The 72,089-nt window shown below is 45.9% G+C and overlaps 1 protein-coding gene across 1 annotated transcript; it reads right to left on the reverse strand.

Moving 5' to 3' along the window:
* Positions 1 to 10,215: 10,215 nt before the first annotated feature.
* LOC146350359 (uncharacterized) lies at positions 10,216 to 54,678 on the reverse strand. Its single transcript, XM_084844812.1, has 3 exons — positions 54,404 to 54,678; positions 10,508 to 10,720; positions 10,216 to 10,389 (listed from the first exon to the last, which is right to left on the reverse strand). Coding segments are annotated over exons 1-3 (396 nt in total). The 5' UTR covers positions 54,585 to 54,678; the 3' UTR covers positions 10,216 to 10,387.
* Between the last annotated feature and the right edge of the window lie 17,411 nt (positions 54,679 to 72,089).

Consider the following 72,089-nt stretch of genomic DNA (forward strand, 5'->3'; position numbering starts at 1 on the left):
CAGGGAAGGAATCCAAGGAACATTCCTTGTCTTACCCAGAAGGGGGGAGCGCCCCACATACTCCCCCTCTGAGTTGCAAATGGCACAAGAACACAAAGTGAGTCCTCTCAATGATGGATGGATCCAGATGATGGATGGAAGACTGCTTCTTCCACAGACCCTGCACGGAGCTATCCTGGAACAAGTGCATCACTCTCTTGGACACCCTGGGGCATCAGCCATGATTGACTATTGCAAGAGGCTATTTGTCTCCCCTGGCCTAACTGTACGCACCCATCGACCAGCCGCAACCTGCGAGATCTGTCAGAAAACTAATTCCCCCAGAGCCCCCCCTCCACCAAAAGGAGGGCGACCATGGGCTAGGGATGTCAGAGAAATTCTCTCGAAAGTGAAATGGGCTCGAAATCAGTCACATTCGGTTCGCCGAACCCTTTCCCGAGACGAGGCGCCCAGGTCTACCCGAACGTGAGCTCACGCGGCACTTTTTTTTTTTTATCTGCCGAAAGTTTTACGAAGGTATTTACGAAGGCAACTTCGCAAATTAGGATGAAAGATGGTGAAAGGGATTTCACGAAACTATTTAATAAACATGCAGTTTCCTTTCCTGCTACGCCGCGGCTTTCTTTTGCTGGGAGGGACGGGGTCACGAAGTGCACGTAGCCTGCCTGCCCTGAGGCTGAGCTGCATAGCCGCATCTTTTGTTTTATACTTTTATTGTATGTGTGAGGTCAGGTTCAGGTCAGGTGAGGTCACCTGAGCGAGATCCCTCCAGGCCACCCCCCCACCCCACCAGGAAGATAACGTCATTGAGGGGAGGGAACTCATCGACCATTTATCCCCTGGATTCCCGCCTTTAGTTCACATAGGATGGCAGTCGTGCAGCCCCACTTGCTCCAAGCTAGACTCGAGTCCAGAGACAGACTAGAACAGGCGCCGCTGCTGCTCCGTCCCAGCTGCTGCAAGGAGGGTGTTTCTTTCTCTGCATCCCCGCGTTCTATGGCACTGCAGTTCAACCTTTTTTCTTTTTTCTTTATTACAGTGAAGGTATGTTTACTTTACCTGAATGTGCCCCTATGCTTAATGATTTTGGGGTGAGATGGATGAGCAGGGGGAACTGGGTGGGAAGGCATCCTGCAAGGACTCCATCCCCCATCCTCCTGGGCTTTCCAGGATTCACCCATGTGCCTGCCTATGTCCACTTTTCCTCTTTTTCCCTTCCATGGAAAAGTGGACTATGTCCACTTTTCCTCTTTTTCCCTTCCATGGGCTCGGACGTGGATAACTGCCACTTGTAAGGGTAACTGGAGGGCATCCAAGAGGTCTATGATTAAGCTGCCATTGGCAACTGGGGATCCATTTGCTGTAAGGAATCCCCTCTCTTTCCATAACTGTCCGTGAGCATGCACCACGGCAAAAGCATTCTTACTGTCAGTGTAAATATTTACCCGCCTTCCTTTGCCTGCCTGCAAAGCTCTTGTCAGGGCCACCAGTTCAGCGGATTGGGCGGAGAAATGAGGAGGCAGTCGTTCTTCATGGACACTCTCGCTATGGGTGATGACAGCCACCCCTGTGTAATGCTTTCCGTCTAGCATATAACTGGACCCGTCCACAAACAAATCTTCGGCCCCCTCCAACAGTTCATCTTCAAGATCTGGCTGACCCTTGGTGTCCACGTCTAGTACTTCAAGACAATCATGATCTGGGAGCCCCGGCCCACGTGTGGCCTGTATTGCCGGTAACAGGGTGGCGATGTTGAAGCTACAGCAGGCTTTGAAAGTGAGGCTTTCATTCGTTAACAAGCCTATTTCATATCAGGAGTGCCGAGCCGGGTTGAGGAATTTGTTTCCTCCCCCTGACCCTAGGATTTGCGGCACCCCATGTGGCACCCAGACCTTGATGGTCCCTCCCATTGTCATTTTTTCAGCTTCAGTGCAGATCAAGGCTGTCGCTGCTACCGCTCTCAAGCAGCTCGGCCATCCTCGTGCTACAACATCAAGGACTTTCTGGGGCGGGGGGAGGGGGAGCTGGAAGGCCTCCATCCCCCATCCTCCTGGGCTTTCCAGGATTCACCCATGTGTCTGCCTATGTATTTCTTTCTGGGGTGGGGGGAGGGGGGAGCTGGAAGGATTCCATCCCCCATCCTCCTGGGCTTTCCAGGATTCACCCATGTGCCTGCCTATGTATTTCTTTCTGGGGCGGGGGGAGGGGGGAGCTGGAAGGATTCCATCCCCCATCCTCCTGGGCTTTCCAGGATTCACCCATGTGCCTGCCTATGTATTTCTTTCTGGGGCGGGGGGAGGGGGGAGCTGGAAGTAGGGGTGGACGAAAGGCACTTACCTTTCGTCGAAGCTTGTTCGCGGTGGGGGGGAGGCACTTTGCTGCTCCCCCCGCAAAGTTCAGGCCGGGGGGGAGGCTTCCCGCCTCGCCCCGGCCGAAATTCAGGCCGGGGGGGAGGCTTCCCGCCTCGCCCGGCCGAAATTCAGGCCGGGGAGGAGGCTTCCCGCCTTGCCCGGCCGCGAACTCCATTGTTTTTTTTTTTTAAAAAAAAAACGCCCCCGTGATAGGCTACGTGACGATTAACGTAGCCTATCACAGCTAGATCTGCAAAGTCAGCCGTGATAGGCTACGTTAATCGTCACGTAGCCTATCACGGGTGACTTAAAAAAAAAAAACGCGTACGCTAATGGCGGCTAGGGATGGCGGAGAATTTCTCCCCGAAACTTGGGGGGGCCGAGCGCCAACATGTTCGGCCCCCCGAACAAGTTTCGGGGAGAAATCGTCCGCACCCCCCCCCCGCACCCCACACCCCCCCCGGGACGGGAATTACCTTCGCTGAATGTCCCTCCTGGCGGAGGGTCCGGCCAGCGGTTTGGCGGGTGTTCGACTGGGGCGGGAGCAGCAGCCGGTCTTTCGACCGGCTGCCGCCGCCGCCATTCCAATGAAAGAAAAAAAAAAAAACGCCCCCGTGATAGGCTACTTGACGATTAACGTAGCCTATCATGGCTAGATTTGCAAAGTCAGCTGTGATAGGCTACATAAATCGTCACGTAGCCTATCACGGGTGACTTAAAAAAAAAAATCGCGTACGGATAATGGCGGCCCCCATAGGGAGCCGCCATTCCCATTCCTTATTTGGTCGCTGTAGTCTACGTAAATCTTTACGTAGACTACAGCGACCAAATAAGGAACGGGAATGGCAGCTCCCTATGGGGGCCGCCATTATCCGTATGCACTTTTTTTTTTTTTTTAAGTCACCCGTGATAGGCTACGTGACGATTTACGTAGCCTATCACGGCTGACTTTGCAAATCTAGCCATGATAGGCTACATTAATCGTCACGTAGCCTATCACGGGGGCGTTTTTTTTTTCTTTTATTGCAATGGCGGCGGCGGCAGCCGGTCGAAAGACCGGCTGCCGCTCCTGCCCCGCTCGAACACCCGCCGAACCGCTGGCCGGACCCACCGCCGGGAGGGACATTCGGCAAAGGTAAGTCCCATCCCAGGGGGGGGGGCGGGGGGCGGGGAGGTGGAGGATTTCTCCCCGAAACTTGTTCGGGGGGCCGAACACGTTGGCGCTCGGCCCCCTGAAGTTTCGGGGAGAAATTCTCCGCCATCCCTAGCTGGAAGGCCTCCATCCCCCATCCTCCTGGGCTTTCCAGGATTCACCCATGTGCCTGCCTATGTATTTTTTTCTGGGGCGGGGGGAGGGGGGAGCTGGAAGGCCTCCATCCCCCATCCTCCTGGGCTTTCCAGGATTCACCCATGTTCCTGCCTATATATTTCTTTCTGGGGCGGGGGGAGGGGGGAGCTGGAAGGATTCCATCCCCCATCCTCCTGGGCTTTCCAGGATTCACCCATGTGCCTGCCTATGTATTTCTTTCCGGGGCGGGGGGAGGGGGGAGCTGGAAGGATTCCATCCCCCATCCTCCTGGGCTTTCCAGGATTCACCCATGTGCCTGCCTATGTATTTCTTTCTGGGGTGGGGGGAGGGGGGAGCTGGAAGGTCTCCATCCATCCCCCATCCTCCTGGGCATGGATGGACCACATCCTCCATCCTGGGCTTTTCAGCCTAGTCTGCTGTACAATATGCCCCTGTTTAGTTAGCACTGAATGGCTGGATTGGAGGGTAACTACTTCTACACTGTACTATATCTGCGATTGTAGGCTGTTCACATGATTTCAGCTTTGCCACATGCATTTATGTCTCCTTCTGCCCAGAGACATGAACATGGAGAAAAGAGGAACCCGTGGTCAATCCGGCACTCAAAAGAGGCGTGGACGTCCGGCAAGAACATACACCGCTGAGGTTGCATTTCAGCGGTATTTTAATAATGAGATGGAAGTGGAGGAAGCCCAAGGTGTGACCAGCAGCGACAGCAGCCCCAGCCCCAGTACACCCCGCACCCGTAAGCAGCGCACACCACCAATTTCCGCTACAGAAAGTGACACAGGCACAACCGGCCACAACTCCAGAGGAAGAAGAAGAAAGTTCTTGGATGGTGAGCGGAAGGGCAGTGTCTCCAAACCCAAAGCGGATGAAAATGTTCCCAAGGAGACTCTGCAGCGGCGGGATGAAAGTCGAGATATCTACCTCATTCCAAAGGATGAATCTGGTAAGACTCTGTCACCACAGGTGCTTGTGAATATCTGGATACAAGTAAATGTCTTTGAATATTTGAATAGCCCCTACATTAGCCTTCTGCAACCTGCAGCCTTCCAGATGTTTTGGGCTACAACTCCCAGCATTATTGACCATTAGTCATGCCGGACTGTTTTACATTCATTCATATTCATTGCTGTGAACATATTTCATATTATTTAAATGTTACATGGTGCTCCAGTACTAAAGAAAACCCCAAGTCTTTAAAAGAACTGCAATACTTTCTCAAACGATACACCTTTTCGGTGGGAAAACACTTCAGTGTTTTGTGCTTGCTTTGTTTCCAAAGCCATTCATCATAGTTTGCTGTCTTGTTTGGGCTTGATCTCTTTTAACTAGAGCTGCAATGTGAATTGATTAAGCAATTACATTTCTGAGGATGGTTTTTAAAATGTTGCAGAAATCCGAGTCAGAGACTTATTTAGTCCCTTTAGTCTGACCCCCGATATGGCTACTATAAAAAGAGGGCCTGACTAATCAGGCACTGCTCCTGGGGGACCACAAATGCACCCTTGAAAAAGGCAGTGGGATTCGCCAAGTATGTGCTCAGGTCAGGACCAGCCCTATCGTTAGGGAGCCTTGCAGCTCCTCAGCCAGCTTGTTGTCCTCTGGTGTGGTGGAAGAGGCTCTCGCATTGTCACTGTTCAAGTAAGATTCAGCTATCGCCCTATGTAGGATGGAGGGGTGCCATTTTACCCTTTGCCTCAGGAAGCAAAACGCGTTGGGCCAGCCCTGTGGGGGATGAGTCCCACACAATGGTATAATAGAGCTGATGAAAGGAGTGGACCTTGCAAGGGAGCCAGATATCTCCTCCCCCATGCTTTTCATGTTTTCACCAGTGAGGGCACATTTAGATAACTCTCGTGGAGTTTCCCAGTCTGTACAGTACCTTTTTTTTGCACCTAATGTGTTTTCTCAGTGCTCGGTAGTGCAGGAGTAGCTTACAACTGCACCTTGTGTCATGTGGATTGATTGCAAGTCCTCCAAGCTATGTTTCATAGATTGCTACAACAACACAGTTTTATTCTCTTGCCTATTACTCATGTGTAAAAGTCGCATTTCCCATGAAATTCTGCTTCTATGTATTTTGAATCTTTACAGAGATGCCCACAACCGTCCTCCCTGCATCCGACAGCGGAAGTGGGACAGGTGAACCAGGTCCACAGCTGCCTGCTGATGATCACCTCGTGGGCGGCGGCTCAGGTGATTTTGAAAAAAAGGCCGGAGGACTTAGCGTCATCAGTGATCCAGACAGCAAAGATGATGAGGAGCTCTTCTATATCAATGATGTCCCTGCTGAGACTGGGTCTGACTCTGTTCTCCACTTCCAGCCTTCTGCGTTCTGCGGGAGCAATCCCAAACCTCAGGAACAAACGTCCCCTGCCAAGCACTGGTCAGCACCATCAACAACACCATCCACAGATGAGTGGAAACATGCAGCTGCAGATGCCACCTCATCTGGAACTGAAACCCCCATTCCCCAAAGAAGAAATGGTGGTGGCAGGGTGAGCTCCTATGTGTGGCGCTTCTTCAAATATGCAGAGAACGACCGCTATGTCGTGATGTGCGATATTTGTCGAAGCCGTGTGCGGCTATGAAAAGAAGGGGGCTGTCCACGAGTGGGCACGTCTGCCATGAGGCGACACATGGAGGTGCATCATCCGCTTCTTGTGCCCAAAGATAGCAACGGGAAGCCACAACCATCCAAAAAGAACAGTACCGCCTTTGCCTCATCTTCCAAAGACCTCACGCAAAGTGGTCTGGGTGGGAAGGGCACAGAAGGCAGCTTCACTAAGAGGCAGGTCTCACTGGAGAAATGCCTTGCGCTGACACATAAATTACCCTCTGACAGCGCCCAGGCACGACTGTGGAATCACCTCCTGACAGTGGCCATTGCAGCACGTATGCTTCCCTTCTCCCTGGTGGAAGATGAAGACTTTTTGACCTTAATTAAGAGCATCTGCCCTCGGTGGGATGTCCCCTCTTGTCACTACATTAGTGGCGTAGCCATTCCAGCCCTGGCTTCTGCAATCAGACGGGTGCTCCAACTAGGGATGGCGGAGAATTTCTCCCCGAAACTTCGGGGGGCCGAGCGCCAACGTGTTCGGCCCCCCGAACAAGTTTCGGGGAGAAATCCTCGCCCCCCGCCCCCCCCGGGACGGGACTTACCTTCCCTGAATGTCCCTCCCGGCGGCGGGTCCGGCTGACGGTTCGTCCGGTGTTCAAGCAGGGCGGGAGCGGCAGCCGGTCTTTCGACCGGCTGCCGCCCCCGCCATTGCAATCAAAGGAAAAAAAAAACACGTCCCCTGATAGGCTACGTGACGATTAACGTAGCCTATCACGGCTAGATTTGCAAAGTCAGCCGTGATAGGCTACGTGAATCATCACGTAGCCTATCACGGGTGACTTTAAAAAAAAAAAAAGTGTGTACGGATAATGGCGGCCCCCATAGGGAGCCGCCATTCCCGTTCCTTATTTGGTCGCTGTAGTCTACGTAAATCTTTACGTAGACTATGGCGAAAATAAGGGCAACGCTATTTGCGTTGCCCTTATTTTCGCCGTAGTCTACGTAAACATTTACGTAGGCTACAGCAACTAAATAAGGAACGCGAATGGCGGCTCCCTATGGGGGCCGCCATTCGCGTACGCGCTTTTTTTTTTTTTAAAGTCACCCGTGATAGGCTACGTGATGATTCACGTAGCCTATCACGGCTGACTTTCCAGATCTAGCCATGATAGGCTACGTGAATCGTCACGTAGCCTATCAGGGGACGTTGTTTTGTTTTGTTTTTAACTTTCGTGTTCGCGGCCAGGCGAGGCGGGAAGCCTCCTCCCCGGCCTGAATTTCGGCCAGGCGAGGCGGGAAGCCTCCCCCCCGGCCTGAATTTTGGCCGGGCGAGGCGGGAAGCCTCCCCCCCCGGCCTGAACTTCGCGGGGGGAGCAGCGAAGCGCTCCCCCCCACCGCGAACAAGCTGCGAGAAAAGGTAAGTGACTTTCATCCACCCCTAGCTCCAACAGGATTTGAAATGTGCAGTTGGAGGAAGTGTACATTTAACGAGTGACACATGGACAAGTAACCAAACAAAGTCTTATCTGTGTGTCACCGCACACTGGGTATCCATCAGTGCGAGCAGCCGACTGAGTCATAGAACAGCGACATTGTCCCTCACAATGCTCTCAGGGACACACACAGCGGAAAACGTCAGCAGCCGCATCAGTGGTGTTGTTCAGTCCTGGTTGGCCCCCTTAAATCTTACAGTGGGCTGTGTAGCAACAGACAATGCCTCAAACTACCTAAAAGCAGCCCGCATTGCACGGCTAAACCACGTTCCGTGCGTTGCGCACTGCTTGAACCTTGTGGTGCGTTCTGGATTGAGCAACGCCTCCCCAAAAATTGGCAAGCTACTTAAGGTGGCCCAATCCATTTGCACCCACTTCAGGCAGTCCTGCTCAGCAATGGAGGCAATCGGTGCCATCCAACGTAGCCGTGGCCTTCCAGAACACAAATTCATTTTGGATGTGTCCACACTCTGGAACAGCACATTGCATATGCTTCAGAGACTCTGTGAGCAGAGACCAGCTATAAATGACTACATCACTGAGAAGCAACACCACTCCAAATTTTTTGTCACACCACATCAGTGGCTCTGGATGCAAGACCTGGTGGACATTTTAAAAATTTTCGATGAATGCACAGCGGTACTGAGTGCAGACTATGCCACACTGGGCCAAGTGCTACCTGTGCTAAGGATCATAGAGGGGGTGCTGAGAAAACGCCATTCTGAGATTTGTGAGCGCACCAGTGCTGGAGGCAAGCAATTATTCCCCAATCCTGCAGTTAGGCTTGCAGAATTCCTTCTGCAGGAGCTGGGCACCAACAAACACATAACTTCAATCAGGGGGGACATGAAATACATTGCTGCTGCATTCCTTGAACCACGGTTCAGGGATAGCTCAACAAGTGCGGAGCCTCCAAACGACAACCCTGACTTCCAAAGTTTAAAAAAATATTTGACTGAGAAAGTCATGGAGTGCTTCCAGAGAGATGGGCTGGATGAGAAGGAGCTGGGTGAGGCTAGTAGGACCACTACCTCCCCTGAAGACAATATCTGCAGCAGTAGCACCATCACCAGCAGGAGGGGCAATGATGACGCCACAGCAGCTGCACCACCAACAGAGTCAGACACAGGGGCATCTTGTCTCAAGTTCAGCTTTTACTCCTCAATGGCAGTGGAGCTTGGTGTAAGTGGGCGCAGGCAGGGGGAATGTGCCAAAGCAGCCAGGGAAGCATCAGCCTATGATGTGCTTGTCCGGGAACTTGAAGGTTATTCAAGAGAGAGTTTCTCGGGAACACAGATCAGCCCAGAGAGTGATCCTCTCCTATACTGGGATACAAAACGTGGCGATTGGCCTCATCTGACCAAAGTCGCCATTTGGCATCTATCGTGCCCTCCCTCGAGTGTGGCCTCTGAAAGGCTTTTCTCCACCACTGGCAACATTGTCACCGCCCACCGAAGCAGACTCACGCCACAACATGTCTCCACCCTCGCCTTCATACGCTCCAACAGGGGATGGATTCCCAAGGAGCACCTCCCCCCCACCACCACCAGCTGTCAGCAACAGAGTAGAGCAGTCATCAAGTGACGAGGAGGACCCCTGGGATGATGACACTGCTGCTAATGTGAGCCAGAGTTCTGAGGGACAATGAGGCAGAATGATACAATTTGTGAGTGGTCACACTGAGGTGTCCCTCAGAACTTTGTCCAAACCTGCAGTCCCTGTCTGGCCTGGGCAGAGCCCAAAGCACTGGCGATATGTGGCGGAGCTTTATAATACCTCACATGCAGAATCCAGTTGCGCTACCCGACTGTGTGTGGTGGACTATGCAACAGCGTACATCCCTACTACACACACACACACACAGAGTTCTCTATGCATCCCAGTGTACTTCGCTATCGACTGTATATGTGTGTCTTTACCCCTCTGAATGTTAGTATGATTCTGATTCCCCAAATGTATGTATTGTTCTATTTCTCTTGATGTTGATGTGTGCTTTTAATTCATTTAAAATTCTTTCATAAATCACAGAATTGCTTTCAAAGACCTTGTTGTGGTCTCTCCCTGGACTCCCTCAGCTTTTGGGTTTTCCTAAGCACCGAGAGCTCTATGTGAAAAGATCCCTCTGGTATGCGTCCAGTTTACATGTATGTGATATGCACCTACACGTAAAACAAAGCATACTTCATAGAATCGTAGAGCCACAGAATCATAGGGTTGGAAGGGGCCTACAAAGCCATCGAGTCCAACCCCCTGCTCAATGCAGGTATCCAAGTCAGAGCATCCCTGGCAGATGGCTGTCCAGCCTCATCTTGAATGCATTCATTCATAACATCAGGGATGCGGACTGTCCATCTCCCTATGAGGGAAGCTTACAGCAGCTGTTCTTGTTTGGCTGGGATTCTGGGGAGGCATTCTTGTTGCGGTTAACAGTAAGCAAACACAGAGATCATTGTGTACAATGATCTAGATTTAAGAAATTATATCTGTGGACTTGAACCAAGGAATTGTAACCTATTTTTTAGAAAGAACTTTATATACAAACAGAACAGATCAAAACAAAACACAGAAACAATTCAACAATTCAAAAACAACGTTGGGCTGGCTGGCTGTGGCTGCAGGCCTCAGCTCGTAGGAGGAGGATGGCTTTCCCGCTCCAGGGCCTCCACCCTTCTTCAAAGGTCGTCACCTGTGTGTAGAAAGAAAGAGAAGAATAAAGCACAATGGTAATATGCATCTTGCAGGCAGAGCTGTTAGCTCAGGTCAGGTGCCATTCTGTAGTACTACTTACAGGTCCTCCTGAGCATCCAGATGTCTCTTATCAGACGCGTCAGGATCACAAGAGGAGGGGCTTCATCTGTGGAAGAAGGGTGGCCTTCCTCCACAGATGCTGCTCCTCTTGCTGCTGGCTCTTCCTCCTCCTCTTCCTCTTCCTCCTCCTCCTCTGTCCTCTCCCTCTCCGCAGCCCTCAGTGCCTCCTCCACCAGCAAGGCACGATGCGCAGCTGTGGGATGTCACAGTAACAGAATGAATGCCTTTATATATGTGGTGAGTGAACAAAACCACAGTCACTGATTGATCTGTCTATCACCATCCCCACTACCATAAGGACCACTGATTCTGTCCTCCCACCACAAGGTCTAATGATGAGGGGATAATTAGGGAGGCAGATTATACAGTACTGACAGTTTTGGTGTGATGGAGACTGTTGGACTTCTGTAAACATGCACAGGATTGCACTTCTAGTCACCCCACTTATACATTTGCAATGCCATGGTATCTGTTCATTCTAGTGAGGCATTGCATAAATGCCACCTTTTTTCCTAGCGCAAGGAACCCAAGGCGGCTCACATTAGCCTCTTCCTCTCCATTTAATGCTCACAACAACAACACTGAGGTAGGCTGGGGCTTTCTGACTGGGCCAAAGTCACCCAGCGAGCTTCCATGGCTGAGTGGACTATACCCAGATCTCCAAGGTCTCAGATGAACACTTGCTCATGAGTTGACTTGAGTGCCAATGTCTTGGTTGAAAGTGGGGTGGGTGGGGTGCAAAAATTCAGCAATCACTACATGAAGAAGGAAGACGACACCGAGAGGCTGGCCCTGTTGCTGCTGGGCTGGTGCCAGTCCCCCTGTGTGCACTGCAGAGACCGGCAGCAGCAGCATTTCCCTGGAAATGGACAGTGTGTCAGTGTGTAATATGAGTTGTAGTAGCCAGGCCCGCATAATCCTATGCATGTGGTTGTACAGGGAAAAACAATGCAGTTCCCAGCATCCCTTCTTCAACCAGCCAAAGTGGCCGGAAGATGATGGGACCTTTTTCTGTCCAAGTTCAGCAAGCATAGGATTGCAGGCTAAAAATGTCAGGATTTGTTTGTTTCTGCATGAGACCACAAAGAGATAGCTTCATTTTCGGTACACATCCTTGTCTTCATATTTAGTTGAGCTTGATGATGGGATAACTATAACTTACCAGGCATATACCTCTGCAAAAATGGGGGCTGGCCTGCTTGGACCCACACTCTGCAGATGCGCCAGTAGTAGGCGGGGGGGTTGGACAGCGGTGCCCTCCGCTTGGTAGCAGCAATCCCCTCTCTGACGAAGGACTGCTTGAGCGCCTTCCATTTGGACCTCAATTGTCCAACTGTGCGATAGTGGCCCGCTCGCTCCATCCTCCTCTTTATCTGGGCCCAATAAAGTTCATTGCGGCAGGAGGAGCTGCCAAACAGCACTGCCACCGCCTCGCTGCGCTTAATGTTGATGAGGAGGGCCTTGGTCTCCTCATGGTCCCACCTCCTGCCACGCACTAGTGCAGCCATTTTGCAATTTGCACACAAACACACACACCAAGACAGCCACGCACACAACCACCACTTAACTACACACACACAGACCAAACCGTACAAAAACACCACAATGCACAACTACACACACACACACAGACCAGACAAAACCACAACAATGAACAAACAACAGAGGAAATCCAATAATAAGCAAGCACCACCACTAACACACCACCACACCACAGAACCCACAAATCCCCACGCAGACGCAAGCGCAATGCAGACGACATTCAGGAAGTTAGCAGGAAGTTGACGACAGATTTTGCAGAAGCGGAGCTGCAGCCCCGTTTTTTTTTTATTGTGACTGTGAGGCGGTTAGGTTAACAAGACCAGTAAACGCAAGGATCATTAAGCACAGAAATTAATAAAATCCCTGTCCCTGTCCCTGTCCGAGAAAAGAAGACAGCGGGGGAGCGCACAGAAGGCGGGAAAGTGGGAAACATATTTTGGGCAGCAACGACAAAAAATACGTAAATAATTACGAAAATAGTGGAAAAGTTCTGGCCAAGGCAATCCACAATGGCGAGAGTACGGCGGAAGCAACGGGGGGATTCCCCCCTACGGGGGAAATCCGTAAGCAATCACAACGTAATATTTACAATTACGTTGTAATTGTTAATCTTTACGTACACTACGGAGAAAATAAGGGCAACGCAAATAGCGTTGTCCTTATTTTCGCCGTGGTCTACGTAAAGATTTACGGAGACTATAGGGGTCAAATAAGGAACGCAAATGGCGGTGCCCCATGGGCGCCACCATTTGCGTACGCGCTTTTTTCCCCCCAAAGTCACCCGTGATAGGCTACGTAACGATTTACGTAGCCTATCACGGCCACGTGGTCTTTTTTTTTTTTTCCTTTCGTAGTTCGCGGCCTGGCGAGGCGGGAAGCCTCCCCCCCGGCCTGAATTTCGGCCGGGCGAGGCGGGAAGCCTCCCCCCCTTCGCCTGAACTTCAGGGGGAGAAGCGAAGCGCCTCCCCCCCACCGCGAAAAAAGCTGCCAGACCAGGTAAGTGACTTTCGTACATCCCTACCATGGGCGTACTATCCCTTCCAGGGGGTACAGATTGATTTTGCTGAAATGCCACCGTGTAGGGGTTACAGGTATTTGCTTGTAATAGTGTGTCAAATGATGGGGTGGGTAGAAGCATTCCCATGCAGGAACCGTCAAGCAAAAACTGGAGTTGCTAAATTGTTACAGGAGGTGGTGCCCAGGTTCTCCTTGCCTGAAGTTATAGAATCCGACCAGGGCTCACATTTCACTTCAGCTGTTACGCAAGGGTTGGCACGAGCTCTGGGGGTAGAGTGGCACTTACACTGCCCCTGGAGACCCCAGGCGAGTGGGCAAGTTGAAAGAACCAATCGGAGTCTCAAGGAGACTCTAACCAAGCTCCAGCAAGGGGTAAGACTCACTTGGGTTGAGGCTCTGCCAATAGCTTTGACAAAGCTTCGAAAAATGCCAAGAAAAGACATAAAGCTGTCCCCCTTTGAACTAATGTTTGGATTCCCGCCTCGGGTACACTGCGGAAGGAGGGAGGAGGTCAAATGGGAAATGGGAGATCAGATGTTAAGGGGCCAGTTGATTTCTCTACAGTCTGTTCTTTCACAGCTACGAGCCTACTCTGTTCCATTCCAGAGATTGCCACTAGATGCTCCTATCCATCTCTTCAAACCGGGAGATGAAGTACTGCTGAAAAAGTGGAATAAAGAAGCTTTAAAGGAAGGGTGGGAAGGACCCTACCTAGTGGGACCAACCAGCCATTAATGTGTAAAACTTGTAGGTTCTAGCAAATGGACACACTGCAGCCGGTTGAAGCCATTTAGACTACCCCTGCCTCCTCCTGTCACCCGGAGAGAACAGGAGGACACGGGCAACGGTCCTCTGCTCCCTGGCACCCCCCAGGAAGCTGCCAGGGACACAGGCGAAGAAGCCATCCAGGAGCCACAATCGCCTCTTGTCTATAAATCCCAGCACCTAGGAAAGGCCAAGATCTGACTTAATCGGGCTTGATAGAATAGCTACTCTTGCTAAAATGAAGTGGCTGTGGATCCTAACATTGCTTACCTATGGAGTAATGGGATCAAAACAATCTTGTTGCCAAGAAGGGGGAAACACAGTCTTCAGAACTTCTCTAGGGACAGAATACTACAAATCCATGAAGTCTATCACTTGCTTAGGAAAGAAGGTTTTCGAGATACAATTAACCAAACCCTACACCTATTATACTGGTACTCGGAAAAGCCAATTACCACTAGGGGCCAAAGTTTGCCTCACTAAGGGAGGGCAGTGGGGATTAGATCGATGGAGCCCGCCGCGGGTCCATCAGACCATTAAGCAAGTTGTGCAGCAAGCCAGGCTAATCCCTGCAGCCCCACGTCCGTCCCCCTTAATAAAGATCCCAGAGATAGAGAAGCGCCCCTGGAAAGCCAGATTAGGGGTCCCAATCACAGAAGAAACTGATAATGTGTGGCTAGAATGGGTAAAGTACACCACCAAGTCCTTAAATAAGTCTGACTGTTTTATTTGTGCTGCAGGAAGATCGGTAGCAAGGGTACTGCCTTTTCCTCTGGGATGGGACACTCCCTCCCTCCTCACCTGTGTGATCCGTTTGTTCCAGCACCCTAACGCATGGGGAGAGGAGGAGTGCGAGACTCTCAATAAGTTGTACCCTCCCCTCAAATTAGAAAATTGTGTTATACCCCCTGTAGCTTTTGTGCAACAAAGAAACCATACTGGATGTATATACCGAAATCTTATAGGGGGAGGGGAGCCTGTAGGGAACCTGACAAACAAATGGAGATGTGTTAATTCCACTAGCTTTAAAAATGATTCCCTCCCAATCCCACGGGCTGATCTCTGGTGGTATTGCGGGGGTCTAGAGTTGTATGAAGTATTGCCCTTCAATTGGTCAGGAGTTTGTGGACTGGTCCAGTTGGCAGTCCCCTTTTCAATCGCATTTCATCCAACAAGGGAGACTAGCCAACCCCGACAGAAACGGTCGGTAACCCCTTTTGATAATCGAATATACATTGACTCTATAGGGGTGCCAAGGGGAGTGCCAGATGAGTTCAAAGGGAGAAATCAAATCGCTGCAGGATTTGAGTCTACCCTGTTTAGGTGGGCGACCATTAACAAAAATGTAGATTGGATCAATTACATTTATTATAATCAACAAAGATTTATAAACTATACCTGTGATGCTGTAAAAGGATTGGCTGAGCAGCTAGATGCCACTAGCCAAATGGCCTGGGAAAATCGGCGTGTTCTTGATATGATGTTAGCAGAAAAAGGAGGGGTATGCGTTATGTTAGGTGGGCGGTGCTGCACCTTCATCCCTAACAACACTGCCCCAGACGGTACAGTAACAAAAGCATTACAAGGTCTCACCACCTTATCTGAGGAGTTAGCCGAGAATTCAGGGATTAACAACCCCCTGACTGCCTGGCTAGAAAAGTGGTTTGGAAAATGGAAACACCTAGCAGCCTTAATCCTTATCTCGCTTGTAGTGGTGGTAGGAGTTTTGGTATTATTTGGTTGCTGCATTATCCCCTGTGTCAGAGGCTTATCCCAGCAATTGATAGAAACCGCTCTGTCAAAACAGATGCTCTTGCTTTATTGTACCAATAAAGAGGCTCCGTTTTAAACGCTTTAAGACGTGAGTAAAGACTTAAAGGAGAGAATTGTTAGAAAAAGAGACTCCATAACCGTTGGCGCCTCAGTTACGTAGGAGCCCGAGGGGCAGGAAAAATGTGGGCGGAGCAAAAAGGAGAACCATAATGATGCGCTCATGATTAACGGCTTGGTAAGCTGATACTGACTGTTTATTGGCTATTGGCTTGGTAAGCTAATGTACTGACTGTTTCATTGGTTATTGGCAAGAACAATAGAGGTGATAAGGTATAAAAGGCTTTTGCACACGTGTCTCGGGATCCAGACTGCTCTGCACCCGTTTTGCAAAACGTTCAATAAAATAGTGTTGGATCCACTGCTGCCTGCCTGGCATCCTTTTCTTCTAAACCGAAAGCAAGAACTTTTTATCTAACACCATTATATACCAAAATTCCTTTCTACAGACGCCATAAAAAATAAAGCCTTTAACAGAATTATCTGGTCTTGCAGGAATTCTGTACTTTGCATATTCATTTCCCTTTTTTGGTTTGGTCTCTATCCAACACATTACTTTGCTAGAGCAAATGAGCATTTGGTACTCTCAAGACTCACTTTGTCCCCATGGAATTTTTTTTTAATCTCTTCTTTCCATCACCATTTTTTTATTTCCACAGCAGCTAAGCTTTCTCATTTAAATTTGACCTTGAAGCATACTGTAAGTTTTATACCAATACTCCAGGACAGGGGTGCACAACCTTTTTGACACTGAGTGCCTGGGTGTTTGGTGGTGGGTGTCTGCTGGGGGGGGCGCACATGCACGCATGCACATTCACATACAACGGACACCCATCTCCCTCTCTCTCACTCACACACATGCCCAGGGCATTGTTAGAGAAGGGCCCACCGGGGCACAAGGCCTGGATCTTTTGAACTGTGCCCCAGATCTTTTGAACTGTCATAAAAAAAAGCAATCTTTTCACATTTTCCCATTGACTTGCACTGGAAAACAGAAATGGCCGTAACCTTTTTAGTGTGTATGATAAATACATGAAATTTGGTGAACCGGTAGCCCCCATAGAGCTGATTGAACTGGCCCAATTTCAGGCAGTTAGGTCTGGTGGCTTTTGTGCTAGTCACAGGTAAATTTGCTATTTTCAAGAAAACCTGTCAAAGAGCTATAATTTTTATGTGCTTCCACATAAGTGCATGGAATTTGGGGACCCTCTTTTGGAGACCTCAAAATGTCAAGGCCACCCTTGCACAATAATCCTTGTGGCTAGCATTCTGAAATTTGGCACACATGATCTCCTCTGATGGGGCAATGAATCCTGAAATTTTTATCCAGTTCTTCCAAGTAATAAAAATGTTATTGGCAGTTCTCTTTAAAAGAAGATCAAAATATAAACCCTGCACCTATTTTTTTGACATGTGGCAGGTGTAATCCCCTTCTAGGGGGCTACTGTGCATCTGTACCTGAAATTATCATCCAGTTCTGACCAAGAAAAAAAAGTTACAGTTTTTTTTCCATGGTAGTCAACACGAAGCATAAAGACTCATTTTTCCAAACCTTGACTCAGGTTTGGTGCTGAGCTGAAGTGATCTGACTACAAATTGGCCAGAGCAGAAGCAAGATGTTTTCCAAAATGCTGAATCGGGGTCTGAGTTGAAGTGGGGTGGGGTGGTCAGTGCACACTTCTTATACATGTACGTATGTATGTATGTATGTAATCTATACACACATGCAAGCACATCACATATGTGCACATACCACACACACATGCACATAAGAGGTGCACTTAGCTCGGATATAAATTATATGTGTGTGTGTGTGTGCGTGCGTGCGCGCATGCGCAATTTTGTGTTATGGGCCTGTGCCCCAGATCTTTTAAGAACCTAGCAATGCCCCGGTGTTAGTCATGATTTATAACCATCTCAGAACAGAATAACCTGTTAGCACCACAGTCTTTTCATATAAATATATGCACATTGTTATTTGTGCCCCAGATCTTTTAAGAACCTAGCAACACCCCTGCACAGACCACTCACACACATACATGCACACATGGGTTTCTGCGCCATGAAGCGAGGTAGCAAGCTGTAGCCTGCACTCCTCCCCAGCCACCCTGACCCAACCTGCTGCTTTACTGATCATCTCCTGGGATCTTTTAAGCAGGAAAATATGATTTGGGAACAGGCTCCATCGTTTCCGCCATTAAAGCCCAGTTCCTACAGTATCCTAGGAAGAAGGCAAGAGCTTTCAAGCAGTGCTCCTTCCTAGGAAGCTCTGGGATGCTCTACTAGGAATGAGACATCTATGGCAAGAACAACAGAGTCCATTCCTAGAGCGTTCTCCCTCCCCCGCTCCATTTTTCTCTCTTTTTTAGTGCTGCTGCTGTTTTTGTTTTGTTCTTCTTGGCAGTGGTAGATGCTGGGGGCCTGCCAAACAGGGGTTGGGCATCCAACATGCACCTTGGGAGGCAGCACTTCTTTGCACCCCTGCTCTAGGGGAAAGACTGTGTCTTTCCTGCATGATACCACCCACCTTTACATGAGTAGCAAGACGGTTTACTACTAAAACAAGACAGCCCAGAATTAGTGATGGTCAGACTCGCCTCCCCCACTCCCCGATGCCTAATTCTGAAAGGATCCATAAAAACAGCATAATGTTAAGTATGTCCACTGGAATGTGAAACTGATCTAGCAGGAGGGTTTTCCCTAACAAGGAAAGCCTGGAATTTCTGTGAATGGTGGCATAAAACCCTGGTGGATTTGTAGAATTCTGCTATACCACAGCACAACTTAGCAGTTGTGTAATGGAACATACAGAGAGGCAGAGAAAAAAAAAACCTGGAAAAAAGTATGTGTAAAGAACTGATCTTAATCCCACAAAGAATCTGGAAGCAGAAGCCTCAGTAAAGTGGCAGGTTAAAAGCTTCATGTAGAAAAGCCCCCATTCTAATTCAATAGAGCATCTAGACCCTGTCATGTGCCTGTCATGCAGTCTAGAGGATGCCCTATGCCCAGTGCCGCTCCCACCATGAATGGGTCTGACTGCTTTGCAATACTTACTAGAGCGGGAAGGCAATTGGTACTGTCCCATCCATGCCAGAATGGGTGCTGGGTTGGCCTTGGACACTGCTGAGTATGTGCAATGCATCTAGGGTGGGCATTATGGGTAGTCTAGTGCCTTGAATGGGTCACACATACACAGCAACAACCAAAGCTCCCCTGCAGCACCCAACGCCCTTCCCGGTATGGATGACACCCTCTCTGCCCCCCTCACTTCTGCTAAGTAACACAACGACACGGGTGGAAGAGAGAGCCCCTTTTATTCTAGGAATGGCACTGAGAGTAGGAAGACCTTTCCAGTACCATTTTTTAAAAATTCTGTGGCCGTTGTGCAGATTCCAAAAGGGGGATCACAATACACACAAATGCCACCAACCCGGTGGGTGGATATCAACACCATCTGGCTGGATTCATCCCATCACTACCAAGAACATTGTGCCAGCAAAGCTGTGTCGCACTCCTGTTCAATTGGTAGGAGCCACCATCACCACAGTGGCAGAGTAGCAGCCTATAAGCTGTTAGTGCCCAGAGCAGATGGAGAGTGAAGAACTGGCAGTAAATCACACCCCTGTTTTTTTGATAGCAGACCTAGCTGTGTCGGAGTGATGCTGCAATGCCTGACTGATACCCATGGAGCTATGTGTAGTGTATGCAGCATCACATTATAATATTCCAGCAAAGATGGCACCCAGCATTTTAGTTAGTTAGTTAGTTAGTTAGTTAGTTAGTTATAGTACTTATATACTGCTTAATATAATAAAATATCTAATTTGCAACACATCATGGTCCAACATAACTATGTGGGGTTTTTTTAACTGCATCTACATATGTTCTACACACAATGTGATAGTTTCCAGTGTATACACACACACACACACACACACGCATGTTTATATATAATTATCACATATTATCTATATGCAGGTTTCTTACCCATTTCTACATCAAAGTTCATTCAATATAGGAATTTTGGGCCTCTTTGTTATTCAAGTGTGGATAAACTTAAATACAGAGTCAGCAAAATCAAGCAAGACATAATAAGCGAGCAATTGCTCAGGGATAATCACAATGCAAGCACATCTAAGGCCATTCTATGTTGGTAGATGCATATCTGATTATATTTTCCACATATCAATATATTATTGCTATGATCTATGAAAAAGCATTTGTGAAAAATTCCATCTTTTGCGAATGCCTTTTAAGATCAAATAAACAAAGAAGGAAACTATTTCTACTTTGTTCTCAAAGTACATTTGAACTAGAACTGAAATACACAGAGAAAATATACTCCCTTCAGGAATTATTTTTAAATGCCTACTCTTTGATACAAAGTTTTCATTTTCTCAGGAGGAAAAACAGTACTTGAAAACTATCTTTCAGTCAAAGTGGTATCATCTCTAGCAGAAATTGCTTCTGAAAGGGAGTTATTGAGGCAGAAGTGCTTGCTTTCAGTGTCCCTTTCAATTTTAGAAAGTCATTGAGAACTTTACATAATGTACTATGCTCTTTTACTCAGAAGTAAATCACACCAAATTCAATGGGACTTATTCCCAAGTAAGTATGCATTGCAGCCTTCGTCATGACACACAGGCTGTCCAAATTTGTTCTGCAAGACCTTGGGCCCGTTTAGACAGCACGTGGCACTAGACATGTTCAAGATCCGAAGTGAGATCCAGAGATCCGAATTGCTGCCCGCTGAGCCACACAAGCCTCCTGCTCCTTACCCAGACCCACTGTAAGCATCCACAGCCATCGGCCCCTTCAAGGGAGTCACCATTTTAAAAGAAAATGGTGACTCGTCTATTTCTATATATCAAATGTTGTGTACATGGTGGCCGTAAGGCAGTCATTTACTCAATGTTACAGGCACAAATGGGCCATTTATGCATGTAATGTTGCACTCATAACGGTCTAGGTAAGGATCAGGGGGCGCACATGGCTCAGTGGGCAGCTTGTGCGCTCATTGGGCATGTCCAGGGGGGCGCCTGGATCGGTCCAAAGTCATCTGAAGAAATTGAGATCATTCTGACCCACTTTGGACTGTTTCCTGACGCACTTCAGAATTCAGATCCAGACTGATTTGGGCTGAATCACCCCGCTGTGGCTTGGAATTCGGATCTGGATCTGAAGCAGTGCACAGCTCTAATGGAAACCTATTGAATTCAATTTTGGGGGAAGAGGGACTGTCCTCATGCATGACGATCCTGTCCTCTAAGTCCCTGACCTCCCTGTGTTGAGTGGGGAAATCTGCAGGGGGCTTGTCATTACGTTTGCTTGAATGCAAACAGAGGCCTTTGCATGATTGAGAACCCTAATAAAGCAAAGTTCCTGGCCTTGTGGTGGCTTCTATTTGTGTTCAAGTGAACATGGGTAGAAGCCCCCTGCAGACTTCCTTGCTCAGCACGGAAAGGTTGGTAACTTTGGGGACAGGATTGGTATGCATCACCTTGCACCCTACCCTATTCAGCATAATGCCTGAATAGGGCTGGTGTGATTTATGAAAGTCCTACACAAAATGTCATCAGGCTCCTTTCTCTTTCCTGGTTACTGCTCATGTGCATTTTGTAAGCAGAAAATCGGTACACATGCACAGTACTCATAAAGGATGCTTAAGGACATGCATGTTTTAGTTGGTAATTGATTCCTGAGGAGAGAAATTAAATATATCTTGAATGATGAAATGAGCACGGTCAGCCTCTTTGTTTTGGGCTGAATATGTGTTTCACACACACTGTATCAGTTCGTCCAGCGATCCCCAACCTGGCAAGTTGGGCAAGGTCATGTTAGTCTGATGCGCCATTCCAGGTAAGGCAGGGGTGTGAAACTTCAGGCCTGAAAGCCAAATCTGAGTCTCCAGGATTCCCCAGATGGCCACTCCCCCTTCCCCTGGCCCCACCCCCTTCCCCCCGACCACCAGTCACTGGTGGCTTCCTGGCTTTTGTGCCGTTTCTTCCCCATCCTAAAAGGTTGAAATGCCTCTCCTAAGGCTTAGTTCCTGGCAGTAAGAGCTTTAAGCTACAATAGGCCGGCATTCCAAACGGGAACGCAGCCCCTGAGAGCTTTGCCAAAATTTCATGTGGCCCTGGCCCTCTGGCTGAGAGAAATTCAACGCTCCTGAGTTAATGGATCTCAGGAAATGGGGACTAGAAAGAGATCTACCTTAGAGGTTTTCAAGAGACGGACCTGAAGGCAACAAACTGAATGGAAACCATTAAGGCTGCAATCCTATACATATGTTTATGGGACCAAGCCCCATTGAATTCAATGGGAGTTAACAAAATAAGCAAACGCAACAGTATAGCACTAAGATTGTTTTTAAATCCTCACATTTATTTCTATGAGTTCTCCATTAGCATAATCCCAGACTGAGACCTGTGTCAATCAAATGGTTTCTGAATCTTCAGAGGACTACTGATAAAAATAATGAGTATAACCTTTCCTACTTGTATATTGCTCATTTAGTGTGTGATGAAAGAGCTTAAAAGAGCTGACAACTTTTAGACCCTTAGACCCAACTTTCAGACCAACAGGAAATAGAAATATGGAAGTTATTCTCTTGTACCCAGTACAATTGGGGGAAAACATCCAATTTTTCCCCAGTAAAGATTTCAGAAGTTTTCTCCAACTGCATTTATATTTCAAGTGGCATAAATGGCTTGCACATTAATGATACTGGAGTAGCCTCTTGTTCTTATTTTTATAGCATTGTAGTTTTTAATTCAGTTTTAGTGTTAGAGAATAACTGAGGCTATATGAATAAAGTGGTGTTTTTGCTGGATTTATGCATCCACAAATCACTGGATTCATACGGAATACTATTCATGGGAGTTTAACTTCTTCAAATACAAAAATGCAGGATTGGGTACTGATGAGTCCCTTTGCCAAAGTGGATTGGCAAAGCTGTATAGCTGTAATGCGTGTAAGATTTGTAGCAACTACTAGCTGAGCAAGAATACTTTGTCTGGGGGGCAGGACGGCGGGCCATGAACTTCACTGAAGTTTTCCTCTGTCAAAGCTTCAGAGCAGCCTACCTCACTTAGATAAATCTGACATTCAACAATTCAACTTTTGTTTAGTATTTGATTGCAGTTTGGCTGCAATAAACTTCTGGCAGGTTTTAAAACTCAGTGGTGGAGCTAAGTAATTTTAGAACCAGGACTTTTTTATCTTACGGGGATGGCTTTAGATGAATGACCTCGTCTATTAGTCATCCCACCACCACCACCACCGCCATTCCATGCTTTACAGCTACTTCTATGTCGCTGATATGTTAGGATAAAACAAACAGGAAAAAAACCTGTTTGTCAACCCTGCTTTAAAAAACAAACAAACCCCTCTGAGCATCTATTTCAAAATCACTTAAATGACTACAGGAATCAAATTGAGTTTGCTTCCGCTGCTAAACTTGTTGGGAATAAGTACCACCTTGTTGTAGGAAATGATAACATATATTTAAAGTAAAAATAATAACATGAGCAACTGTATTCCCTGGCCCTGCAGCCACTACCAACACGATTATTAAAAATAATAATAATAAGAAGAAAAAATGCTGCAGAAAGCAGTGTTAGCCCAGTGGGCCCCAGCATGCCCATGCCAGGCCTGTTTGCCACTGCCTCCCATCACCTGCCACTCTCTGGGTGGTTATTTGGGGAACCCTGGGCTGCGGGGTCCTGGATATTAGCCCCAAAGTCCAGCCGTAACTGCACCACTGACCGTATAGATTACAAGGATGGTTTGTACACTGTAAAACAATTATCGTTACTATTGGCACAGCCTACCCCAAAGTTAAAAGCACACCTACAACTCGGGACAATGTGAAAACTGATTTCTCTCATTCCAGCTATGAAACCTCCTGCAGGTTTCTTAGCTTGGCTCCTATTAGACCAAATGCACATTTGTGATCCAAAAATTGCTCAGCCGTATCCAGGCAACTGCTCAGACTGGATGTTGGTTCAACTAATCGTTACATCTGGAGAATAAAGGTGCAAAATCCACCAGGTGCTGTTCAACCCTGGTGGAGCTTGCATATGAAAAGCACTTAGTATGTAGTGCCCTAAGCACTTAGTACACAGTGCTTCAATGTTATTTGTCTCATAAGCAAGCTAGAGGGGCATCTTTACTCATGGTGATATTACATAAAGAGACCACATACATCTCCCAGCACATGTCCAGTGCTACGTGCCATAGAAAATAACATCTAAACAGGTCTTCTCATTCATATATATCACTTGATTTCTCATCACTGGATTATTGAACACTTGGTGACTGTCATGGGACCAGCTGTGCCCTGATCCGTGTGGGGAAGGGAGGCCAGGCCAAATAGGGTACCCCACTTCTGTTTTCCCTTCCCTTCCTGATACTTTTCCATTGCCACCAGGCAGAATTCTTTATTATCCCTGATTGCCTCCACCAAACAGCTCACTCACTTGAAAATACATTTAGGTAGTGTGCAGTTTGGCTTTTAGATGTAGATGGGTAATCCAACAAGAAAGGAGACCACAAAATTTAAATAACAACATTTCAATAGTTTACTGAAAAAGTACTATTATTAGGGGAAAGGTTTTAACATCTGAATGGCTACAACACACACAGAATAAAACTATAAGAGCCAAAGGGGAAGAAAATAACCAGGGTTTAAATGCATCCAGCTAATTTTTTCTAAGTTCTTCCCAGCAGTATCTTACTCTGAGTTCTCAGTTCTTCCAAGTATTTAGCCTCTCCGAAGCAGCTCTCTTATTTTGTCTTTCTGATTCTTCTTTCCTTCCAGCCTCTTTCCTCTCTCTATTTCAGCCTTCCTCTACCGTTTTATATGTTAACGCTAGCCTGTGCTCTTGTGACGGCCCAATCAGGAGGGCTCACCTTTGCCCTAAATTCCTTCTGCTGAGCTCTGCACAAATTTTACAAAGCCTCTGCATTTTGCAGAACTGATAACTACCTTGCAAAATTACAGACCCTGTGATGCTACAACATAAACAAACACCCTTCTGTAAGCTCCATATATCCATGGTTATCTATTCAACTGCCAACTCACTCCTTTAACCTCCTCTACTTTTGCAGATTTGATGGCACCAAAGCCTAGTAAAACATTGACTGACCTGTTGAATTTTTGGTTTTACAATGACCAGCATACACTTTTCCTTCATAGTGACTCACAGCTAAAAATGTAAATAGACTCCACTGAAAATCTTTGTGTTTGAGGTGATGTGAAAGCTCTCCCTGTGCAATTTGGCTCATTCACACTTACAGTGTCCTCTTTTGCCATTAATGCTGCACTGATCACATGAGACAAGGCCTTTCCTTCTCAGATTTCCCTATACTGAAATAACACGTAGCATGACACTAGCAGAGTGCAGAGAAAGCTGGGAGATCTGACAAGCTTTCTATGGTGGCAAATGAACCTTGACCATTGGATTGGCACTGTCATTGTGCTTGGGCTATACTGCACTTTTGAGACGACCCATGTCAACACAACAGCTGGGCTGATGCACCAGTGGAAGTCTTGTACAGTCAGGGCCAGAAATATTGGAACAAGGATAACTGTTTTGGCAGTTGGCCTCTGTACACCGCCACATTGAAGTTGAAAGGAAACACACCCAGATGGGAGTGAAGTCAGGACTGTCAGCTGTAATTCAAGGGGCTTGACAAAAGTGGGGCACTAACCATTGAGGAAGTACAGCCAGTGGCATACACACACACCCATCATTGGTGGTTCATAAGTAATGGAACGAATGGCTGACAAGCAGCTGCATGGCCAGGGGTGGCCTGTTTCCTGGGTACCCCATGACCAATCAAGCAGATAAAAGGTCTGGAGGTGGTTCTGAGTATTACATTTGCCTTTGGTAGCTTTTCACTGGAACTCCCAACATGAGATCCAAAGAGGTGTCCATGCGAGTGAAGGAGGCCATCATTAGGCTGAGGAAACAAAATAAACCCATCAGAGAGATAGCAAAAACAGTGGGAGTGGCCAACACAACAGTTTGGAACATCCTGAAAAAGAAGGAATTAACTGGCAAGCTCAGCAACAGCAAAAGGCCTGGAAGACCACGGAAAACAAAGTGGATGACCACAGAATTCTGCTCACGGTGAAGAGGAACCCTTTCACAACATCTAGCCTGGTCAAGAACGCTCTTGAGGAGGTAGGTATGTCATTGTCAACATCTACAGCCAAGAGACAGCTTTATGAATGTAAATACAGAGGCTTCACAACAAGGTGCAAACCACTGGTAACGCTCCAGAACAGACAGGACAGATTAGCCTTTGCCAGCAAACCCCTAAAAAAGCCTGCCCAGTCCTGGAATAAGATTCTTCGGACTGATGAAACCAAGATTAACTTGTACCAGAATGATGGGAAGAGAAAAGTATGGAGAAGGAAAGGAACAGCTCATGATCCAAAGCATATCACATCTGTCAAACATGGTGGAGGCAGTGTTATGGCATGGGCATGTATGGCTGCCAATGGAACTGGGTCACTGATATTTATTGATGACCTGACTGCTGATCAAAGCAGCAGGATGCATTCTGAAGTGTATAGGGCTATACTTTCTGCTCAGATTCAGCTGAATGCTGCTGCTTCATATTGCAGATGGATAATGATCCAAAACATACAGCAAAAGCTACCCAAGAGTTTCTCAAGGCAATGAAGTGGGATGTTCTTTAATGGCCAAGTCAGTCACCTGATCTCAACCCAATAGAGCATGCTTTTCACTTACTGAAGACAAGGCAGAAAAACCCACAAACAAGCAGCAGCTGAAGGCAGCTGCAGTAAAGGCCTGGCAAAGCATCTCTAGGGAGGAAACTCAGCATGTGGTCATGTCCATGCATTCCAGACTTCAGGCAGTCATTGACTGCAAAGGATTTTCATCCAGGTATTAAAGGCGAGCCTTAAGTTTGAAATGATGTTGTTTTTTTCCATTACTTATGGGCCACCAACGATGGGGGGAGGGGATGTATGCCGCTGGCTGTCCTTCCTGAATGGTTAGTGCCCCACTTGTGTCAAACCCCTTCAATTACAGCTGAAAGTCCTGACTTCGCTCCCATCTGGGTGTGTTTCCTTTCAACTTCAATGCAGTGGTGTACAGAGGCCAACTGCCAAAACAGTTATCCTTGTTCCAATATTTCTGGTCCTGACTGTATATAACAGTTCCCCTGCTCTGATGTTTCCACAGTCAAAATAGGCTATTATCAGTAGGCAAATCCACACAGCTTGTAATGTAGCATGTGTTTTCACAGAATGTCTGGTTTCTACAATCCACATGCACCAGGGGAATGATCAACAACACCAATGTTGAAAAGTCTCAAGTTAGCCAACTTGAGTGAAGGAGGTGGTTTCTCTGACCGGAAATGGAGATATAGAGACATTGCCACTTTTGTATCCCCCCTTTCTTCAAAGAAATCAAGCAATGAAGATGGAATTTACCCATATTATCTTTACAACTATGTTGCGAGGTAAACTGGTCCAGTGTCACCCAATGGCCTTTGTGGCTGAGTGGAGATTTGAAATGCACAGAGATTTCCTTGGTCAAAGTCAAACACTCTATCCCAGCCTTCCTCAATCTGGTGCTTTCCAGATGCTTTGGAATACAACTCCCATCAGCCCCAGACAGCATAACCAATGGTCAGGAATAATAGGGGTTGTAGTCCTAAACATCTGAAAGGCACAAGGGAAAGGCTGATCTATCCATTGCACAACACTGGCTGGCTGTATATTTCCCCGTTTACATTAAAAGCTGTTCATAATCAATTTATTTTCAGAAACTTTTTATGAAGAGAAAAAATCAATACAACTTAAAATTTGAACAGAGATGTGAAGCTGAAACATAGGACTTTAGAACAGCCTATAGTTGGCTGAAACAAACCAGCTGCTTAGTGAACCACAGGATTCTAAGGATGGACGAAAGTCCCTTACCTGGTCCCGCAGCTGTTTTCGGTGTGGGGGGGAGGCCCTCCGTTTCTTCCCCTGAAATTATTGGCGGGTGGGGAGGCGCCCCGCCCCTCCCGGCCGAAATTCAGGCCAGGGGGGAGGCGCCCCATCCCTCCCCACCAAAATTCTGGCCGGGGGGGAGCGCCCTGCCTCTCCGGCCACGAAAGAAAAAAGTTATGTAAAAAAAACCAAACGTGATAGGCTACGTAACGATTTACGCAAACAGCGTTGCCCTTATTTTCACCGTAGTCTACGTAAATCTTTACGTAGACTACCCGTGCCCAAATAAGGAACGCAAATGGCGGCGCCCATGGGCACCGCCATTTGCGTACGCGCTTCCCCCCCCCCAAAGTCAGCCGTGATAGGCTACATAAAGATTTACGTAGCCTATCGTGGCTGACTTTGAAAATCTAGCCGTGATAGGCTACGTAAATCGTTACATAGCCTATCATGTTTTGTTTTTTTTTTACTTTACTGGGAAATGGCGGCGGTCGCAGCCGGTCAGAAGACCGGCGGCCGCTGCCGAAACGCCGCCGGGACCCGCCGCCGAGAGGGATATTCGCACGAGGTAAGTCCCATCCCGGGGGGGGGCGGGGGGTGTCGGAGAATTTCCCCACCAATTTCAGGGGGCTGAATGCGTTGGCATTCGGCCTCCCGGAGATTCGTGGATAAATTCTCCGACATCCCTACGAGGATTCCAATATTAAGCTGTGGTTCACTAAGCAATGGTGAAGCTAGCCTTCCCCTACCTGCTGCTCTCCAGATGTAGTGCTCTCCTGCTGCTGAAAATCACCTCCCACCCAGTAAAAAAGGTAAGGATACCTGCACTTTCCTCTCTCAGGCTGAAAGTGAAAAGCAGCCTCAAACAATGTTTGAGAAATTAGAAAGGATATATATGGCTGCATGTGATGATGTGATGTAGTTTGGTCCTAAATATCTGATGGCCATGATGATAAAATGGAATAGTCCTTGTTCATCAGTGCAAAGGAGGCAAATGACTTTCACTCCTTTTTCCACGCCTGAAATAACATAAGAAGTGGGATTCTCAAATCATCTCTGCAAGAAGATCCAAAACCCCCCAATGCTTCAGAAGGACACAGATTTCTCCAAAGAGGACACGTTTACAAGTCCCACTTTCCACAGTACACTAAAGGCAGAAAATAACTTTTAGTTGTTTAGCTTCCCTTAAAGCCATTGTGCAGTTGGGAATCAGAAAGTGCAAGGGATGTTGATCTCAGAAAGCTGTGACAACAGAATGTTCCTCATACTCAATTTGTGACTAGGGATGCTGAAGCATTTAATTTGGTCCATATTTTTAAATGAACTGAGTAACTTGCATTTCCTGGACTAATAGGTGTACTGGAAAAGTTATCCTTCGGATTCCACACTTCTCAGAATTTTGCAATGCAATTCTTGCCTCAAATAAAAATGCATATAATTAGGGAAAGTTGCATACAAAAACTGCATGTGTGAGGGAAAGATATGTAAAAAAATGCATGTATTAGGGAAAAGTTGCATACAAAATGTCTGTGTTAGCGAAAGTTGTATGTGAAAATTAATGTGAATCTTTGTGCAGATTTTTTAATCACAGAATGCTGAAATTGGACAGAACAGACTGAATACATGCAAAACTGACACAGACTGGATACAGACCAGTTTGTACATCCCTGCTTGTGACCCACCAATCCATCACAGCCCAACATTTGTGAGGGCCCACTCCACAAGCTCAATAAATCTCTTGCTTTTGCTGCCTACCTGGGGACTGCAAAAATAGGGTCCTTCTCAAGCATCAAGGCCACTGTTCCTCATATTTTGTCCTCACCCGCTACCTTCTTCGATCTCTTTGGTATCTTTCTTAGTCCCATACTGACCCCTAAGCAATTTATTGCATTTTTCTCCAAGCTATTTTAATATTCTTTAAATACAGCAAATAGCTGCAAACTAAGCAAGGTTCATTGTTTACACAGCCCAATGAAGATATCAGGCTATAACAAAACCTGAATGCTAGGAAACAAAAGGTTACCATTTATGAATTTCTTACACTCCGGGGGGGGGGGGCAAGGGAGGGGGGAGGAAGCAAACACATGGAGCTATTGAAAAACAAGGAGGGCAGGGAGGAGGTAAACAATTGGCACGCTATAAAAAATTCATTACTGCTCCTCTCTCCTATGGTATTTACACTTCACCTAGAAAAGAAAATCCTCCTATATTTATTGTGGGGGAGGAGGTGTCAGTTAGAAGATGGTGTTTCCCCCCATAATTACATCCATTTTTATTTAGGAGAGAATAGTTCAGCAGGTATTATGTCTGAAGGGGCACTGGGGAAAGCTAGTGCTTTTTCCAAAAAAGACAGGCAAAAGCAGTCTGACAGTTCCACTGGCGAAGAATGAAAGGATGCCATATTGGAGTTGCTGGACTGGTGAGTAGTTTCACATATTCCAATACTCTTGCAGCAAAGCCAAATATCCTTGGATCAAGGATGGATCAAGGAAAGATCAAGGATTTTGCGAGCACATTCAGAGACAAGATGCCCTATTATGCAATACGAGGTTCAGAACTGGATTTTTATTGATATTGCAAAATGATATAACTTCATTTCCATAGCCTGTTGCCATGATTCCTCAAGCAAAGGGAATAGTTCTCAATGGCCACCACTTGAGGAGGGCAGAGAATGGGTAGATGCAGACAGCCATTTCACCACATATTGTACCACACATATGCACTAATGAGTTCTCCTTAGCACTTGGCAAATGATGCACATGACCACGCTCTCACAGACCCTTCAGTAGTTTGGTCATCTGTATAAGCTCAGAGATAAAACAGAGAAGGCCTAATTCAAAACAAGAGGGATCAAAGCTGTGCTGCTGAGAGGAAACAGCTGTGTAGAAAAAGAGCCTTTATTTCCAATACATTTCAATATAAACTTGCTGAAAATAAGTTGCTTTTACAATGGGGGGAGGCAACTTTTGGCTATCCAGATGTTTTGTCTTACAAACTGCATCATCCCTCACCATTAACTATGCTGGCTAGGGCTGATGGGAGTTGGAATCCAAAAATATCTGGAAGTCCACAAGTTGCCCACCCCTGCTTTATAAACTAGTCATTTTTCAGCCAGTCATTACTGATGGGAGCTTTAAGCAGATCTGCTTCAAAGACATGCAAGAGGAAACTTTACTCTGACCAGCAATTGTGAAAGGACAGGAAAATTAAACTGCTCTACTTAATTTCAAAGACAACTCCCCTTGATAAGGAGCTTTATCTTGAAACATGCAGGGAATAAATGCTTGCTCTGCCAGACCACCTGTTTGTATGAATGTGGGCCTTTTCTTTCCCTCCTCATGAGCCAATTCCAAAAGCCAGTGCTGAGGTAAGGTGGGTGCATGTAATGAGGGTGACAAGGCAGTCGTCCTACTGTCTATGCCCCTTTCCTCTCTTCTGAACAGCACTTGTTGAATTTTGGGGCAATTTTTCACCCAGTCCAAAAGCTGAACCAGTTTTTTTGTGCCTCAAAAAAGCAAGATACCAATATGTCAAGCACTCTTAAAGCCCACCTGAAGCATGTCGTTAGGTTAATGGTAATGGATCTAGTCCAAGGAGTGACTTCAGAATTACAGCCTATGATCTGTAAGAAGCCTTCCACAATTCAGACAAGATTAACAGGGCTCCTGCCCTAGCAAAATTTCACCTGGACTGAAACCTCTTTCAGGCAGACAATGGAGCTGCAACAATTGCTACAGTTTGACAAGCCAGATATTTTCCACTATTTAAAAAAGTTCTCTTCATATGCACATGATTAAAACTGGGATACTTTTCCAGATAAACCCTGTGCAATTGACTGTTAATTCTGAGTTAACAAACCTTGAATTTTGTTTTGGGGATTAATCAGGTTTAGAGTCAACAACCCCCACAGGAAAAATAAAGAATGTGGGAAGACGTGGATTTTGAGGCCAATGAGGCAGAGCCCTAGAGCTGTGATGAAGCAAGTTTCTGCTGCAAACTTTATGAAGTGATATCATAGGAGAGTTATGTGTGAAACAAACAACACTGTGCAATTTTCACTACTGGTGCTTGTTAGTCCTCTGCCAGTGTTCCTCAGAACTGCTTCCTTCCATGCACTGACACTCAGAACACTTTGGTTACCGCTTTCATTACAGTTCCAAGGCAACAATAGAGGCCGCTATTCCCTAGTACAGCTTTTAAAGTAAATAGCTGTCTTTGCTGTGATCATTCACTTGGATTAGTGGCCCCCAACTTCTTCGGGTTGGTAGACACATTTGGAATTTTAAGAGTGTCATGGGTGCTCTCACAAAATGGATTCTGGCGGGGTTTCCCCTTTAACAAGTAGCTGCTATAGAACACATGCCAGGCACCAAATACTCATTTCCCAGCAGGCAACTGGTAAGACTAAAAGAAAAGTAACTTGCCCAAGAATGTAAGTACAAGGCAGGGAATGGATCTGAGCTCCAAAACACGAAAGCACTCTTTTGAACCCAAATAAAGATGGCACTGGAGGGTAGCACTTCACTTTGCAGCATGCCAGCCTCCCAGTTTACAAGGTATTTTTAAAAAAACTTAAGAAATCATATTAAAATCAGGAGAGGCTGAGAGACCGGCATGTGCCAAGTGAGGTTTCCATGGGCACCACTTTGGAGACACCAGCCACAGATATTAAGGCTCCAATCCTAAACACACTTACTAGGGATTAAGCCCCATAGAATATAGTGGGATGTAGTCCTGACTAAACTGAATTGTGCTATAAGTTTATTAAAAAGGCATTAGAAAATTATACAGCCCTGTGGCGGAGAGAGAGAAAACCCACCAACTAGCAATGGAACAGCAGCTGTTTAAACTCTCCTTCGCATACTACCAGACAGATTTTGGACATCTGTTCTTTTCTTGATCAGCATTCAGCACAGATTAACTTAATGAACAATGAAGTTGTGGGTATAAACTGAGGAGAAGGTTCCTTGTTTAGAAGCCCAAATTAAATCACTTTCAACTCTGCCACTCTTTACTTACCCTGTGTCAAATTAAATTCAAATTTGCAAGACATCAAGCCATTTAAAATGTTTCTTGCATCTTTGCTGTCTTTAAAATCAGAGTCTGAAATGGCACTGGCTTAAAGCATTTTTGTCTGTTTCTTTTGCACACCTTCAGTTTGGAATATGGACATAAAAACATACACTGGCCAGTATGCACATTCCAATTATAAATTTGTAAAGCAGAAAATTATATATAGGATTTCCCTCCCCCTTTTGGTATATGTAGAGATGTACAAGAATTTCGTTCTCCTTCATGTTTTACTTGAGTTTGCCCCACTCCTGCCTCCAAATGTGAACAGGAGTGCTTTTTCTTTTCCAGGAACAACTCACCTATTCTTGAATTTGTGTTCACATTCGAAAAACGAGTGCTTTTAAAAAATGCGCATTATCACACTTTAGTCCAAAAGGGGGAAATGCACATATGGGTGCACACTTTCAAAAAATGCATTCTGAAGTGTGCACTTTTCCTGTTTGAGCAAAAAGAAAAACAGATCGTAATTGAAAGCAGGAGTGAAGCAGACCAAGCTTGGAGGTGGAACCCAGAGAACCTCGAAGAGATTGCGCCTCCCGTCCCACTACGGACGGAACCTGGAGAGCTGCTCCCAGTGGGGATGTCGGAGAAATTCGCCGTGGAACCAGATGAGTTCGTATTTTTATGAATCTGACCTGCAGATTCCACAGTGGATCCGCTTTTCTCATTGCGTGGATTCTGTGGACTTGTGGACTATTTTTCTAACCTTTGAGAATTTTGTGCAAATTTCAGCATAGAAAAATACAGTTCCCCCCCTGCTGAAAATTTCCCCCCCCCCACTGAAAAATGCACATTTCCCCTAAAGGCTAAAGCAAGAAAATGTGCATTTTAGTTTGCACATTTGGGGGGAATATACACATTTTTGCACATGCGACTTTGCGCAAATGCAGACGTTTTTTAAAAATCCAATTCCATCGACAGGCAGACAATGGAACAAAAGGCACCTGACAACCTGAGAAACACAGATAGAATGAATTTTACACAGTCTGTACATCCCTGGTTCCCAGTCTCTCACCATGCAACTCTCAGAGGAAGAGGGCAAATTGTGTATGAAGAGCAAAGCAGAAAGCCTTCCAAATCTATATTAAAGAAAAATAGAAAAATGGTTCAAATGGCTTGGTCAGAGCTGAAAACAATGAAGAACTATCCAAGATGCAGTGGACAATACCCTCAGCATCACTGAGTTTTCAAAGACAATGTCATCGGTTAACTGGTGTCCATATTTTTCTCCTCCCTTTTCCAGTCAGTTCTCAAATAGCTTGTGTCAGCTTTGTTAAATTCTGAAAATCACTCTGCCCAACTGACAGATCTGAAGGTCAGGTATATAGGAACAAAGTAATGTTCTCCCCATTGACTCTAAAACTTTCACTGAGATACTAACTAGAGGTCATTTAATTTAGGCCATTCATTTGGAGGCCTAAAGGAGTGGTCACTGGAGATAAGGAAAACGCATTCTTTAACATCCTGAAAGTATTTTAACAAAGATGTACACTGCTCCCCGTTTCTACTCAGAGCCCAATTTGGTGCTTCAGAAAATGCCAAAATGGCTCAGTTTTACTCGGACCAATTTGGAGGTCATCCACTTTAACTTAGTTCTGAAACTAAGCTGGGATTCGGAACTCTGATGCTTCGTGCCTCCCATTGACGATCATCGGAAAGCAAAAAAATGGCTGTAACATTTTTCTCTTGGTTAGAATTGGATTATATTTGCAGGCATATTCTTAGAAGGGGATTATGCATGCCAAATATCAGAAAAATAATTACAGCAGCTGGGGTGGGATTGTGCTATGTACTTTCATATTTTGCTTTTATTTTTAAGGGAGCTGCTGATAGCTTTTTTATTGCTGGCAGAATTAGATGACATTTACAGGGGTAGGTATCTGTTCTGAGGAGGTTGTGCCTGACAAGGTTCAGAATGATAGCTCTTGTGTTTTTTGTGTGCGAGGGCAGCCTTAACATTTTGATGGTATCCCAAGAGGACATGTGTATTCCCCTATTTTCCTTAGGGAACATTGTTCTGAAAATAACAGATGGCCTGGAGGTGTCCCTAAGTAAGAAATCTGCAAAGTTTCAGAAGGATAGGTGCAGTGGTTCATGTGTAAGGGGAGTTCTCAAATATTGGGTGGGGGGAGTGATTCGCTTCCCCTTCAGTTCCCTCATGGTCTTCTGGGAAATCTGTATGATGATACACATCCTAGAGGTGTTTTTAGGCAAGAAACATGCAATGTTTCAGAAGGACAGGTGCAGGGGCTGGGAAGTAATGATTACTGAAATCAGTTTAAGGCTTTTTTCATAGTGAAACCTCGCAGCGTTGGAAGAATGGCCACTTCAGGGTCCCATCCTCGCCCTCCCCCAAAACACAGTGATTTGAGCCCCTAGTAAAATATGCCCTAGGATTACGAGGTAGACGTACCAGTCACTCAAACACACTCCCCCCCACATCAACATTTTGGTAGGGGTGTACGAAACCCCGCTTACCTGGCTCTGCTGGGTTCTGCTGGGGGGGAGGCGCTCTGTCCCTCCCCCCGGAATCCTCGATGGGGGGGAGGCGCTCTGTGCCTCCCCCTGGAATCCTGGCCAGCTGCCCGCAGCTGTACATCCAGCCGCTGGGCAGCCCTGCAAGGACGCAAATGGTGGCTGTTGTAGCCGCCGTCATTTGCTTCCCTTTCTTTCGCCGTAATAGGCTACATAAAAATTTACGTAGCCTATCATGGCAGGGGGGAAACCCCAGCATACGCAAATGGTGGTAGCCGCAGCCATTTGCGTACGCTGGGTTTTTTTTCCCCCTGCCGTGATAGGCTATGTAAATACTTACGTAGCCTATCACAGCAGGGGGGGGGGAACCAGCATACGCAAATGGCGGTAGCCGCCGCCATTTGCGTATGCTGGGGTTCCCCCCCCCCCACCGTGATAGGCTATGTAAATACTTACGTAGCCTATCACAGCAGGGGGGGGGGAACCAGCATACGCAAATGGCGGTAGCCGCCGCCATTTGCATATGCTGGGGTTCCCCCCCCCCACCGTGATAGGCTATGTAAATACTTACATAGCCTATCATGGCCTCCACAGGGACGCAAATGGCGTCCCTGTGTTAGCCATGATAGGCTACGTTAGTATTTACATAGCCTATCACGGCTGAAGAGGAGCAAGCGAATGGCGGCTGCAGGATGGCTGGCATTCGCACCGCAGTGCGGACGGGAGCAGGTACGTGCTCCATTTCGCGCACCTTTTGTGGGGTGGGGGCGGCGGGCACTTCGTCCCGCGTGCCTTTCATGGGTTGGGGGGTGGGGGCTTCATTCCACGACGGTTTTCAGGGGGCCGAATGCACTGGCATCCATCCACTGAGATCCATCGCGGAATTCTCTGACATCCCTACATTTTGGAGAAAAGAAACTAAAAGATGCTATTTGGAGAACAGAAAGAATGCCTGCATCTCGAAGCAGAAATCAGAAACAAAGCCTCGTTCTGGCTGGGCTTTGATTCTGGTCACTTTGGAGGGCTGCCTGCTTTGCTTCAAGAAGCACCAAAAATGCTCCAAAGGGACCCAATTCTGTTTGGACTTTGTCCAAATCCAGTGCACACCCCTAGTATGTAACGTGAAAGAATAAGAGGAGGAGACCTCTGGTATCTTAAAGACTAACAGATTTTATTTTATTTTGGGGATGTGGAACCTTTTTTTCTCTCTAGGGCTGCATTTCCTTGGGTTACTTTGTTGGGAAACACATTCTGGCAGTGGGTTGAGCCAGGGAAAAAAATGGGTGGGTGCAACCTTTCTATTTTTGCCAGCCCCTTCTCCCTCCCTCCCTCCTGCCTAGCAGGTTGCCAGAAGAGGGACAGAGAACCTTTGCCAGAGGTCTGAACTGATCTCTTGCAGAGGGCTTCCCCCCATCTTATAGCATTCTGTCCATTTCAGTTTCCCTCCTCCTTACAAGAGATCTGAACTGACTGGTCGCCCTGCATCATCAGATGCATGAAATGTTATCTTCCATTGGCAGATTATATATATCACACACACACACACACACACTTTTATACAACAGCTGTAAGCAGCCAGGCCAGACTAACTGTAACAAGCTAAGGGTACTTCCGGATAAGCCTTTATTATGGAATTGCCTTGGCTCATTCACTCACATTTCATGGGGGGTCCAGATGACAGTCATCCATTTGCAATCTGCCTGTGTTTTCTAAGCAGTTTACTGACTTTTTGCTTAACATGGAAAATCTGATAAGGAGAAAAGGAGCAGATCAACAGCACAATTTCTTTGTGTAGACAAGAAAATGTGGAATGAAGGCTGAGGGGTGGGGGAGGAGTTGTCTCTGGGAAAGGTGGATGATGTGTTCAAGATCCCCCTCCTTTCCTGGTTGCTTGCCATGCCTTTCTTTGGCAGAGCCATTTCTGCTAAAGAGTTTTGTCATTTTTCTTTACTATTTCTTAATTATTTGCCTGGACTTAAAAAAAAAAAAAAGGAAGAAAAAGTGTATGCATGCACTTGGTCTGATCTGCTTCAGACTCTTCCAAACAGCGTTAGCAGCCACTTAATTAATTGTTTCTTTTACAATTCACTCCAGGAACATGTTATGTTAAGCACCAGCACTGAAATCACTTGTTTGACTTTGGTTCACTTTGCTGCTTGTTTTTTAATAAATGTATGATAGTGGTGTTTCAGTGAAAAAAGAATAACGCAAGGACTATAAATATACATATATTTACTATACAAGCTTTAGTGCAGCTTTGCAATGGTGGCAGTGCATTGAGACTTTCTTTTCAACAAAGCAGCAATTATAATGTAGAGGGGGAAGGGGAAAATGGCTATTTTCGAAACCCCGTCACCAACTGGGAAGGGGGCTATTTTGAGTTGTTGGGTTGTGACCAGCGGCCCATCCACATACGTTTAAGGTCATCGTCATTTCTAATAGGATGTTGCATGCTCCTGTGGATGGCTTAGATAAAAAAAATATTACCCAAAGGGGAGTAATTATCAGAAGATTTTGTTCCCAATAAAAATTAAAAATTTATATAAAAATGTATATTAAGATTTGAGTGTTTAATCACATATACACACACACAACATATCAATATTAAGCGGCAAGTATGGAAAAATTCCTGGATTTCATCAGTCACAAAATAAGTGCAGCATTATACTTGGATATAAAATACTTCTTCTGCTAAACAACTTAGTGAGCCACTGCTGCCTACTTCCTGAAATTCCAAGAGATGACAAAAAATTTTAGTTGCTTGCAGGCCATTTTCCTCAAGCTCCCATTATGAATCCATAGAAACTTACTTACTTCTCCTAGGGAGTAATCCTATGCCGCTAGATAGCAGCTAGATGGCCATAGGATATCTGGTTTTCCAGTAACCGACCTCGGAGCGCGTGCTCCGAGGTCAGGTCCCAGAGAACCGACTTCCCCCCACTTTTGCGCTGCCTCCGAGGCAGCACAGAACAGCCCCATCCTCCGCGCTCGTAAGAGGAGCGCAGAGCAGCTGAAAAGGGGCATTCTGGGGCGGGCAGAAATGCCTCTACGACACATCCAATGTGTTGCAATCAGCTGTCTAGCTGAAAATGCAGGGCAGGAGAAGTGCAGAGGGAACAATCCCCTCCATGCTTCTCCTGCCCTGCTTTGGATAGGCGGTCGCTTCTGGGTTCAGAGGTGGCCACCTATCTGAATAGGATTGTGCCCTTACTTTTGTTAGTTATTTAACTTCCTCCACTAGATCTTAATAATATTTTACTTTCCCCTCTGCTGCCTTCTTCAAACCCTCCAACAAATACTCTCACCATATTGTTACATCCAGTACAATTCCTTGATAATCACAAACAAAAATCACCTCTGGTTGTCTAAGCTTTTGATGTCTGTTTCTCAGGTGGGGTTCATTATACACGGTCCACTTTACCTTTTTAGCTTCGCCCGCAAGAAGGCACACCTTGTTACGGCGTTGAATTTGGGTATCCTGCACAACCGGACACTGCCCTAGTATGTGTGAACAATTTTCATATGGAGCTGGGCAGTTCCTACAACTCTTTATCACCATATTATTCCCCCTACCAAGAAGTTCTCTCGTTGGATATACATTTACATGAAGCTTTAAAGCTGTTATATATTCTTTTTCTGTCGTGTCTCCCTGTGTCCTAAGCCAATCTTCTATATATATAAAAGTCAAAAATTGTGTGTGGGTTTGTGTGTTTGTGGCCGGCTGCAGGGCCATCTGTAACACAGGGAATAAAGGGGAGCTGCCCTGGGTGTAACTACACTGTAGGGGCCCACTGAGCCTGCCATTTGGGCCCTACAGTTGCTGCCCCTTTTACTTCACGTTCTCACTTGCCAGAGTGTATGACAGGAGTCACTGGGTTACATTATTACTTTGTTTATACTTTCCCTTACTAACAAGTACACCCTCTCAATCATGGTGCAGGCCAGGTTTCTGATTTCAGCTATAAGTCATCCTATTGGCCATCTTTCATTCTATTGGTCTCTCTCCCATTCACTCTGACTTCCTTCACCTTGGATTGGCTGGCCGCGGTTTGTTCCCTCCCCTTTACTCATGGTTTCTTTTCTGACTGTGCAGAGCATTTAGTTTCTCTTCCCTCTTCCTGCAATATCCAGCGAGCAAGCAAGTTAGTGTTAAATATCTTTACCCCTTTCAATGACAGATGTATCTGTTAGTAGTGTGTGATTAACACTAATGTGAAATGTGGTGCGGTGTGTGCTCGCCTGTCTGAGGGGCTGGGATGACACAGTGGAGTGGAGACTTAGGGCTTTATTCATAAAAGAGTGAACTGGGGAAAATTGAGAAGGTAATTGCAAAATGAGGGGCAAAATAGAGGAGTTTTAGGTGTAGCTGAATTGAAGAGTTTGGGGTTTGTGTGTTTGTGGCTGGCTGCAGGGCCGTCTGCAAGACAGGTCATAAGGGGGAGCTGCCCTGGGCCTAATCACACTGCAGGGGCCACTGAGCCTGCCATTTGGGCCCTACAGTTGCTGCTGCTTTTAGTTCACATTCTCACTTGCCGGATTGTATGACAGGAGTCACTGGGTTACATTATTACTTTGTTTATACTTTCCCTTACTAACAAGTACATCCTCTCGATCACGGTACAGGCCAGGTTTCTGATTTCAGCTACCAGTCATCCTATTGGCCAACTTTCATTCTATTGGCCTCTCTCCCATTCACTCTGACTTCCTTCACCTTGGATTGGCTGGCTGCCGTTTGTTCCCTCCCTTTTACTCATGGTTTCTTTTTTGACTGGAGAGCATTTAGTTTCTCTCCCTTGTTCCTGCAGTATCCAGCAAGGAAGCCTCTGTTGAACATTTTAATAGTGGTATGAGATTCAGTGTGGATTATATTGTAGTAGTGCTTACAGATTCAGTCTCTTGCATTTTTAGTAGTGTTTTTTATTCAATCTGCTCATTATAATTGTTGTGCTTTTTTAATCAAGTCTGGTGGATTCAACTTTTCACCTTTCTTATTGGGCCTTTCCGAGAAGCATACACCTACCTTAATGTGTTTCTAACAAATTGTGCCTATGAGAAAATTACATCGCAGGCAACGCCGGGTATATCAGCTAGTTATTACTAATCGAGTTGTTTCGGGGGGAAAACCTACACTATTACCCTAACATGGGTATTTCTGCCATTCCAAAAGCTCCATTGCTTTACAATCCACTGGATTTAATGAGATCTTTCTCTTCCCTGCTATCCTACCTGATGGCAAGAATGAATCTGAGCATGTGGAGATAGCTAGCAGCTCAGATTCAGTATGGGAACAGCCAGAACAGGGGGAGGCTCCCTCCCTAGTGACCTCAGATAAGGGCAAGGCCTTCTCCTCAAGACCTTGGCACACAGATAGCTCGGCCTGGAGGCCCCCCCTTTTCTTCCTCCTTCTTGAGAACCCAGGTCTCGGGGGAGGAGCAGAGTGAGGGGCATGACTTGAGGGATGCTGGGTTCGTCGCAGAGTGAAGTGGGAAAAGTTAGAGGCAGAGCTCAGATGGTCCTCCAGGTTGGCTATCCATGAAAGCCTACGTAGAAGGAGGAACTGTAAGGGAGGGGCATCCCCCTAAGCTACTCTGGCCAGGAAGTTCTTGTTCAAACTGCTGGCAACTTCTCTAACTTCCACTTTGGTTCCTTTATTAGTATTCGTAACTGAGTGGAGTAGCTGTTTCCTTTGTAGCCTGAGAGTTTCCTAGAATTTGCATTTCTAAGGAACCTGGTTGTTAATAAAAGTCGTGAGCCTGAAGCCTGGTATCTTAGAGAGTGTTGACTGCGAAGGAGGAGGATGAAGGAATGTGACACCTATTGTTTTATCCATGGACACGTCTGACATCAGGTCTACTCTTCCTCCAGCCATTAACCACACCTTATTTAATTCTTCCTCTAGACCTAAACTTCTCGACATTCATTTTATCACATCAGAATCAGCTACTCGTTTTAATTGCTTTGTCTGTATTACTGGGATGCTCTTTTCTAAATGAGGCAGTCTCAACCCCCTGTCCTTACTCCTCGCATATATAAAATTTGAACACATACTCGCTAGCAGGTGTAACCATCGCTTGACTCCCCTTCAAATTTCATTATCTACTTTTCTTAGTGCCATTTTTGTTGCACCGTCATAGTCCCCCAAATACGTCAAGTGAGGCAGCATTTACATTCGCACTAGCTCCACCTGTTCACTAGATTTTAATGTAGCCTTCCCAGTTCTTTCTAACCAGTTCTTAACCTCTGCCTTAACATCCCATTTACATACATGTACCCATGGATCCAGTTTGGCGCCTAGATATTTTTCCGCCTCCCCTGATCATATGTATTGTTTCTCCAGTTTAAAGTAGAAGTACTTTAAAACACTACTTTAAACTGGAGTTTTCCCCCTGCCCACAAGTACATTAAGAAAGGAGGAGGGGAAGGAGGAGAAATAATTGTCCGTTCCCTACCCACAAAGCTATGTTCCATCCCACTGGTATCGATGGAACATAGCAAGATGTATACCCAAAAAAGTGGGAATGTGCCAGCTACCCATTGCAATTCCAAGTGTAGCTTACATCATAAAAACAATTATTTTGCAGCATTAGGAGCTTTCTGTCTGGAAGCAGCCTAACATGGCAACACCTCTGAAACAAGAAGAATCCTTGTTACAGGACACTGTAATTAATTTACTGTGAAAATAGTCCAAATATTTTAATCCTGTTACCAAGATAAGCTTTTTAAAAGTTTGCTAATGTTTAGGCAATAACTAATTAACACATTTAAGAGTATTAAATGGTAGCAATTATTATTTTTTACTGTATTCTGGAGCTGAGCACTGACATCCTTATTGGAACAGGTAGAGAGATAAACCATAACAGAAGGATCTTGTGTGTGTGTTGGGGGGGGGGGGTATTTTAAGGAACTCACTTTCAGTGACTAATCATACGAGGATAATATAAGCAGAAACTGAGCAATATATAATGGTTATGTGTAATAAATATTAAAACCAACACCAATTTGTTTCAAGGCAGAGGAACAATGAAGTTCCTGGACAAAATTCAGAATGTTTCTTTAAAATCACACCTTTATATCTCATGTATCATCATCATGACTATTCTGTCTCAAACACAGGCTACAATTCAACAGAGGGCATTTGGAGCATCTGGGGCTATAGGCATGAAGCCTCTTTTTAAAAGTTGGTTACAGATATACCCATAAATAACTTACAGGAGCGGAGCAACCATGTTAAGCTCAGCTTTACTGAACTGAAAAGCCCCCATCATGTGCAATACACGTGAAAGGCCATGATGTGATTAAAAGGGGTGTGGCCTCCTGTCTTGCCCATGATGTCTACATGTTAGTTGTGGATGTTCACAAAGGCCTCTCTGAGAGTTGGAAACCTGACCATGGAGATCGGAGGCAGGCCTTGGGGATGGCACCAGCGGGGTGGCCCCTCATCTAGGATAGTGATGTGTCCTACTTTAAAGAGGACAGTCCTCTATTTAAAGGCATCCTATTTGAAGGGCTGTCGAATCCAAGTCCAGTTTAAAGACAGACAGCCATAAGAAAGGAGAGTAAACAGGGGCCTTGAAGTTACCCATCACCACTTCACATCGGGTCAGCAGGCTGAAAAGGCACACAGGTCACAGTCTTCTCCACTATGGTGAGATGCACTGTATTTCTATTTAAATTATAGAAATTCTTTAAATTATAGAAAGTATAGAATTAGCATTGATCTATATAAATTAGCATGTGAAAATTTTATGCCAATAATGTGCATCATCTTCTGGGATGAGGCATTGCCTCTTTTCTGGCAATGCATAAACAGCCACCCTGCCTACATCCTCTTTAGTTGTCTGATGCTCCTTCATATATGTAACAAGTGAAAGTGGCTAGAATCAAGCAGGAAACAGAAAGCAAAACTGCAGAGTAGGGTAAAATTTAAAGTACATCAAAGAATTCTCGTTGATAACCTGTTTGGGAGGGAAGCCAGAGTAGGCCTGAATCCTGTCAACCCTCCCCCTACCAAACAGCCAATTGGGGGGGGGGGGAGTCAGCTTTATAAAAAAGACTAAGGCTGGGTTCAGATGACATGCTAACCCACCATGGGTCGCATTTGGAGCGACCCATGAAGGGTTAGTGTGTCATGTGGGGTGTCTTTTTTGTGCCCACACTCTGCAGAGTGGGCCCGGGGACCCGGGGTGGCTTACCATGCCATCTGTTGGGCTCCCTGTGGATAAATTCCCACGACGATAGAGACAAACGCCTAGACTGGTCAGAAGTGCAGGTGATGCTCTAGCCCCCGTGGCTGATCTCTATGGTCACAATCACCTAGCAATGCAGGTGCGGCCGCACACAACCCTGTTCCCGCCATGGTGGCCACTGGGATGTTGGCTGCCACAGCGGGAGGACAACGACAGGACCATGGGTAGGGGAGAGTTAAAAGAGTCAGCATGGTTCCGCAGTTGTGTGGGGGCACGCTTGTCATGGTTCCCTGACCCCTCCCCACAGCATAGTTTCACTATCCACCTCCCTTGATCATGTGAACAGGCCCTAAATTTGCTTGTGTGTGTTTATAGTCCCTAACTAGAATGAGCTAGCAAGACTGAGCTTCGAGTTTCCTTTACCAGTGGTCTGTATTTTCAGTGATCCTCTGTCAATTATGCAGCTAAAGCTATACCTTGGGGGTGAGGTGTAGGGCCCTGCAACCAGGTGGGGGGTGAACGACCAACAAGAAAGTGGTAGATCAGAGGACAGAACTGAATTGGGGGGTGGGGCAGATGCCCTCTATCCAGCCCTCCCGAGACCATGGTGTCTGACATAATCATTCTCTTGAATCAGGATAACAGATTTTTAATCACACTACGTGTGTTTATTGGCTCACCTAGTGCCAGGATGTTTGTTATCAGCAATTGCTGCACTGTAAATGACCACTGTTAATAATGTGCTTGTCACCATCAATAGTTTCTGCACTGAATTTCCTTCTGCCTTCGCTATTTACAATTCTTCTCCACCACCACATGTACTACACCAGCTGAAACTCTCCATAATATTCCATGCATCTGATGAAGTGGACTATAGTCTATAGCCCATGAAAACATGTGCCAGAATAAATGAAGTTGTTAATCTTTAAGATGCCCCAAAATTAATTGTTTTTGCTGCAGCAGACTAAGGTAGCTACCCTCTAAAAAATGTAAAATGCAACATTGCACATGCACAGAGTATTGCTTTTTTTAAAAAAAGAAGAAAGAAATGATATCAAGGCTGAGTCTTTTTTTACTTCTAAATAGAATGACTGTAAAAGTAGTTGTACAGCATGGAATGGTGTTTTAGGAGGGGAAGATGAGATGAGATCCCATGAGACCATTAAATCCAGGGTCCAAAATTACCTAGCTTTCCATCACCCCTTTCTTCCCCACTGGTGGTAACATTCTTTCCAGTTTCAAGGATCACTTTCAACTCCCTTCTAGGAATTGTATGTTTTAATGGAAATTACATCTTGCTGCCATAATTCTCTGGCTGTTCTGCTTTGACTGCAGGGCTAACACAATGACACAATGAAGCCAGCAAACGTTCAAGCATACAGGTTTCTATCCGGTGGGGGTCAGACTTAAGACAGGAGTGGCCCAAATAACAGGCAGAGGTCAAAACACGGGCATGCAGTCAAATACACTATGCAGTCCAGAGGCAGCATCAATAAGGAGCCCAAAGGTCAGTAACATAGAACATCAATCACAAGGCACAATCCAGGAGGCAAGAGACACAGCATGGGGGCTAGAAGAACAGTGTTGTTCCAACACTAGTTAGGTCTACAGTGAAAGCTTTTAACCCCAAAGGCTGCTGAGCCCCACAGATCTCAGCTGCAGTAATCTGCACTCCCTGTTCAGAGCCCTACTCCTGAGCAGTCATTTTCTCCTGAGGAGCCCTTCCCTGCAAGCAAGTGCTCCTTCTCCTACAGGCCTGTTGCTTGAGGTGACAATGCTCCTGGGGGCCAGGAGGTTGTTCATCCTTGGCCTCAGAGGCAGAATCCCCTCCTCCTGACAGGGATGGGCCTGCAACCATCACCCCCGAGGGCCCAGGCTCCTGCTGGTCTGGTGGCAGTACCTGATCTAGGGTGCCCTGGATCTCTGGGGGCTCCAGCTCCTCCTCCTCTGAGGACTCCTCCTGTGGGGCCATGACACTAGGGATGTACGAATCCCTTACCTTGTTCTGGTGGCGGCGTCCGCTGGAGGGGGAGAGGCGCTCCGTCCCTCCTCCTGGAATCCTCGACGGGGGGGGGAGGAGATCCGGTCCTCCCCCCCAGAATCCTCGACGGCCAGCTCTGCTCTGCGGCAGCTCCATGGAGCAGCCGGCCAAGCCAGGGCTGTCCGCAGCTGGATTTCCGGCCACGGACTGGCTGGTGCTAGGTAAAAAAAAAAGGCATATGCAAATGGTGGCAGCTACGGCGGCCGCCATTTGTGTTCCTTATTTTTCGCCGTTTTAGTCTACGAAATATTTACGTAGACTATTACGGCGAAAAAAAGGGGAACGCAAATAATGTAGTGGGCTATTTGCATTCCCCTTTTTTTTCGCCGTAATGGTCTACGTAAATATTTACGTAGACTAAAACGGTGAAAAATAAGGAACGCAAATGGCAGCCGCCGTAGCCACCGCCATTTGCGTACACCGTTCGTTTGTTTGTTTGTTTACCCAGACGTGATAGGCTAGGTAAGTCTTTACGTAGCCTATCACATCTGGGTAAAAAAAAAAAAAAAGACCAGACTGCAAATGGCAGCTGTGGCAGCCAGTTGAAAGACCTGCCTCCGCCGCCGCCGGAGCCGCCACCATCTGGAACATCCGCCCCAGGTAATTCTCGTCCCAGGGGGGATCCGCGGGGGGGCGGCAGGCCATTCCGCCACAGATTTCAGGGGGCCGAATGCCAGTGCATTCAGCCTCACTGAAATCCGTGGCAGAATTCTCCGCCATCCCTACATGACACTGGCACAGTTAATAGGCTTTCCAGCTCTAGTGACTGATTCAGTAGCCCTTGTTAATTAGATCACCTGTGGACGTCATTTAACACCACCAAACTCACCGCTGTACAAATGAGAGAAATTGACACAGAGAGAACAAAGCATGTTTCCCCATCAAAAGCAGTAAATAATGCATCAGTTTTGAGTTCCATTATCAAAAGTGAGAAGTATAATCTGGAAAGATTCTTTCCCATTCTCATAGATACGTTTCTCTGCTGAGTGCACAAGATAACCCCAGAAAAACCACATCACACACTAAGCAGTGAGAGAGAGAGAGAGAGAGAGAGAGAGAGAAGAGAGAGGACATTTTTAAATGTTTTCCAAAATTTTGGTTCTTGCCCAGGGATGACAACATCTGAGGTATTTCAAAGCAGTATTGGACAAGAAGATTGAGTGGCTAAGCCAAAGGCTTCATGGGAGGCACAGACTGGAAATAAGCCTGGCAGTTTTCTATTTATTTACATATACACATAGCAATTCTGTTTCTTTTCAATGTTCACAGCAGTCCTTATCACCTTCAACCTTAGTCATAAGTCTTGATATGTCATTAGTTAGTTCCCTTTTATAAGTGGAACAACTAAGCCTTAGTAACCATACACTGCCTGTGATGCTAGGCTTGCTTATTTATTTATTTATTTATTTATTTTCTCTTTCTCTAAATACTGGAATTTTTGACCTATATACTGTGACAAGCTGCATCTCCGCAACCAAAGAAGTGGGATTAGAAATATGGGACAGAATTAACAAATAAAGCTCAAGCTCAAATTAAACAGAATTTTCTTTGGAACAAAGAAAATATTGACTCAACTACACATTTGTTTTTATGTCAAATTTCAGATGTCAGCAGCGGATGGTTTGGGAACACCAAAGCCTATAGCAGAGGTGCACAACCCACAGCCTGTGTGCAGTCTCCCAAGGCCTTTATCGTGGGCCCCCATTGGTGCCCTACCCACCACTTCTGCCACCAATTTCATTTCCATTCCGTCCCCAGTGATCCTTATACAGATGGCTCTTTCTCCACTACTGCAAGGAAAAAGTAGGGGTGTATGAGAAATTAGATTCAGAATGCAATCTGTGGTCAAAGTGCATACTCTCCCAGCTTGCAGTGTGTGTAAAAAAGAATTTAAAAATGCATATTTTGGAAAATGTGCACAAACATGCTTTAATCAAGAGGAGGAAGGCAGAGTGATCTGTGTCGGTGTGGATGCATGTGTACACATGCATGTGTACACACATGCATGTGACCCCCAACGCCTGAGTCAGCATCACTTGCGGATCTCAGCACCAAAAGGGTTGTGCCTATAGTGCTGGTGAAACCAAGATGATTTGGACCCGTTTAGGGTCTGGAAGGTAGGTGGACCACTTGAGAAGCCCACATAAGCAGTGCTGGGCTGCTGAAAGGAAATGTCATCATAGCTGTTATACAGCTCACAGTTTGCACGATGTTACTGGGAATTATTTTTAGCCTAAAAAATTGCGAACACCACAGAGCCCAAATTGCCATGTGTTCTTCATCCCCATGTATCCATTCCCCTCCCCTTATTTACATGGCGTTAACTGTGTTATGCTCTCCCTGCCTTCTTGACTCACCCAAAAGGCTCCTTCACCAATGTAAATATGCTGTAAAAGAAGCTGGATTCCACCCCACCATCATCATTCATCTTCTGAAACAGAAACAATGATATGGGGTTTCCAGATGCTGAACAAGCACAGTATCTAGGACTGGTTCGCCCAATGCATGTCTACTACATTACCACTCCTGCATCAAATATTGAATTGTACATGTGATTAAATAACAAGTTGCTAATATTTCTTTAAATACATCAGGAACGGGGGGGAGGGGAGCCAGAGAGGTAGTCAAACCTTCAGACAACAAAGGAATTAAAGAAGTATTGAAAAAAAGACAGGGAGATTGCCAAGAGCCTAAATTCTTTGAACCATTCTTCACCCACATCCAAACCATTGTTTGGGAGGAGGCTATCTGACGAATTATGTCTAATAGAGTGACAACTAAATGAAGTTTTAGAGCTAATTTACACTTATTTTTAAAATTTATTTATTTAAAACATTTATATCCTGCCTGATATCATTAAGATCTCAGGGCGGTGTACAGATAAAATCAATTTAAACAGTTGTTGTTGTTCAGTCGTTCAGTCATGTCCGACTCTTCGTGACCCCATGGACCATAGCACGCCAGGCCTTCCTGTCCTGCGCTCTCTCCTGGAGCATGCTCAAGTCCATATTCATTGCATCGGTGATGCTATCTAGCCATCTCATCCTCTGCCGTCCCCTTCTCCTTTTGCCTTCAGTCTTTCCCAGCATCAGGGTCTTTTCCAGGGAGTTTTCTCTTCGCATTAGGTGGCCAAATATTTGAGCTTCAGCTTCAGCATCTATCCTTCCAGTGAGCACTCAGGGTTGATTTCCTTTAGGATGGACTGATTTGACCTCCTTGCAGTCCAGGGGACTCGTAAGAGTCTTCTCCAGCACCACAGTTCGAAAGCATCAATTCTTCGGCGCTCAGCCTTCCTTTTAGTCCAGCTCTCACAGCCATACATTACTACTGGGAAAACCATAGCTTTGATTATACGAACCTTTGTCGGCAAGGTGATGTCTCTGCTTCTTACTATGCTGTCTAGGTTTGCCATAGCTTTCCTCCCAAGGAGCAAGCGTCTTTTAATTTCATGGCTACAGTCACCGTCTGCGGTGATCTTGGAGACCAAGAAAATAAAATCTGTCACTGCTTCCATTTCTTCCCCTTCTATATGCCAGGAAGTGATGGGGCCAGATGCCATGATCTTCGTTTTTTTAATGTTGAGTTTCAAACCAGCTTTTGCACTCTCCTCTTTCCCCCTCAACAAGAGGCTCTTTAGATCCTCTTCGCTTTCTGCCATTAGGGTGGTATTGTCTGCGTATCTGAGGTTGTTGATAATTCTCCCAGCAATCTTAATTCCGACCAGTGATTCATCCAACCCGGCGTTTCTCATGATGTACTCTGCATATATGTGAAATAAGCAGGGCAACAATATGCAGCCTTGTCGTACTCCTTTCCCAATTTTGAACCAATTGGTTGTTCCATGTCTGGTTCTTACTGTTGCTTCTTGACCCTCATACAGGTTTCTCAGGAGACAGGTAAGGTGGTCTGGTACTCCCATCTCTTTAAGAATTTGCCAGAGTTTGTTGTGATCCACACAATCAAAGGCTTTAGCGTAGTCAATGAAGCAGAAATAGATGTTTTTCTGGAATTCTCTTGCTTTCACCATGATCCAGCGAATGTTGGCGATTTGATCAGTATGAAACAATAAATTTAAATAGCTAAAATATATGAAGCTGTTAAACAAGCCAATACCAATTAAAATCTAAAATAATAAAACAGTTAAAACAGTGTGCTACTTTAGGGAATGCATTTAGCCCTCAGACGCTTTGGTAAACAGCCATGTTTTTACTTGGCACCAAAATGAAACCAATGTAAACACCAATCAAGCCTCCAAGGGGAGGGCATTCCACAACTGGGGTGCCACAGCAGAGAAGGCCCTCTCCCACGTCCCACCATAGTGTATGTCTTGCACTGGTGGGGCACAGAGGAGGGCCCCTCCAATATATCTCAGTCCTCAAGCAGCCATATATAGGGAGAGATGCTCCTTGAAATATCGAGGGCCCAAGCCACTTAGGGCTTTAAATGTAATCACCAACACCTTGAATTCCAATTGGACGCATATTGGCAGCCAGTGCAATTCCTCTAAAGCTGGTGTTATATGATCTTTATGACATGTTCCAGTCAGCAGGCTAGCTGCTGCATTTTGCACCAGCTGCAACTTCTGAGTCATCTTCAAGGGCAGCCCCACATAACGTGCATTGCAGGAGTTTAATCGGGAAGTTATGAGTATCTGTACTACTGTGGCTAGGTTATCCCTGTCCAGGAAAGGCCATAGTTGAAGGATCAGCCGAGGCTGGCCCCAAGTACTCTGGGCCATGGAGTCCACCTGGGGCTCCAGTGACAGGAATGGATCTAGGAGTACTTTCAAGCTATGCGCCTGCTCCTTCAGGGGGAGTGCAACCCCATCCAGGATAGGTCACTTACCCAATTCCCAGACTTGGGAACCATCAATCCACAGAGCTTCCGTCTTGTCAGGATTTAGTTCCGGTTTATTGGCCCTCATCCAGCCCATTATAGCCTCCAAGCACTGGTCCAGCACCTTCACCGCCTCAGCCAACTCCAACAAGGAGAAATAGAACAGCTTCATATAGATGTTGAACAGCATGGGGGATAGAACAGAACACTGTGGCACCCCATAGCTTAATAGCCATATGGTAGAACAGGAATCCCCCAATACCACTCTCTGGAACACAGTGCCCCCAACTCCCATCCTGCAGCGCTGATCCACTAAGATACCATGATCAAAGGTATCCGAAGCCACTGAGAGATCCAGGAAGATCAACAGGGTAGCACTCCCCCTGTCTTACATAGCTTAGCAGTATTTACCTGAGAGTTCTCAAAACACTTACACCGTGAAATTGCAAAGTTTTAACAAAAATACAAAACTTATAATTAAAACCAACCTTCTTACATTAAAAGGCAGGCAATCTAACATTATGTTGTTGTTGTTGTTGTTGTTGTTAAAGGATCCAGGTAGATCTGTAAACTGCAAGTTTGTCACCCTAACTTTTGGCTCAGTAAATTAAATTATTATTTAAGCTAGAAATGTTAAGCATATAGAAGAAAAGACCATGCTGGGGAAAAATCAGTATGGCTTTTGTAAAGGGAAGCCTTGTCTTACCAACCTTTTAGAGTTCTTGAGAATATCAACTAGCTCATGAATATAGGGATGGTGTGGTAGGCATTAAATATAAAGTCCCTCACTAAAGATTCACAGAATACGCAGACAGGTCCTCATATAAGATAAAGATCAGGAAACAGAGGGTACAAATAAATGGAAGCATTCATGATAGAGGGAATTAAGCCACAAAATCCAGTTAATCACTTACTCATAAATGATCCAGAATCAGAGATGAGCAGTGGATGGCACCAAATTATTCAAGATGATGAAAACTTATGCAGATTGTGAGACCTGCAGAAAGATCTCTACAAACTCAGTGAATGGACAACAAAATAGCAGATGAGATTCAAGGTAACTGTCCTGCTACAGACAGAGCCCTCCTGCCTGGTCTTTTTTTGCTGACAGCATGCCAGGATTGTGGAGCTAGGAGCCAGAAATGGAGTCAGTCCTGGCTTAAGCATTTCTCAAAGGCAAAATCTGAAAAACATGCATGGACTGAAAGCATACAAGGTCCAAAGGAGAACTAGGTAGCAAGGGTAGACAGACACCTGGAAGCTGGAGAGCAGATACTTTTCCAGCAACCACCTGTCCAGAACTAAGGGCTTTTAGAGCCCGGCCAGGCTTCAGCTGCAGATCATTAGACATGCATGGAAAGTTCTTATTCGTGAGGAGAGCCTTACACAGAAGTAGCCGTTTAATCATGAGGAGTTCTACTTCTTAGACCAGCACTCCTTTGCCTGGCAGCTAGCTGAACCTGCACCCTTAGACACCTGAGCATACATCTTTCCTAGAACTAGGCAGGGGCTCAGCTCCCATCTCTGAATTAGAAGGGGACCTTAAGCATCCTGAGGAGACAGGTTTACTAATGTCATTCCCAAGGGTGAGAGATCCCCTTATCACCCCTGGGGTTTCTTTAAAGAGTCTGTCTCACAGGAAGCTCTCCATCTCCAATGAGGATCTTGCCAAGGGAAACATGACAGTAACAATAAGTTGGGGCAATAACATTGGGGCAATCATCCTAACTTCATCTATAATGAAACAGGCAAAGTCAGTACTGGGAATTATTTAGGAAAGGGGTAGAATAGTGCTGAGATCACCACGGGATATGGTACTAGCTTAAGACACTAACTAAAAAAAAAGAAAAGAATTGCTAGTTCTTTTTATTGCAATTGAAAAACCAGAGATAAAAGCAGTCAGAGGTACGTTTACAAGGCAAAATAAAACATAAGTAACATCAGCGCAAACATACAAAACAGATACCCTAAGGTAGCCCCCTAGAAACAAGCTTCGAACGTAAGAGAGTTAGTCGCTTCCTTGTTCTCATTGCTAACAACAAAAATTTGGCCACAAGTAATGTTACTGATGGAATTTTATCTGATTAAAAAATGCCAGGATAGCTGAACGAAACCCGCACGTTTGGAGGTAGTATACTTCTGAATACCACATGCCAGGGACATATAGCAAAAGAGAGCTACTGCTTTGACAGTTTGCTGTGGGTTCTGGGTAACTATTCTTGGAAGGACAGATGTATTTAATTGTCATCTCCCCTATTTGAATGACCAGGTAGTAAAAATCCATTTGATCAACCTTGCCTATGTGCTTCAAGTTTCCAAAAATTTACTATAGTGCTAAGAACTGCCAGAGATCTAGCCATATTAAGCTGGTCATGGAAAAAATCAAGCAAGAGCCTTACAGACTAACAAATTTATTATAGCATAAGCTTTCATGGACTAGAGTTCACTTCATCATTTGCATGATGGTAAACAGCCCCAGTCATGAGAAAGAGATAATTGCATTACTGTGGTAATGTACAACAATTCCTTAGTAGCATTTTTTAAATAAAGGCTTTATGAGCTACTACATTCATGATAGAGCCAGTATAATGTAGTAGTTAGAGTGTTGGACTTGGACTCTGGAGACCTGGGTTCTAGTCTCCATTCTGTCGTGAAACTCACTGGGTGACTTTGGGCCAGTCACTGACTCTCAGTGTAAGTTACCTCACATGATTGTTGTGAGGATAAAATGGAGAGGAGAATCATGTATATTGCCTTGGGTTCCTTGGAAGAAAGGTAGGATATAAATGTAACAAATAAATTAATAAATACATTTTCATGAATTCATGGCAAACCGTATCTTTCTTAAAATCTAATTTACATATATTATTTCTTAAACCATTAAAACGTAATTACAATGCATATTTCTAGGCTTAGGAAATTTGACCACCCGTAGTTATACATGTTTTGTAAAATAGGCAAAGGGCATATCTAAAAACAAAACACACACACACACCAATACAATTCCCACACAATTATTTTAAAAAGCAAAGCAAGTAATATTGAGTACAAAGAAAAAAAGCACTCTCAACTTCAATCATTCCACAAGGGATTTTGGTAGGGGAGGAGTATCATTCAATAAAAAAGCGAGCTAACACATTTATGATCTGGCTTAGAGACAAAATATTCTCTCTTTAGAGAAATTTTGGAAAAAAATATATAGAAGTAGAGTAAAATGAGCTCTCCCGTCACCTCAGCCATTCACTGGACAAGGCAACGTCATTATAAAGGCATATTGGAAAAACACAACATTCACGCTGAGCCTAGTGGCGTTTTAAAGAAACACAATCAACTCAAATTGCAGCTGCTTATGGTTTTGTTTTAAAATATCCATAGAAACAGCCTATTTCTAAGTAGAATATACTACAGCACTCACAGCCCAAAGCTCCTGACATTGAAAAGCTAAAAGAAAAATGGAGGGCTGGTTCAACTTTGCACACACACAAAACTGACCATAAAATCAGATGCCAACCAATCACCACCAGGGAGGATATTGCCTGGAGGAACATCAGTGTGATGTACTGGGCAGTACACAGAGAGAGGCAGCAGTAATCCCTGTGACTACAACCGTTGGTAAAAGTGATGCTGTGTTTGCAAAAATCACTCGGGCACTGATGCCTGAGGACCTGAACAGCCTGAGCAGGGCTGGCCCTAGCCTACAATTCCCATAATCCCTCACCACTGGCTATGCTGGCTACAGCTGATGGGAGTTGTAGGGCAAAACATCTGGAGGGCCACAAGTTGCTCACCCCTGCTCTATTGAGATATTTGCCGAGGTCTCAAGACCAGGAAGAGTCCTGCATCGCTGGCCTCATTCTAATTTTGCACAGGGCACCCGAGAAGTTCAGAGACTGCTCAGTTTGCATACTCCACTGCTTCCAGGATAAGGGGGCATACTGAGAGTGCCTTACATGAAGGCTCCCCAAATCCTGAGCCATTCTTGAGCTTAGAGCACACTGATGTAATTGCATACAGGGTGGCTGATGGTGATGGGGAGATGTTGAATAGGAACCAGCCATAATGGAATGAAAGATGATCTGGCTTCCAAAGCAAACAGTAGCAGAGAGTGGAAGTGACCATATTGCAAATTAAACTTACCCTCAGAAGAGCTTGGGGAGGGCAAAAAAAGGGGTGGGACAGTGGGCAGGGAGAGGAGAGGCTGGGATCCACAGGTGATGGAAACATGTGTGTCCAAACATGTGATGAAACATTTATACCACTTGTTGGCTGTGATGACATTGTTGCCACAGAGATTCACCAGCCACAGAATGACAGCCATGTTGTCTACTTCATTCCAAAGGATGATGATGAAACTGATGCCAATCAAACATCCCACAGCAATGACGGATGATTTACAGAAACATCCACCAACATTCTTCCTTTATCAAAGAGAGAGAGAGTGATACAGGTGATGATGAACCAAAACTACCTAGTGATATTTATCTTGAGGGCAATGCCACCAAAAACATTGAAAATAGGCCAAGAGGACTTAATTACAGAATGGATTTACAAGCTGATGAGGAGGCTTGCATTTCCACTATTCCTGAGACTGTGACCAAACCAGCAAGGTTCACGGGGAGCAATCTTAAGTCACAGCAACAAAGATCCTCTACTCCTCAGAACTGGTCATCATCACCAACACCATCCAGAAGCACAGATTAGCAAACTACAGTTTCTACTTATTCGGCCACTCCCATAAACCATCAATGAAAAGATGGTGGGAGAGTGACCTCTTATTTGTGGTCCTTCTTCAAACAGCATGATAATGACAGATACACTGTTATTTGCATTATTTGCCAACATTGCGGTGCCTAGGAAAGGAGGGTGGTTGTGGATGAGTGGGTACGTCTGCCATGCGATGACACATGGAGGTATTGCTGCTTATTGTGCCAAAAGACAGTAAAGGCAAATCCCAACAGCCCCCAAATACCATAACTGGCTTATCTGCATCATCTCTCAAATACCAAAGAGTTTGGGGGAGAAGAACACAGAAGGCTACCCACCAGTAAAGAGGCAACATCAATGGAAAAATGCCTCATGCTAACACAGAAATTCCCTCCATAGAGTGGCCAGATAGTAAGGTTGAATTGTGCCCTGGCAAAGTACATTGCTCGATGTGTGCTGTCCTTCTCCACAGTGCAAGAGGAGACTTTTCTGGATATTATGAAAGAACTGTGCCCTCAGTGGAAGATCTGTTCTTGCCAGTAGATTAGTGGAATTGCCATCCCGGCCTTTGCCTCTGAAATCAGAAGGGTACTCCATCAGGATTTGAAATGTGCAGTTGGAGGAAGTATAATTTAACAAGTGACACATGGACAAGCAATCAAACTAAGTCTCATCTGTGTGTCACCACACAATGGGTTTCTGCAGATGAGAACTGTAGATTGGCTTGACGAACAGCCACTTTGACCCTCACAATTTTCTCAGAGACAAACACAGCAGAAAATATTGCAAAAAAAAAAAAAGCCTTGATGAAGTTGTTCAAGACTGGTTCACTCCACTGATTCTTTCAACGGGATGCTTAGCAACCGATAATGCCTCCAACTACCTGAAAACAGTGCGCATTGCACGACTAAACCATATTCAATGTTTTGCATATTGTTGTGCATTCAGGGTTGTTGTGCATTCAGGGTTGAACAATGCATCACCTAGAATAAGCAAACTCCTTAAGATGGCCCGATCCATTTGCACTCACTTCCAGCTCAATGGAGGTAATACATGCCATCCAACATAGCTGTGATCTTCCAGAACACAAATTTATCCTGGATAAATGTACATGCTGGACATTGCACATAGTGAAGAGACTCTGTGAGCAGAAAGAAACTAAATGATTACGTTTTAGAGAAAAAACAACCTTCAAAATTTTATGTCAGACCAGACCAGAGGGGTTGATGCAAGACCTGGTGGACATATTACAAGGTCTTTGATGAAAGCACAACTACTAAGCTCAAAGAATGCAACACTTGGCTGAGTTCTACCTGTGCTAAAGATTATAGAGGGATCACTGAAATGTTGGACTGGACTTTGTAAGCATAGTGCCACTGAACATACCCAAGTCCCTAACCTCGCAATTGGCCTTTCTAAATTCCTTCTATAGGAGATTGCTACTAACAAACACACCTCTGATGAAGAAGGATATAAAATCCTTATAGGATATCCTATCCTAAAAAAAGGATATAAAATACATTGCTACTTCATTCCGTGAACCAAGGTTCAGGGAGAGCATGAGGAAGGAATTACTGCAAAAAAAAAATGACCATCACTTCCTAATGCTGTATAACCAAGAAAATCATAGAGTACTACAAGAAGGAAGTGCCAGATGAGGCGGACCTGACAGGACTACCTCTCCTGAAGGTAATAGCTGCTGCAGCAATTTCACCAGCAGCAGTAGTGAGATCTATACACCACCGCAGGCAGGAACATTTTGCTGTGATAGGCTACATAAATATATACATAGCCTATCACGGCTAACGCAAGGACGCAAATGGCAGCTGCAGACCAGGGCAACCATTCGTGGCTGCAGACCAGGGGCAGTGGACGGACCGGACGGCTGACACCAGGTAGGGTCCGTCCTGGGACAATTTCGCAGGGTGACGGGGGGGGATTGCTCCATTCCACCACGGACTCTGGGGGGCCGGATTCTAAAGAATCTGGCCTCACTGGAGTCCGTGGCGGAATTCTCTAACATCCCTACTCATTGGTAGTGCAACTGGGCATTACAGTAAAAGAAAACAGTGAAGAAAGATGCAGTGACAGGACAGGAAATGGTTATGGTGTACAGGTGGCCAAGCAGGAACTGGAGGCTTACATCCAGGACAGTATCCCTGTGATCCATGCCAGACCAGTGAGTGATTCTCTCCTTTATTGGTATACAAAGTATGGAGGTTGGTGTATTTGACCAAAGTTGCCATTTGGCATCCATTGTCAGGGTGGAAACTGAGCCCACAGAGCCCCAGAGCAGTTATGATTCTGAGGAGGAACAGCAATCCGTGGGAGAGGAGCTCGCTCATCTCTCACAAGCACAGCAGCTGGCAGAGATTCCTCCTGCCAGCATTCCTGGGATAGATAGTGACCCTGGCAGTGAGAAAGCGCTGGAGGGGCGCTTGCTGGACACTCGGTGCAGACGCAGGGAGCGGCGACAGATGAAGGGCGCCAAAAGGAGGCGCTCCGCTTGTTTGGTGCTCAAACAACAGTTGTGTCCCGAGGACCCAACGGAAAGAGGGAGGATTTCTCCCTAGCCCATAAGCTCAGGGTCTTCCCGTGGTTCTCCTTCAAATGGGGACCAACTGCCTTACCTGGAGCTTAGGCTACTCTGCTGTCTTTCCCCAGTGCTGTTCCTTGCTTAGTCGCTACTGATTAGTATCTGAAAGAGTCATAAAGTAATAAGGGAATAAAGCCTTGGAAAGAATCCTTGTCGTCTGTGTCCTGAGTTGGCTATTGGAGGGGACTGCAAGAGGCAGCTAGGGCGCTCCTGACATCCATCTTGCCCAGTCTCCAGTGTGTGTTCCGAAATACTTTTTTCCACTATCAGAAACATTGTCACCAGCCTTAGAAGTAGACTAACTCCAGAACGTGCCTTTATACGGTCTAACAGGAAATGGATTCCTAAGCAGCACGTCCCTCCTTCACCTGCAGCAATTGTCGGGGGAATTGAGCAATGTCTGTCAAGTGAGGAGGACTACTTTGCTGATGATATGCCAAATGATGTTATTCAAAATTCTGAAGGACAGTAACAATGATTTCCATGCATGTGCCCAAATTCTGTAATAATGGCCTTTGCATCCATAGATTACACGGTGCTTTTTTCTGCATATAGCAACACACAAACATGCAGCCCTAAGTACTTTGTATTGAGGTTTTCAAATTTGATTCACAAAGATCAGAAATTAGAAGAGTAACAAGAGTAACAAAGGGCCAAAAACTTAAGAAGTAATCAGGATTTAATAAACTTGCATTCTTTACATAGTCCCTGTCAGAGAAAATGCGACCGCGGCACACAAAAACGTGGCATTCAGGCACCAAGAAAAATATGCAAAATATTACAGAACCTCTGTAACTTGGCACAGAAATTGTGTTCTTCACTGCAAATTTATTTACCTAATTCTCAGAGCAGGAAAAAAATCCAGTTTTGTAGGTTTACGAATAATGGAACAAGCAACTCCACCCAATCTACAAAACTCACATTAAATATAATCCCAACATCCCTACATGGAGAAATGTCTATATTAATGGTGCCTTTCATCGAATAATTCCATCTTTTTCATGTAAAGGCCCAAAAGTACATTGTGGTTTTGCAAGTCTATCTTCTGCTTCTTCTTGAGAAGCCCAACTGAACTGGTGCACTGGACCTCTTACCTGAAGAGGGAGCCCTTGTTCCAAATTTGTTAGAAATTTGACTTTAAGATATAAAGTAGAGCAAAAATCTGAAGCAAACCTGAGCCTGTATTTGTGTATAGCATTCTTCCTGTGTTCCAGTTCTCCATCTTCTTTTTTCTAGTCAGATTTCCCCAATAGTTTTGCAAGGTTTTTTTTCCAAGATGTGCTATTCCTATACCTGCCCAACTCTTTCACCAGAGAATAAACCTCAAGTACACTTGTAATAAATACATCAGTGCGTTTTAAAACAGAACTCATCACTGTCAGCCAGTTAGTCACTATCAAGACCCAATTTCATCATTCATCTGCTCCACTGAAATAAGTAGGAATTTAGTCCTATACTATAGGACCTATAGGATGGTGTCCCATGGGCCACAGGATTTCATGGATTTCCTTTGCTGCCTGAGGTCAGAGGTTGGGGGGCAGAGATGGAGTTTCACCTTCAGACGCCTACTCCATTTGTCAGGAAGGTCAGCTGCTCTTGCTTCTCCACTGTTAGAACTCTGATGGGGAAGAAGGCAAAAAGGAGGCATTCCAGGGGAGGATCAGGGGAGGCTGGATCCAAAAGCCTCCCGTTCCCCTGACATGCCCCACAATGAGGAGAAAACTTGCCAGCCAGGAGCAGGTGGTTTGTTTCCGTCCCATTGGGAGTGGAGGGTGGTGTTTCAAGTGGTGTTTGCAACCACTTAAGAATCAGGCAGGAGTTATGTAAAATAAAGCAATTTATTTAACCAAGCCCACTTCTAACTCCTCGCTCTCTGTGTCCCTCCTGCTGTGTCCCTGTAATGTTATACCACTTCCTGGTAGCTGTTCCGTCAAGCCTTCCCTCTGGGTCACTGAACTATCCTTCCTGCCTGCTACCCCAGCTCTCCTACCTAGTTCCACATGCATTGATACAGGTGGATATAAAAGGCCAAAGAGGGAGTTGGGTGAGAGGGGGGACAATTGCACCACCACCACTGCCTTCTGCCATGCTGGCATGAGCCTGGCAAGGCATAGGAAGTAGCAGTTCAGCCACCATGGATTCTCCTTCTCCCACTCCCCAGGATAGCAGCTTAGGGCACAATCCTATGCATGTTCAGACAGAAAAAAGTCTAAAGTCCTGGCAGTTGTAGGGGAATGCTGGGAGTTATAGGACTTCTTTCTGTCTAAACATGCATAAAATTGCACCCTTAATGTGCTTTGTCTCAAGGTAGCTGCTTCTTCTCAAAAAGCATTTAATTTTAGATTTATAATGACAGCCTGAGAGATAGTTGCAAAGAAAGGTATACTTCAAGCTTGGAAGGAAAAACACCCATCACTTATCACTCAATGGACTGAAGATCTTACTGCTCTTGCTACGTTTCATATGGATGCTTATTTAGATACATGGACTACTTACATTAACATACATATTTAAAATGGAAATGTTACTCCTTTTTCTCCCCTGCCTTGCGTTTTCTTTTCCCCCCGTTTTGTTCCCATTTTCCCTATAGGTAATGATTACTGTATATTGATATGTTTCAACGGCGGGGGGCAGAGCTTTTTGTTGTTCTTGTTATTGTGTTGCAAATAAAAATATATGTTTAAAAGAGAGACAGCTAATGATCATTCAGGACTGTATCTAGTGTGGTGCATTGTATAGCTAGAACATGAGATATATTTCCTGCCATTCCTATTTTCTTGTGTTGAAAAAAAAAATGAGTCAGCAAATGCTCAGGGAAATGTAGTGTATCATAAAGTCTGAAAAAGCCAGTAAGGTTTTTGTGGCAGATATGGCACTGTTGCCTCTGAAAAGCAGCAATAACAGTTATATGGCTCCCTACTAGATACTTTTTATTAAGGATAATTTAGCTTGTGGGAAACTCCAGTGCAAATTGTGCAGTAACATTAGGAGTTGCTCACGTTAGTAGTATGTCATTGGTTTCCCTCATATCATAGGAATATATAATTTATACACTGGGTAACAGTTCTAAGAATAGTAGGCCTGCACTTAATGTTCACATATGAACTCTTTTTTTAGTGTGAAACTAGCATGTTTCAGAAATATTAACTGAAAACCACCCTTTCTCTGTATTTTTGCTGGCTGTTCAAGCACTGTTCACTGCCCATTTGGCAGCATCCTCAACACCATTTGTTCTAAAATCGCATTGTCTTCTTCAGTGTGATCACAACCAATCAGCCGTCATGATGACTTCACAATGTCATGTAGTCAATAGGATTTAACTGTGTGATGTCACAAAGCCAATTCAGAGTAAAAGGAAGACTTCCTCCCTTCACTCTCAATTGGTCAATGCTTTCTCCCCATTTTTGCAGCCCCTCCTTCAAAAATCATGAAACGAGGTGCTTTTCACAGCTGAAAAAAAACTTCAGCAAAAAGTCCCCTCAGCTCAGTCTTAAAGAATAGTATATGTGGTAGCCAATTGCCTACTCTATTATTTCTAAATTCAGAGAAACCACTTTCATTTGTTATATATGAACATGGCTTATAATTCTATTCAGACAGTCACACAGCTTTAGCCATATTGCACAGATGAAGCAAGTTAAATTCAGAAGGAACTACTTCTTTTAAACTGCTCAATACAATCCCTGAAAATTCTGGCCTTGAATATTCTTTTGGGAAAGATTTGTTTATTTTAACTCCCTTCTCCTGTGTTTTGATTGGTTTTGCTCCCGAAAGAAAAACTGCTAAGGAATGTGCAAAAGCATTAGCAAAGGTGAAAAGGAGACAAAGAGCACAGGAAGCTGCAAATATCATGGTAAATCATTTCAACATTTTCCAAAAGTAATCCTGCTATATAATGATTTTTACAAGTTTTAACATTAAAATGTAAAGTCAAAGGGGGGAACATACTATTTATTTTTTTAAAAATATTAAAGTATTTCTGTATTGCCTTATTGCCCTTTCAAAGCGATCAAAGGCAGTTCACAATGCACATAGAACAATATCAATAACACACCAATGAATGGAAACAGCTGATAAAGTAGTCAATAACATGATCAACTAATAGGATTCTTTCTAGGGTTTAACCATGTCATGGATAAATCATATTTTTAAAGTGGCATACCAATTCAGGTACTATAGACAATTATACTGGCAGTTAGTTTCTGAGTTTATATCTGCAAAGTCCTTAACTGCCTGGGTTCCACAACCTATGATGGTGCCTTTCCTTATATCAGCCCCTCACCTTTAAAATCTGGGGGCAGGGCTAAGCCTGGTACTGTACTACATTTTTGTGACATTTGAGTGGTCCACCAAAACCCAAGTTTTTTCAAAGTCGTTCCCCTGGCGTTTTGCAGCCTTGACACCATTTTGTTTTGTTTTTAATTTGGAAAGATATTCTCTGCACTCTTCTTCTCAGCCCCGTTGCTGTGAGCTGATTCACATCCAATTCACCATAAGTATTTGTTTTGTCAATCCTATTACATAGGAAGCTGCTGTATATATGCTACCTGATAAACTGGAGATGGCAGAGATTTTGAACCTGGGGTGTTCTGCATGCAGAACAACTCGCCAATGGAGCTAAACCTCCATTGGAGCTCTCATGATGACTTAATCCATGCATATTAAAACAACTGGAGCAGCATCATAGTTTCCATGACAAGATAAGACATTATCTTAATCAACACTGTTCCACATCTCTCATTTATAGTCCAGGCAGGGTTATATTTTGGTCTTGAACTACTATAATTAACACTTCAAGTGAAATGATAGGAAATTACTACATTTTTATTGGATTCAAGTGCTGGATCATTAATGCTTTGCATACTTAACAAGTGATAGGATTTAGGTTTCCAATTTTAATTCCATTTCTCCTTCACCTCCTTTTGCTTACATTAACCTGGAAGATTGCTTGTATTATCCTCAGGTGAGCATTGATTTCTGAAATGGTTGTCTGCCAAATTGAGAGGTCAAACTGAAGTACATTTTCAATTACAGATTAGGCAAGAAAGGGATTTGTGCAGATTAGAAATGCCCCCCCCCTTTTTTACCAGCAAACAGGTTCTTCCTTGCAACTGTTCTGCAATAATATTTCAAACTGGAAATCTTCCATGCTATGATAATTATCTCTGTTATTACTAGGGATGTCAGAGAAATCCACCCGAAAGTTAAGCGGGATTGAATTCAGACACATCCGGTCTGCGGAACCCTCCCCGGAATGGGGCGCCCCGGTCTACTCGGACTGGACCTCACGCGGACCCATTTTTTTTTCTCCGCCAAAAATTTTACAAAAGTATTTACGAAGGAAACTTCGCAAATCGGAACAAAAGAAATAGAAAGCGAAAGGGATTTTACGGAAGTATTTAATAAATACGCAGTTTCCTGCGACGACGCGGCTTTCTTTTGCTGGGAGGGACGGGGTCACGAAGTGCACGTAGCCTGCCTGAGTCACGAAGTGCACGTCGCCTCATCTTTTTTTTATTGTCTGTGAAGGTGAGGTCAGGTGAGTGAGATCCCTCCAGGCCACCCCCACCCCACTCCACCAGGAAGATAACATCATTGAGGGGAGGGAACTCACCGACCATTTTTCCCACCTTCACACATAGGACGGCGGTGTGTGAGTGTCTAGCAGCCTCAGTTGCTCCAGTCCAGGTTAGAGACCAGAGGCGCCGCTGCTGCAGACAGAGTGTCCCTGTCCAGCAGCTGCAAGGAGTGTGTTTCTGTGTGTCCCCATTCTGCGGCACTGCAGTTCAACCTTTATTACAGTGAAGGTGTGTTCTTTGATATGTTTACTTTACCTGAATGTGCCCCTATGCTTAGTGATTTGGGGGTGGGTTGGGGCAGGGGGAACTGGGAAGGCATCCTCCAGCAGCCTGTGTTTAGGCCTGCTGAGAAGGACTCCATCCTTCATCCTCCTGGGCTTTCCAGGATTAATCAATGTGCTTCTCAACTCTAAGAGTCATGTGTCCCTATGTACTTAGTGTTTCTGAGTGATTCTGGGGAGGGCCTGCCTGGGCGGCCAGGCCAGGCCAGGCCAGGCCAGGTGCCTGTGTTTAGGCCTGCTGGGAAGGACTCCATCCCCAGCATCCTGTGTGTACTGTAGGCTTGTGTTTTTCAGGCTGCATGGATGGACTACATCCTCCATCCTGGGCTTTTCAGCCTAATCTGCTGTACAATATGCCCCTATTTAGTTAGCATTGGATGGCTGGATTGGTGGGGAACTACTTTTACACTGCACTATATCTGCGATTGTAGGCTGTTCACATGATTTCAGCTTTGCCACATGCATTTATGTCTCCTTCTGCCCAGAGACATGAACATGGAGAAAAGAGGAACCCGTAGTCACTCAAAAGCTCTCAAAAAACCAGCACTCAAAAGAGGCGTGGACGCCCAGCGAGAACATACACCGTTGAGGTTGCATTTCAGCGGAATTTTAATAATGAGATGGAAGAGGAGGAAGCCCAAGGTGTGACCAGCAGCAACAGCAGCCCCAGCAGTAGTCCACCCCGCAACCGTAAGCAGCGCACACCACCAACTAGGGATGTCAGAGAATTTCGCCACGAATCTTGGGGAGGCCGAATGCCAGCGCATTCGGGCCCCCGAAATTGGTGGTGAAACGGTCTGCCCCCCCCGCCCCCCCCCCCAGACGGGACTTACCTTGGGCGAATCCTCCGGGCAGCAGTGGCTCCAGCGGCCGGTCTTCCAACCGGCTGCCGCCGCCGCCATTTCCAGTAAAAAACAAAAAAAACAAAAAAAGTGATAGGCTACGTAAAGATTTACGTAGCCTATCACAGCTAGATTTTTTAAAAATACCGTGATAGGCTACGTAAACATTTATCTACGTAAACATCTATCACGGCTGAGTGAAAAGAAAAAAATAACTGCACATACGCAAATGGCGGCGCCCATGGGCGCCACCATTTGCATTCCTTATTTTGGCACGTCTAGTGTACGTAAACATTTACGTAGACTATGGCAAAAATAAGGAGAACACAAATAGCGTAGCGTAGCGTCTAGACGTGCCAAAATAAGGAACGCAAATGGCGGCGCCCATGGGCACCGCCATTTGCGTACGCGCGGTTGTTGTTGTTGTTGTTTTCACTCAGCCGTGATAGGCTACGTAAACATTTACGTAGCCTATCACGGCTGACTGCAGGGATGCAAACGGCGGCGGCTACGGCCACCGCCATTTGCAGCCCAGCTGGCCAGGATTCGGGGGTGGAGGGACGGAGCGCCCCCCCGGCCAGAATTTGGGGGGGGAGGGATGGAGTGCCTCCCCCCCGGCCAGAATTTCAGGGGGGAGGGACGGAGCGCCTCCTCCCCCGGACAGAATTTCGGGGGGAGGGACGGAGCGCCTCCCCCCACCGCGAATCAAATTTCGATACAGGTAGGAGACTTTCATACATCCCTACCACCAACTATCGCCACAGAAAATGGGACAGGCACAGCCAGCCACAACTCCAGAGGAAGAGGAAGAAAGTTCATGGATGGTGAGCGGAAGGGCAGTGTCTCCAAAGCGGATGAAAATGTTCCCAAGGAGACTCTACAGCGGCAGAATGAAAGTCAAGATGTCTACGTCATTCCAAAGGATGAATCTGGTAAGACTCTGTCATCACAGGTGCTTGTAAATATCTGGATACAAATAAATACCTTTGAATATTTGAATAGTCCCTACATTAGCCTTCCGCAACCTGCAGCCTTCCAGGTGTTTTGGACTACAACTCCCAGCATTTTTTACCATTGGTCATGCCAGCTGGGGCTGATGGAAGTTGAAGTCCAAAACCTTTGGAGGGAACCATTTGGGGAAGACTACCCCGTGGGATCTTCTTTGACACCACAAAACATACACAACTATTTTACATTCATTCATATTCATTGCTGTGAACATATTTCATATTATTAAAATGTCATATGGTACTCCAGTACTAAAGAAAACCCCAACTCTTTAAAAGAACTGCAATAATTTCTCAAACGATACACCTTTTCGGTGGGAAAACACTTCAGTGTTTTTTTCTTGCTTTGTTTCCAAAGCCATTCATCATAGTTTGCTGTCTTGTTAGGCCTTGATCTCTTTTAACTAGAGCTGCAATGTGAATTGATTAATCAATTACATTTCTGAGGATGGTTTTTAAAACAGGGCCTGACTAATCAGGCACTGCTCCCGGGTGACCACAAATACACTCTGGAAAAAGGCAGTGGGATTTGCCAAGTATGTGCTCAGGACCAGCCCTATCATTAGGCAGCAGCGAGGTGTTGGGGCACAGAACTGTGGGTGCTCCTCAGACTGCCTTGTACCTCCTCAGCCAGCTTGTTGTCCTCTGGTGTGGTGGAAGAAGCTCTCCCATTGTCACTGTTCAAGTAAGATTCAGCTATCGCTCTATGTAGGTTGGAGGGGTGCCACTTTATCCTTTGCCTCAGGAAGCAAAAGGCTTTGGGCCAGCCCTGTATGTGCTGAGTCTCACACAGTGGTATAATAGAGCTGATGCAAAGGAATGGACCTTGCAAGGGAGCCAGATATCTCCTCCCCCATGCTTTTCAGACTTTTACCAGTGAGGACACGTTTAGATAACTCTCCTGGAGTTTTGAAGTCTGTACAGTACATTTCTTTTACACCTTGTGTCATGTGTTGTTTTCTCAGTGCTAGCTAGTGCAGTAGTAGCTTACATCTGCACCTTGTGTAATGTTGATTGATCACAATTCCAAGCTATGTTTCATAGATTTCTACAAGTACACAGTTTTATTCTCTTGGCTATTACTCATGTGTAAAAGGTGCATTTCTCATGAAACTCCGCTTCTATCTATTTTGAATCTTTACAGAGTCGCCCACAACTGTCCTTCCTGCATCAGAGAGCGGAAGTGGAACAGATGAACCAGGTCCACAGCTGCCTGCTGATAATCACCTCGTGGGCAGCGGCTCACGTGATTTGGAAAAAAAGGCTGGAGGACTTAGTTTCATCAGTGATCCAGACAGCGAAGATGATGAGGAGCCCTTCTACATCAACGTCCCTGCTGAGACTGAGTCTGACTCTGTGTTCTAGCCTGCTGGGTTCTGTGGGAGCAATCCCAAACCTCAGGAACAAACATCCCCTGCTAAGTGCTGGTCAGCACCATCAACAACGCCATCAACAACACCATCCACAGATGAGTGGAAACGTGCAGCTCCCGATGCCACCTCATCTGAAACCGATACCCCCATTCCCCAAAGAAGAAATGCTGGTGGCAGGGTGAGTTCCTATGTGTGGCGCTTCTTCAAATATGCAGACAGTGACCGCTATGTCGTGCTTTGCGATATTGGCAGAAGCTGTGTACGGCTAGGAAAAGAAGGGGGCTGTGGACGAGTGGGTACGTCTGCCATGAGGCGACACATGGAGGTGCATTATGCGCTTCTTGTGCCCAAAGATAGCAATGGGAAGTCCCTGCCACAACCATCCAAAAAGAACATTACCGCCTTCTTTGCCTCATCTTCCAAAGACCTAATGCAAAGTGGTCCGGGTGAGAAGGACACAGAAGGCAACTTAGCTAAGAGGCAGGCATCAATTGAGAAATGCCTCACGCTGACACAGAAATTCCCCTCTGACAGCGTCCAGGCACGAAGGCTGAATCACGACCTGACAGAGCTCATTGCTCAATGTATGCTTCCCTTCTCCCTGGTGGAAGACGAGGTCTTCCCGCGCTTCATGAAGAGATTGTGCCCTCGGTGGGATGTCCCCTCTCGTCACTACATTAGTGGCGTTGCCATTCCAGCCCTGGCTTCTGAAATCAGAAGGGTACTCCAACAGGATTTGAAATGTGCTGTTGGAGGAAGTGTACATTTAACGAGTGACACATAGACAAGTAATCAAACAAAGTCTTATCTTTGTGTCACCGCGCAATGGGTATCTGTCAGTGCGAGCAGCCGACTGACTCAGAGAACAGCGACATTGGCCCTAACAATGCTCTCAGGGACACACACAGCAGAAAACATCAGCAGTAGTGTTGCTCAGTCCTGGTTGGCCCCCTTAAATCTAACAGTGGGCTGTGTAGCAACAGACAATGCCTCCAACTACCTAGGGATGTACGAAAGTCACTTACCCGGTCCCGCAGCTTGCTTCGCGGTGGGGGGGAGGCACTTCGCTTCTCCCCCCGAAATTCAGGCTGGGGGGGGAGGCGCCCCGCCTCACCCCACCGAAATTCAGGCCGGGGGGGGAGGTGCCCCGCCTCGCCCGAAATTCAGGCCGGGGAGAAGCGCCCCGTCTCCCCGGCCACGAAATACAAAAGTAAAAACAAAAAAAACCCGTGATAGGCTACGTAACGATTTACACAGCCTATCACGGCTAGATTTCCAAAGTCAGCCGTGATAGGCTACGTAAATCGTTACGTAGCCTATCACGGGTGACTTTGAAAAAAAAAAAGCGCGTATGCAAATGGCGGCACCCATGGGCGCCGCCATTTGTGTTCCTTAGTTTGGCACGTCTAGTCTACATAAAGATTTACGTAGACTACAGCGAAAATAAGGGCAACGCAAATAGCCCTTATTTTTTTTTTCAAAGTCACCCGTGATAGGCTACGTAACGATTAACGTAGCCTATCACGGCTGACTTTGGAAATCTAGCTGTGATAGGCTATGTTAATCGTTACGTAGCCTATCATGGGTGGTTTTTTTTTTTTACTTTACTTTGTAATGGCGGCGGCGGCAGCCAGTCGGAAGACCGGCTGCCGCCCCTGCCTCCGCCGAACCGCCGGCGAACCGCCGCCGGGAGGGACGCTCGCCAAAGGTAAGTCCCATCCCGGGGGGGGCAGAGAATTTCACCGCTGATTTCGGGGGGCCGAATGCGTTGGCACTCGGCCCCCCGAAGATTCGGGGAGAAATTCTCCACCATCCCTACAACTACCTAAAAGCAGCCCGCATCGCATGGCTAAACCACGTTCAAACAGTTCAGCGTTGCGCACTGTTTGAACCTTGTGGTGCGTTCCGGATTGGGCAACGCATCTCCTAAAATAGGCAAGCTACTTAAGGTGGCCCGATCCATTTGCACCCACTTCAGGCAGTCCTGCTCAGCAATGGAGGCAATCGGCGCCATCCAACGTACCCGTGGCCTTCCAGAACACAAATTCATTTTGAATGTGTGCACACGCTGGAACAGCACGTTGCATATGCTTCAGAGACTCTGTGAGCAGAGAGCAGCTATAAATGACTACATTACTGAGAAACAACACCACTCCAAATTTTTTGTCACACCACATCAGTGGCTCTGGATGCAAGACCTGGTGGACATTTTAAACATATCTGATGAATGCACAACGCTATTGAGTGCAGACTATGCTACAGTGGGCCAAGTTCTACCTGTGCTGAAGATTATAGAGGGGGTGCTGAGAAAATGCCATGCTGAGCTTTGAGCGCACCAGTGCTGTAGGCAGTCAAATCCCCAATCCTGCAGTTAGGCTTGCTGAATTCCTTCTGCAGGAGCTGGGCACCAACAAACACATCACTTCGATGAGGGGGGACATGAAATACGCTGCTGCCGCATTCCTTGAACCACGGTTCCAGGATAGCACAACAAGGGCGGTGCTGCCAAAGCAGAACCCTGACTTCCAAAGTCTAAAAACCTATTTGACAGAGAAAGTCATGGAGTGCTGCCAGAGAGATGTTCTGGATGAGAAGGAGCTGGGGAAGAGTGAGGCTAGTAGTACTACTACCTCCCCTGAAGATAGTATCTGCAGCAGTAGCACCATCAGCAGCAGGAGGAGCGATGATGACGCCACAGCAGCTGCACCACCAACATGACATACAGATACAGGGGCATCTTATGGAAAGTTCTACCTGTACTCAATGGCAGTGGAGCTCGGTGTAAGCGGGCAGGGGAAATGTGCCAAAGCAGCCAGGAAAGGATCAGCTTATGATGTGGCTATCCAGGAACTGGAAGCTTATGCGAGAGAGAGTTTCTCAGGAAAGCAGAGCAGCCCAGAGAGTGATCCTCTCCTATACTGGGAGACAAAACGTGGCATTTGGCCAAATCTGACCAAAGTCGCCATTTGGCATCTATCTTGCCCTCCCTCGAGTGTGGCCTCTGAAAATGAAAGGCTTTTCTCCACCACTGGCAACATTGTCACCACCCGCCGAAGCAGACTCACACCGGAACATGTCTCTACCTTTGCCTTCATACACTCCAACAGGGAATGAATTCCCAAGCAGCACCTCCCTCCACCACCACCAGCTGTCAGCAGAGTAGAGCAGTCATCAAGTGACGAGAAGGAGGACCCCTTGGATGATGATACTGCTGCTAATGTGAGCCAAAGTTCTGAGGGACAATGAGGCAGAATCATATAATTGTGAGTGTGTCCCTCAGAACTTTGTCCAAACAAGCAGTCCCTGTCTGGCCTGGGCAGAGCCCAAAGCACTGGCGATATGTGGTGGAGCATGCAGAGTCCAGTTGCGCTGCCCGACTGTGTGTGGTGGACTATGCAACAGCGTACATCCCTACTACACACACGCACAATTTTCTATGCGTCCCAGTGTACTTCGCTATTGACTGTATATGTGTATCTTTACCCCTCTGAATGTTAGTATGATTCTGATTCCCCAAATGTATGTATAGTTCTAATTCTCTTGATGTGTGCTTTTAATTCATTTTAAATTCTTCTTTCATAAATCAAGGAATTGCTTTCAAAGACCTTGTTGTGGTCTCTCTCTTGACTCCCTCAGCTTTTGGGTTTTCCTAAGCACTGAGAGTTCTATGTGAAAAGATCCCTCTGGTATGTGTTTAGTTTACATGTTTGTGATATGCACCTCCACGTAAAATAAAGCATACTTCATAACATCAGGGATGCTGCCTGACCATCTCCCTATGAGGGAAGCTTACAGCACCTGGGCTTGTTTGGCTGGGAAAGCATTCTTGTTGCGGTTAACAGTAAGCAAACACAGAGATCATTGTGTAAAATGATCTAGATTTAAAATATTGTATCTGTGGACTTGAACCAAGGAATTGTTAACTTTTTTTTAGAAAGAACTTTATATACACACAGAACAGATCAAAACAAAACACAAACAATTGTAACATTGGGCTGGGCACTGGCTGGCTGCAGGCCTCAGTTCGGAGGAGGATGCAGTTCCTGCTCTATGGCCTCCACCCTTCTTTGAAGATCATCACCTGTGTGTAGAAAGAGAAGAATAAAGCACAATGGTAATATGCATCTTGCAGGCAGAGTTGTTAGCTCAGGTGCCATTCTGTAGTACTACTTACAGGTCCTGCTGAGCCTCTGGACATCTGTCAAGAGACGCCTCAGGAGCACAAGAGGAGAGGCTTCATCTGTGGAAGAAGGGTGGCCTTCCTCTACAGATGCTGCTCCTCTTGCTGCTGGCTGTGGCTGCAGTTGGGGCTCTTGGATCTCCTCCTCCTCCTCTTCCTCCTCCTCTCTCCTCTCCCTCTCTGAGGCCCTCAGTGCCTCCTCCGCCAGCAAGGCACGATGCGCAGCTGTGGGATGTCATAGTAACAGAATGAAAGCATTTATATATGCGGTGAGTGAACAAAACCACAGTCATTCATTGATCTGTCTATCACCATCCCTACAACCATAAGAACCACTGATTCTGTCCTCCCACCATAAGGTCTAATGATGAGGTGATAATTAGGGAGGCAGATTATACAGTACTGACAGTTTTGGCGTGATGGGGACTGTTGGACTTCTGTAAACTTGCACAGGATTGCACTTCTACTCACCCCATTTCTACATTTGCAATGCCATGGTATTTATTTATTCTATTGATGCATTGCATAAATGGCACCTTTTTTCCTAGCGCAAGGAAACCAAGGCGGCTCACGTTATCCTTTTCCTCTCCATTTAACGCTCACAACAACAACACTGAGGTAGGCTGGGGCTTTCTGATTGAGCCAAAGTCACCCAGCAAGCTTCCATGGCTGAGTGGTCTATACCCAGATCTCCAAGCTCTCAGATCAACACTTGCTCAGGAGTTGACTTGAGTGCCAATGTCTTGGTAGAAAGTGGGGTGGGTGGGGTGCAAAAATTCAGCAATCACTACATAAAGAAGGATGATGTGCACACACCGAGAGGCTGGTCCTGTTGCTGCTGGGCTGGTGCCAGTCCCCCTCTGTGCACTGTGCAGAGACCGGCAGCAGAATTTCCCTGGAAATGGACAGCGTGTCAGCATGTAATATGAGTTGTAGCCAGGCCGGCATAATCCTATGCATGTGGTTGTACAGGAAAAAGCAATGCAGTTCCCAGCATCCCTTCTTCAACCAGCCAAAGTGGCTGGAAGATGATGGGACCTTTTCTGTCCAAGTTCAACAAGCATAGGATTGCAGGCTAAATGTCAGGATTTGTTTGTTTCTACATGAGACCGCCAAGAGATAGCTTCATTTTCGGTACACATCATTGTTTTCATATTTAGTTAAACTTGATGATGGTGTGGGATAAATATAACTTACCAGGCATATGCCTCTGCGAAAATGGGGGCTGGCCTGCCTTGACCCACACTCTATGGATGCGCCA

Source organism: Heloderma suspectum, chromosome 3 (assembly GCF_057233095.1).
Source record: "Heloderma suspectum isolate Gila_16-S chromosome 3, 16-S_ref, whole genome shotgun sequence".
NCBI classification, from domain to species: domain Eukaryota; kingdom Metazoa; phylum Chordata; class Lepidosauria; order Squamata; family Helodermatidae; genus Heloderma; species Heloderma suspectum.

Bases quoted from the DNA above. Each gene is read 5' to 3' on its own strand.
- LOC146350359 (XM_084844812.1), bottom strand. From the start codon at position 54,584: ATGGCTGTCATTCTGTGGCTGGTGAATCTCTGTGGCAACAATGTCATC. The intron at 10,721-54,403 runs GTAAGTTTAATT...GACATCCCACAG, and splicing joins CTCCCCAAGCTCTTCTGAGG to CTGCGCATCGTGCCTTGCTG.